Genomic DNA, 72,089 nt, shown 5'->3' on the forward strand with positions numbered 1-72,089 from the left:
ATGTAAGATTCCTCCCTCTAGCTTTTGAGGTGTAAAGGTGTAAGAACCTCCCCTTCTGTTCTAATTATTCCCTTCTTTGAAATAGAAGAAAGATCTTATTTTACCCTGTTTTGGCCTAGAGAGAGAAAATATTTAGAGAGAGGTAATCCAAAATTGAGATATCTTTGGATATAAAAATCCTCCTAATGTCTAAAATGGATTCCCCTGAATCAAAAGTTCAAAATGAACTTTTTAAGGTGCATTAGGAATTAATTGAAAATGTGTATAAGGGACCTTAGCCTAAGGGTCTATATTTTCAGAAATTTTTGGATTATGGTCCAATTAAGGCTCCAATGGGCCAATTGGATTAATCCAAGTGTTGGGATGAGATAAATCCAAAAGAATAAAAGAAAATACCCAAAAATGAGTAAATTCTCACATAAGATGAAGAGTTGATTGAGTACAAGGTTTATTAGTTAAAAATTATGAGATATTACTAAAAAAATGAGATATTTTGGAATAATGATGCATTTTTGACACCTTGGTAAGGAGAGGGGGACTCTTGAGGTAGGCACCTTTTTCACATTTGTGGAAGGGTTTTTAATTCAAAAAAATTGTGATATTTTTATCTCTCCTCTCTCCTGCATCAAACCAAATAAAAAAGGGAGCCAAACTGGTCCAAATCTTGTCCAAATTGAGTCAAACTGAACCTGGAAAATTTTAGAACCCAGTTAGACTTGGTTGGTGGCCTCCCTCACCTATAAATAGACCCTCAATCATTTGTAAAAAATATTGGAGCTATACTATGCCAGTATTATATTAAAATAATCATATTTTCTATTATCCCTTAAATTTTCCTCTCTCTTGGGAGCTTGGAGCTCTCTCTCTCTCTACAACAACTCTTGGAGTTTCTCTTCTCCTCTTGGTGGACCAATTGATTGGTCGGGGGCTTCACTGCTCATAGAGAATCAAGCCGAACTTGGAGGTAAAATTATTTTTTATGATTTTTTCTCAATGACTTTTTTCTTCTGAACCCCTCTCAAGCTTGAGAAGCTTTCTAAATAATTATTTTAATTCAAATCAAGCTTTCCCTTAAACTCTTAATGCCTAATTAAGAGAAAGTTAATCTTTATGCTTATTTGTAATGCTTTCTTTAAGTAAATCTCTCTCTCTAAAAGAATAGCCATCTTTATGGCTAAATCCCTTGAAAAAGGATGCTTCTCAATGATAATCTCTTAATTCAAAGCTAAACTCTAGGCTTGATAAGCTAGAGATTAAGAAAATGGTATTTTTATGATTTTGTGTTAACAAAATAATGGTTATTTCTTTTAGATTATTTATAAGTAGTTAAAAACTACTTTGATTGATTGTAAATGAGAAATAGATTATCCTATCAATTTGGGAACAGAGAAATAATGGAATTAGCTTAATCTAGTGGGATAATCATAATTAAGTTTATGATTATGATTTAAATTCATAGTTTGATTTTAAGCATAAAAGAGGAACTACTATCATATTTTCATTACAAGCTTTTGCTCTTTTAAGAAAATTGAGAATTATCAGTAATAGTAGCAAAGCGAAGCTATGGTAAAATTTTTAAAAAATTATACATATCTTATTTTTTATGCATAATGCAAAAAGAGGACTTCCTACCATATTCTAGGATTGGACATACTATGCAAAAAGAATGATTTTCATCATATTCATGAGAAATAATGTTTTTGTAATTATGCATAATTAATTGATTATGAGAAAAGAGTAAATTTTGGTAAATTTATTTTTATACCAAAAAAGGAATTCCCATTATATTTGAGATCCAAGTAATTAAATGGTAAAAGATGAATTTTTGGTAAATTTATTTTATGCAAAAAGAGAAATTCCCATGATATTTGAGATCCAAGTAATTAAATGGTAAAAGATGAATTTTTGGTAAAATTATTTTATGCAAAAGAGGAATTCCCATGATAATTGAGATCCAGGAAATTAAATGGTAAAAGAGGATTTTTGGCATAATTCAAATTATGAGTATTTATCAAAAGTAAAATTTTGAGTATTATTATTTTATTGGGAAATATGGGTAGAATTGATTTTTGTAAATCCCATGAATCTTTTACTCGAAAAGAAGAATATTGAATATATTTTAATTGAGAAATTTGAGAAAGAATATGAAAATATCCATCAAGAAACCTTGGACCTTATTCAAAAAAGGGAATCTAGAATCCCTAGAAGGATCGAGGATCCAATGAGTAAACGGAAGTTTAGAATTAGTTCTCATTAATGAAGCTTAAGGAATGTAAATGAATGTGATGATAAGATGTGAATGTGATGTGAGGAGATGTGAGTGGATTTGATGTGATGTGATGTAAATGGATGTGGATGTGAATGTGATAAGATGTGAATGTGATGTGATAAGATGTGAAGGTGATGTGAGGCGATGTGAGTGGATATGATGTGATGTGGATGAGATGTGATGTGATGTAAATGAATGTGGATGTGAATGTGATGTGAGAAGATGAGATGTGGATGAGATGTGATGAGATGTACATGGATGTGGATGTGGATGTGATGCGATGTGAATGGATGTGGATGTGGATGTGATAAGATGTGAATGCAATGTGATAAGATGTGAGTGAATGTGACGAGATGTGGATGAGATGTGATGCAATGCAAATGGATGTGGATGTGATAAGATGTGAATGCGATGTGATAAGATGTGAGTGAATATGACGAGATGTGGATGAGATGTGATGCAATGCAAATGGATGTGGATGTGAATGTGATGAGATGTGGATGTGAATGTGATGAGATGTGAATGAGATGTGATGATATGTGAATGGGTTTGATATGATGTAAATGGATGAGAATGAGATGTGATGTGATAGATGTGCATGTGAATGAATTGATGGATGTGGATAGATGTGAATGTGAATGAATGGATTTATGTGGATGATGTGCATGTGAATGAATGGATGGATGTGGATAGATGTGAATGTGAATGAATGGATGGATGTGGACAGATGTGCATGTGAATGAATGGATGGATGTGGATAGATGTGAATGTGAATGAATGGATGGATGGATGAATGTGATGAGATGTGAATGGATGTGATGAGATATGGATAGATGTGGATGTGATGTAATGTGAATGGAATGAATGAGATGTGATGTGGATAGATGTGGACGTGATGTAACGTGGATGGAATGAATGAGATGTGATGTGGATAGATGTGGACGTGATGTAATGTGGATGGAGTGAATGTGATGTAATAAGGATAGATGTGGATGGAATGTATGTGATGTGATGTGGATGCAATGAATGTGATGGATGGCAATGGGTGTGATGGATGTGAATGGGTGTGATGAGATATGAATGGGTGTGATGTGATGGATGTGAATGGGTGTGATGGATGTGAATGGGTGTGATGAGATGTGAGTGGATGCGATGAGATGTGAATGGATGTGAGTGTGATGTGATGATATCTGAATGGATGCGATGAGATGTGAATGGATGCGATGAGATATGGATGGATGTGAGTGGAGATGTGAATGAATGTGAATGTGATGTGATGATATATGAATAGATGTGATGTGATGTGAATATCTGAATGGATGCGATGAGATGTGAATGAATGTGAATGTGATGTGATGATATATGAATGGATGTGAATATGTGATATGATGAGATGTAAATGGATGTGAATATGATGTGATGAGACGTGAATGGATGAGATGTGGATAGATATGATGAGATGTAATATGATGTGATTGGATGAGAATGGATGAGACGATCCTCTGTGATCCATATTGTGGTACCCTTCAATTTAATTGAAGGGTACCACAATATTAAAAATCAATATTCTTTAATTGATTTTTAAAGAATATTAATCCGATCTATCTTGTTTTTATAAGTAGTAATGGTGGCTCTTCCTTATTTCCTTTTATGGCAGTAATATCCTATGAGATGCTTGGGGTCACCTTGAGTATGTTGTTCCACGAGCCATGATAGTCCCCATGCTTATACCACCCGTGCGTCATGGGTAGTCCCCCAACTTAAAGTTGGTAAGATGTCGATTCACAGTGCTTGTGCTCTGTAAACTTGGACATAATTTGGGTATTGAAATCTTTTTTAAGGCTCTCAATCATGATTTGAAGGTTATTCGTTAACCTTGGTCAAGTTTTCCTCTGGATTTTGGGGGGGGGACAACTACACGTCCCCAAAAATTCCATTTCAAATTTAGATTAAAGAGCTACAAGGTAGCCCCCCTTGACCCCTTGGAAGAAGCACTCTTTCAATGTTGCATTCTCTTCTTGTTGCAAAACATGTGTTTGGAGGTTTCCTCAGGGAAAAGAAGAACCCCAAAAAGCCCTTGCTTTTTCCATATGAGTTGGCTGAAAATGCCTAACCAAAAGCATCCACTATGTATCTATGTATATATTTGTTTGTTTTTCCATGTCCACCCAAAATGTGAAATATCAAGGAGTTAGGGTTAAGTTTGGGGTGGTAGTTGCAAGTTGGAGGTGGCCAAGTTGACCAGAGCAATAAATGGTTCCAATTTGGGAGGGAGAGAGAGAGAGAGAGAGAGAGAGAGAGAGAGAGAGAGAGAGAGAGAGAGAGAGAGAGAGAGAGAGAGAGAGAGAGAGAGAGAGAGAGAGAGAGAGAGAGAGAGGAGGAATTAGGGTTGAATGAGATGAGTTTGGGGTGGTAGTTGCAAGCTGGAGGTGGCCAAGTTGACCAGGGCAATAAACGGTTGCAGCATAAGGGCAATTTTGGGGGGGGGGGCGCATAGAGAAAGAGAGAGAGGCACATGTGGAGGTGGCAATAAATAGTTGCAGCATAAGGGCAATGGGGGGGGGGGAGAGAGAGAGAGAGAGAGAGAGAGAGAGAGAGAGAGAGAGAGAGAGAGAGAGAGAGAGAGAGAGAGGTGCATGTGAAGGAGAGACGTGTCTTTGAAGTTTCAAAACAAATTACTTTTTTCAAAGCCTATCAAACCCATTCTAAGAGAGGGGGGGGTTTACATGTGAAGAAGAGATGTCTTTGAAGTTTAAAACAACTTACTTTTTCCAAACCCATTCTAAGCACATATTTCTCAAAGGATTATGTTCTCACCAATGGTTTTGCATTAAAGGAAATCTCAACAACCTTGTTTGAATGAAGATGCTACAAAAATATATGAAACATATAAGTACCTAGTGACGTAAAGGTACCTTGAAATATTTATTTTTGTCTTCAACTTATTATTCAAAAAAAGTACTAAAAAGAGCACTTTCCATATGACTTTCTCTCAAAGAATCTTCAAGCATGGTTAATTGGCCACAAATATAGAGTAACGCAAATCATCAAATTTTTTCATGTTTTTTATTTGATTAAATGCTTGTTTCAAGGTATGAATTAAAATCTTTTGCCTTTGTTTGTGTCCAACTTAAATGATTCATTTAATAGAGAATATAGCATAATGAGGCCCATTTCGATTATCTAAGCTACTCCAGCTACTCCTAAACTGGACATTCTTTTCTTTGATGATGTAATATAATCATGCTTTGATAACATAAGTTTTAAAACTAAAGTGCACAATTCATACACATGAACTTTACAAAGACAACATACGGATAGTGAACAAATGATGACTTTATTTCAAAATCTATGTAAACTTTCCATCCATCTACTAGTGAAATTTTCAATTTGTTCTAACATCAATTACTTTTTATTTGTGATATTCATAGGATGAAATGTTCTCATGAGCTATGTGGACATATCGGCATGAAAAGTCTTTTTCTTTAATGCTCATGTCTCCATGCAAATGGGATTTCCCCCTCTTTTTAGGACCAATGTAAAGTTTACCACTTTCACTAACCAAATATTTGTTTTTATCTTCAATGGCACAAGCTTTTTGAATTCATATATGTTGGCCATTTTCATTTTCATACCCTATTCACCTCATTTTCATTTTCATAACCTATTCACCTTATTTTTCTTAATGGGTGACATGAATGCTATTTTTGAATTCATGTATGTTGGCCATTTTCATTTTCATAACATATTTACCTCATTTCTCTTAATGTGTGACATGAATGATATTTCCATACACCATGTATATGTTATTTCCATACACCATGTATATGTTATTTCCATAAGCCATGTACAATGCTATACTTGAGGCAAGCATGTAAGCACTAGCATTTCAACTCTCAAACATGTAACACAAAAGCACTTGGTGATATTTTGATACTATGTAGGAAATCTTATAACATTCAAATACCAACTTCAAGAAAGAATTTTGAACATACCATTTGCATGGAGAGGAGAAAATTTTCCCTTACAATTTTCGAGGCTTCGACCACACTATTTTTGCCATTTTCCAATGTAATTTTGTACAAAGATGTATATCTAAATAGATAGACCAAAGGAGCAATAAACATACCAAGCATCAACAAACTAAAAGAGTGTAATGCCCACATGTATGTGTATTATGAACACAAAATCAACTCCTTACTAGTATGGTCATATGCATTCGTATGAAGTACATATGTGTTCACACATGCTTGCTTACATTTGAGTGCATGTGTTCATAATCACACAAACTTGTGAAAGAGCACGAATGTGTGTAAGTTTGTGTGTTCTTACTTACATTTGTGTGTGTGTGTGTGTGTGTGTGTGTGTGTGTGTGAGAGAGAGAGAGAGAGAGAGAGAGAGAGAGAGAGAGAGAGAGAGAGAGAGAGAGAGAAGGAATTGAAATGAGATGAGAGCCTTTTAATAACAAGTTAGCCAAGGAAGGGGACCACATAAGATCTACGTCACCAAAGTGCATGAATGAGACTTGAACTCAAAGTCTAATGAGACTTGACCTCAAAGTCTCTCAACTTTGAGAGATGATATATGAACCCCTACACATGCGCATGCACACACATGCACATATGCATGCACACACACACACACACACATGCACATATATAGAGAGAGTTGGGGGAGGGGGGCATGTTTGAGGTATCATATGGAGCAAGGGATAAGGACAAAAGAAAGGGTAGAGGTGCTACTTTTAAAGCTCACAAGGGAAGGGAGTTTCTAACCTTCCCCTTTCCATACACATAAAGTCTAGTAGCAGTAGAAACCCTATACACCCTTTGAATGATTTTATAACATAAATGTATAATTTGAAATACATATGACTGGATGTGGAATAAGCAATGTGAATTGATGTAGAAGAATGTAGAATAACGAGAAATGATGTGGAACAATGTGGAAAGTTGAGAGTTCATTAGAAAATGTATTTACGAAACCTATTTTTAAATGACTGCCTTATGTCAAGAATGCTGGGGAAGCATTTTGACCATCTTGTGAATGAGGTCGTGGAGACCTAAGTGATAAAGTTGCAACAGTTGACGGAGAGTCAACGGAGGACGTCTCGCGTAGCACAGTCGGCCGAGGTCTTGACCAGCCTTGCTTTGATTTAAATGGTGAGCTTCCGGTATGGTGGATGAGGGACCAAGGAAGTGGCCTATGAATGAAGCGCTAGGTGACCTGTGAAGGATCCTAGAGGGTGCTGACCATACGGTGCTCGAGCTCTGGGTCGCCAAAGATACCCACGCATGCGTAGAGGAAGAAACTGGAACAAGGTGTTAGAGTTGTTTTCTGAACTCGAGCATGGATCTGGTTGATTGACCTTGCTGGTCGGATGAGTCCATGGCTCTTTTATATAGATCTGTTGGTTGATCTTGCTAATCTTCAATGGAGAGTCCATTTGGATTTTTATAAGTGAATATATTTTCGGGTACTATGATCTAGGAACTATTGAAATGGCCCCTAAGTGGATAGGTGGTGAGCGTTCTGGTTGCCAATGATGCCATACGTACACCGATGAAAGAATGATTAGAAATTAGAATTCAACCTGGATATTTTGGAGGATTATGATCAATGATACTATGGTTTCATTAAAATATTGTTTTAAAGACAGCTGAATCTGTGAAAAGGCAATTTCATTTTGGGTGTGTAAGTGGTGTATCTAGCGTAGCAAGGTTGGCCGAGGTCTTAACCAGCCTCAGTTCGATTTAAATGGTGAGCTTCCGATACGGTGGATGAGGGACCAAGGAAGCAGCCTATGAGTGAAGCGCTAGGTGACCTCCGAAGGGTGCTGACCATACCGTGCTTGGGGGAAGAAAATGAAACAAGGAGTTAGAGTTGTTTTCTAAACTCGGGCATGGATCTGGTTGATTGGCTTTGCTGGTCCTCAATGGATGAGTCCATGGCTCTTTTATATGGATATGTTGGTTGATCTTGTTGATTTTCAATGGAGAGTCCATCTGGATTTTCTTATATGATTACATTTCCGGGTACTATGAGCTAGGAACTATTGAAAAGGCCCCTGAGTGAACAGGTGGTGAGCGTTCTAGTTGCCAATGATGCCATAGATACATCGATGAAGGAATGATTGGAAATTAGAATTTAAGCTCGATATTTTGGAGGATTATGATCAGTGATACTATGGTTTCATTAAAAGATTGTTTTAAAGACAGCTGAATCTATGTAACAGGCAGATCCATATTGGGTGTGTAAGTGGTGTGACTATCTCGAAGTTTGCTTGAAGCGTCGGCTAGGGGGCCTGGGAACTCTTTTCCCTGGTACCCGGGATAAAACATAACCAAATTCTGCTATGGTACGATAGATGAAGTAAATCTCAGATAGTCTTATTCTATGGAAAAGAATCAACGGCTGTGCCTCTCAAACAATGAGGAAAAAAGCGTTGGTCTCTATGATCCAAGTGCAAGTTTCTTCCTTGATCTGAACATGAGACTTATGGGTTCAATCGGATCAGTTTGGTTAGTGATGACCTTGACTATGTTAGAATAAAAATATGCTGGAGGAATCTCCCATGCTTTCTGGGCGAGGGAAAGTTTTTTTCGGGTTCGGTTTTGGAAGAACTGAGGGATTAGTCTCTTATCCGGATATCCGTGGGGGCGAGGCCCGAGTGAGAGGCTCTGCCCTGCGCAAGAAGTGCTACTTCCGCTAGCACCCCCGAATTAGTTGCGCGGAGGGGGCAGGGATCTTTCAAATTCTGTTAGGTTATGATAGATGAAGTAAATCCCGGATAGTTTTTGTTAGTATGGAAAACAAATCAACGGCTGTGCCTCTTGATGAGGAAAAAAGCGTTGGTCTCTATGATCCAAGTGCAAGTTTCTTCCTTGATCTGACCATGTGACTTATGCGTTTGGTCGGATCAGTTTGGTTAGTTAAAGCTCTTGACTACGTTAGAATAAAAATATCTTGGAGGAATTACCTATGTCTACTGGGCGAGGGAAGTTTTTCCAGGTTCGGTTTGGAAGAACCGAGGGATTAGTTGTTGAAATATACAAGTGAATAGGGTGTGTGCAGGAACAAGCCCTTAGCAAGAGGCTGTAAAAGAGAAACTGTAAATGAGTGAGAAGCTGTGAAAAGGTGAGAGGTATCTACTGGGAGAGAATAAAGGGTAGCATGAGAAGATTTAGGATGTGTGGAGATATTTTGGGAAGAGGGGGAGAGAATCAAGCAAAAGAGGTGGAGTGAATCAAGGAGAGATCAGTGGAATTAGATGCTTGGATATAAACTCTATAAATTGAGGCATTGGCCTAATGAGAATTTGCTAGTTTTTTATTATCCATGCCTACATTAAGCTATTTGCTCACTAATCTCATCTTAATCATCATCTAATCTCTTTGTTAATGATGTTGATTCTTGCATTTGATCCACCATAGCTCATCACATTGCTACAAATTTAACATGGTGTCAGAGCCTAGTTTAGAATCCATCAAATTTATGAGCCCATTTCTTGCTAATTACCTAGTTAATTAGGATTAGTAGATAATCAATTTTTTTTAGTAATTTTTCAACAAGCCTCCTCAACAAGCCTCCTGTACCCACAGCTGGTGGAGGGGCTTGATCTCCCTCCAGGCCAAACGATAGGCTTCAAGCCTCTAGCCCCACATAGCCACAATCCCTATGCTCCAGCCCATCATCTCAAATCGTCAAACCACCAGCTGTAGTATAGCTGCAAATTTTTGCGATTTTTCAAGCGCCATTTTTTTGAAGCAAAACTGAGATCCCCTCTCCACCAGAAGAAATTGGTCTAATTCCTCTTGGCCCCAGGGGTTTTCAAGGGTGCTCTACATGCTGGTGATGTCAGATTTGTGAAATTCCTCAAGGAGAAGTGAAATCGTGTAAGATTCCTCCCTCCATCTTTTGAGGGTACAGGTGTAAGAACCTCTCCTTCTGATCTTATAATTATTCCCCTCTCTGAAATAAAAGAAAGATCCTGTTTTACCCTATTTTGGCCTGGAGAGATAAAATGTCTAGAGGGAGGTAATCTAAAATTGAGATATTTTTGGATATAAAAATCCTCCTCGTGTCTAAAATGGTTTTCCCTGAAACAGAAATTCAAAAAAAAAAATCCAATGTGCAATTGGAATTAATTGAAAATAGGTATAAAGGACCTTAGCCTAAGGGTCTAGATTTTTAGAAATTTTTGGATTATGGTCCAATTAAGGTTCCTATGGGCCAATAGGATCAATCCAAGTGTAGGGAGAGATAAATCCAATTTATAAAAGAAAAATACCCAAAAATGAGTAAATGCCCACATAAGATGAAGAGTTGACTGAGTACAAGGTTTATTAGTAAAAAAACTATGAATATTACTAAAAAATGAGATATTTTGGGTATAATGACACATTTTGACACCTTGGTAAGGAGAAGGGGGCTCTTCAAGGAGGCACCTATTTCACATGTGTGGAGGAGTTTTAAACTCAAAATAATAAGATATTTTTATCTCTCCTCTCTCCTGGATCAAACCAAATAAAAAAGAGAGCCAAACTGGTCTAAATCTTGTCCAAATTCAGCCAAACTGAACCTAGAAAATTCTAGAAACTAGTTGGACTTGGTTAGAGGCCTCCCTCACCTATAAATAGACCCTTAGCCCTTTGTAAAAAAAATATGTGAACTATACCATGCCAGTATTATACTGAAATAATGATATTTTCTATTATCCTCTAAAAATCCTCTACAATTTGGAGAGAATGGAGTTTCTCTCTCTCTTCAACCTTCTTTGGAGTCTTCATCAACATACTAAACTAATTGATTGGTTGGGGGCCTCTCCTTAGACTAAAGAATCAAGCAAAATAAGAGGTAAAGTGTGATTTATGGTCTTTTTCTTAATCTCTAAATGTTTCTCAATTCTCAACCCCTCTCAAGCTTGAGAAGTATTCAATTGAATGGCTCTTTAATGCAATTGAAGCTCTCTAATGGATTTTAGTGATTAAACACATAAAGTTTTCATTTGAATGGCTCTTTAATGCAATTGAAGCTCTCTAATGGATTTTAGTGATTAAACACATAAAGTTTTCATTTATGCTTAAATTAATTTTTTTAAAAAAGCATATCTCTCTCTCCCCCAAAGAATGGTCATTCCTATGACCTATTCTATATTCAATTAATGCTTCTCATGGAGAAATTCTCTATTCACAAATCAAACTCTAGGCTTTTGAAGCTAGAGGTTTAAGAAAATGGTTTTTATACTTATATGCTGAAAAATACAGTAATATTATGGAATAAATCCATAAATTAGATTTAGTGCTAAAATATAGTTATACTATCATAATTATTTTACTATATCTTATTCTTTTCATAAAAATTAAAAATCACCTAGTAGAGCAGTGGAGCTATGGTAAAGTTTTTAAGAAATTGATGCATAATTTATTCTTATGCATAACGTGAAAAGAGGACTTCCTATCATATTCTAGGATTGAATATCCTAGGTTAAAAGAATGGTTTTTGTCACATTTAATGGAAAACTAATTTTTAAGTTTGTGTAATTAAATAATTAAGAAATGAGGAAATTATGGTCATTATATTTAATGATAAAAGAGGAATTCCTATGACAATTGGAATTCAATCATTTAGATGGGAAAAGAGAAATTCCTAGCATATTGGAATTATTGGATATTTTATTTAAATTCAAAGATGAATTTTAGATAAATTGATTTTATCTATGAGAAATATTTAAATGGTAAAAGAGGAATTTCTATGACAATTGGAGTTCAATCATTTAGATGGAAAAAGAGAAATTCCTAGCATATTGAATTAATGGGTATTTTATTTTAGATGAATTTATTTTATGAGAAATATTTGATGATAAAAGAGGAATTCCCATGACATTGGAATGCAAATAATTAAATGCAAAAAGAGGAATTTCCATGGTATTTGAGATCCATGAAATCAAATGGAAAGAAGAGGAATTTTTAGTATAATTCAATTTATGATTATTCATCAAAAGTGGAAATATGGGTAGAATTGATTTTTGTAAATCCCATGAATTCTTTTATTCAAAAGAGGAATACTAAATATAATTCAATTGAGGAATTGAGAAGGAATATGGAAATAGTTGTCGAGAAAAAGAACCTTAATCTAGGCCAAGCAATTGGCAGAAATTTAGAAAAAGTCCCATTATCAGTATCAAGGTAGTAAAAACTACTAAATGGGAAGAGTGTGGAACGTATGTGATAAGATGTAATTGGGATGTGATAAGATGTGAATGGGATGTGATAAGATGTAAATGGGATGTGATAAGATGTAAATGGGAAGAGTGTGGAACGTATGTGATAAGATGTAAATGGGATGTGATAAGATGTGAATGGATGTCAAAAGATGTAAATGGGATGCGATAGGATGTGAATGGATGTGATAAGATGTAAATGGGATGCGATAGGATGTGATAAGATGTGAATGGGATGCGATAGGATGTGAATGGATGTGAATGGATGTAAATAGGATGCGATAAGATGTGAATGGATGTGATAAAATATGAATGAGATGCGATAGGATGTGAATGGATGTGATAAGATGTAAGTGGGATGCGATAGGATGTGAATGGATGTGATAAGATGTAAATGGGATGAGAATGGATGTGAATGGATGTAAATGGAATGCGATAGGATGTGTATGATGTGAATGTGTATGTGAAGAATGGATGTGGATGTGTATGTGAAGAATGGATGTGTATGTGTATGTGAAAGAATGGGTGTGGATGTATGTGAAAGAATGGATGTGGATGTGTATGTGAAGAATGGATGTGGATGTGTATGTGAAAGAATGGATGTGGATGTATGTGAAAGAATGGATGTGAATGTGTATGTGAAAGAATGGATGTGGATGTATGTGAAAGAATGGATGTGGATGTGTATGTGAAAGAATGTGATGTGATGTGACATGAATATATGTGGATGTGAAGTGATAGATATGAATGTATGGATAGATGTGGGTAGTCGTACATGTGTACATGTGAACGATTGGATGGATGTGGATGAATGAGATGAGATGTGTATGAATGAGAGATGATGTGGATGTGATGTAACGTGGATGGGATGAATGAGATATGATGTGAATAGATGTGATGTGATGTAATGTGGATAGAATGTATGTGATGGGATGGTGATGAGAATGAATGTGATGGATATGAATGAATGTGATGTGATGGATGTGAATGGATGGAGGTGATGTGATGTGAAATGGATAGATGTGAGTTAATGAGATGTGATGTGAATCGGGATGTGAATGAATGGGATGTGATGTCATGTGAATCGGGATATATGAATGAATGAGATGTGATGTGAATGGATGAGATGTGATGGGATGTGAATCGGGATAGATGTGAATGAAAGAGATGTGAGGTGAAATGGATGTGATGTGGATCGGGGTAGATATGCATGGATGAGATGTGAATGAATGTGATTTGATGAGATGTGAATGAATGTGATGTGATGAGATGTGGATATGGGTAGATACGAGTGGATGAGATGTGATGAGGATAAATGAGGAAAGATGTGATGAGATGGAAAATGATGTGATTGGATGAGAATGGGAATACATATGGAATGGATGTGGATTAAGTAATGTGGAATGATGTGGAACAATGTGGAAAGACGAAAGTTCGTTATAGAAACTGTATTTATGACCTGTTTTTAAATGATTGTTTTATGTCAAGAATGCTGGGAAAGCATTTTGACCGTCTTGTGAATGAGGTCGTTGGAGACCTAACTGACAAAGTTGCAACAGCTGATGGAGAGTCAATGGAGGACGTCTCGCGTAGCAAGGTCGGCCGAGGTCTTGACCAGCCTCGGTTTGATTTAGATGGTGAGCTTCCGGTACGGTGGATGAGGGACCAAGGAAGCGGCCTATGAGTGAAGCGCTAGGTGACCTGCGAAGGATCCTAGAGGGTGCTGACCATACGGTGCTCGGGCTGTGGGTCACCGAAGATACCCACACGTGCATCGTGGAAGATATTGGAACAAGGAGTAGGAGTTGTTTTCTGAATTCGAGTATGGATCTGGTTGATTGACCTTGCTGGTCCTCAATGGATGAGTCCATGGCTCTTTTTATATGGATCTGTTGGCTGATCTTGCTGATCTTCAACGGAGATTCCATTTTGATTTTTATAAGTGAATATATTGCCAGGTACTATGAGCTAGGGACTATCGAAAAGGCCCCTAAGTGTACAGGTGGTGAGCGTTCTAGTTGCCAATGATGCCATAGGTACACCGATGAAGGAATGATTAGAAACTAGGATTCAACCGGATATTTTGGAGGATTATGATCAGTGACACTATGGTTTCATTAAAAGATTGTTTTAAAGACAGCTGAATCTGTGAAAAGGCAATTTCATATTGGGTGTGTAAGTGGTGTGACTAGTTTTAAGTTTGCATGAATATCCGGCTAGGGGGCCTAGGAACTCTTTTCCCTGGTACATGGGACAAAACCTAACCAAATTCCTAATTAGATCCCATCACTACAGTGGTTGGGCCGTTGGCTAACCCATGGGACTGGATGGGGTTAGGCTGGACTGATGGATCCCTAAAATGAGACTCAATTCTGTTATGGTACGATAAATGAAGTAAATCCCGGATAAAAATTGTTCTATGGAAAAGAATTGACGGCTGTGCCTCTCAATAAGGAAAAAAGTGTTGGTCTCTATGATCCAAGTGCAAGTTTCTTCCTTGATCTGACCGAGTGTCTTTACAGGTTTGGCTGGATCAGTTTGGTTAGTGATGACCTTGACTACGTTAGAGTAAAAATATCTTGGAGGAATCGCCCGTGCTTTTCGAGTGAGGGAAGTTTTTTCGGGTTTGGTTTTGGAAGAACCGAGGGATTAGTCTCTTGTCCGGATATCCATGGGCGAGGCCCCGAGCGAAGGACCCTGCCCTGCACAAGAAGTGCTACTTCCACTGCTAGCACCCTTCGTTGCGTGGATGGCTAACCCATGGGACTGGATGGGGTTAGGCTGGACTGATGGATCCCTAAAATGAGACTCAATTCTATTATGGTAAGATAGATGAAGTAAATCCCGGATAAAAATTGTTCTATGGAAAAGAATCTAGTTAATGAATGAAGAGGTTAGTGGTGTATTGGGAATTCCTAAAGAGGGGGTTGGGTTTTTTGCGAATGATTGCATTTTTATATTTGTGTGAGCTCATTTTTTTTTCTTCTCTTTTTTTAAAATCTTTTTTTTTTGCTCAATATGTTTTTGGCAATCATCGACAAAAGGTTACATTTGATTTTTGTTAGTGGGGACACTAAGAGATGTTAATAATGGGTGAGAAGAGAGGGAAGAATCCAGAGGAACGTAGACTTAATCATCAGAACGAGATGGTGATTCTCAGTTCCTCATTTGATTAATTGAAGCGACATTCATCTTTTGAAGTAATTGGCTTTTGATGATGTCCCTTTGTGTGGCAAGATTCTTATCAAATGTTGTTGAGAAGGACCTGTTCTGGTCTTCTTCTACCCATGTGCTTTTTATGTTTTTATGTATATTTAATTGCTCTTATGAAGCAAATTTAAATGAAGTACAAGAATTGAGTCATATATAATCTTATTGAATTGCTCTGTTTTGAAGTAGCTACTTGTTGGTGAGGATTGAAAGAATTTTGTCAACTTGCGAGACAAATATAGATATCTTCACTAAGAATTGAAGATCATTGATTTATGAAGATGGTGGCGTCGTTTGGTGAGGTTTGTAATTTGAAGGAAAATTCCAAGGGATGGGTTGTACCATTGACCAGGCTTTCACCCACCATGACCCCCCCATCCAGAGATGTACCTGGAAGTTGTCGATGGTGGCTGTGTGGTGCAAATGTTCTCCAGTGCATGAGTATGAATATGTACTCATGGAGCAGCTGCTACATTAATTTAGCCAGAAGAATAGTAAGCAATAAGCTTAACAAATCTATAATGGCTATTGAAGATCGTTGGGAATGTGGTAATGTGTGATATGGCTTAATCCGTGAGGCTTAAATCGTGCACGTGCAGGTTCTTAAGCCGTGAGACTATACTTTGTGAGAAACCTGAACTCGTGAGATTGCAGGATTTTTGGCTGCGTGAAGGGTTATTTCGTGAGATGGCCTAATTTAGTGAAGTTGTAGGTTTTAACCCGGAGGGTTTTTTTTTAATGGGTCATCTAGGTCATGACTTGCAAGCAACCGTTTCTTATGCACTTATTTCTCACATCTAGAGGGGTGACAAGAGCATTGTTATTTTGTTCTTAATGTGCTCCTAAGTCTCCATATTGATTCTTGAATTTGTTGTTGCTGAAATGATGTCGAGGCAGTAGGGAAGACTGCTGATTGTTTGCTTGAACAGACAAGCTCTTGTGTTGGTGCTGAATGCACGAGAGTGGTTGAGTGATTTGCTTGCTGTTGCTTGTGCCTCCATTCTTGTCGAACTTTAGGTGAAGTTGTTGGGGTTGAAGTCAGTGGTGAGGTTTTCTTCACATTGTTCAATTTTGGCAAGCATATGATGGAATTACCATCATAGTATCCTTGTTGTTGAAGTACATGCACATGCACCCACCTTTGACAAACACTGTAATTTGGTGGCCGATGTGCTTGGTGTTGAGGCTTTCTTCTTTGTGCAAGCTTAGGGGACTTTGTGATGTGCTTAGGGACCCAAGCTTTGGTATTTCTTTGGTAGTACCCTTGTGCTTGCAGTAGCAGTGTTTTTGGTACCCACACTTGTTGCATTGGTGGAGTTCTTTGAGGAACTTGCATAGGATTTTGTGGATAGTGTTATGGAGTACTTTTCTTTTTCCTTGGCCTTTGAGAGCTACGTTGAGTAAGAGGTTTTCACTATCGAGGCACCCAAATTTGATTGGCACATTCATAGTAGCCTTGAGCCATAAGTAGCTGCTTCTCCACCCACATTTTGATACTATTAAGATATCATGATTGTGGTAGTCTTGGTGGAGTTTTCTTTTGGGTTGGTGTGGAAGGTTTGGGGCCCTCCTTGACTTTGGATGGCGCTGAGGCTACAAGTTTGAGACTCATAGGCATTATTGATGATGATGATGTTATAGTCTCTTTTAAAATGGTTGTCGATGTGACGAGGCCTTTGAGAATGTGGTTGTCTCCTTTGGTGAGGTTTATCGATGAAGATGCATAGGCTCTGGGGTCTTTCCTTTGCTTTCCTTGTTAGAGATAGATGGTTTGGCTCTGGGAACTTCTTCAAGAATAGCTGGCTGATTGTGAGGTTTTGGCATCGAACCTCATAGGTGAGGATGGGGTTGAAGGAGTAGATTCTTTATCGGAGTCGGTCGTTGACACGCAGATGGTAGGTCGTCATTATGTAGAGGGGCTTTTGTGGAAGAGGCTTGTATCCTTTTGCATTCAACATCATAGAAATCCATTAAAGTTGGATCCTCTTCCTTACTGTATGGTACTGTCAACTTTTTATCTTTGACCATCGTGATGACTCTATCGCTAGCAAAGCACAGTGGTGCTTGGGCAGCAATAGTCTGTTTCTACCCCAAGATCAAATCTACTTCTAATACATACTCTACCACAAAAAACTTGCAAGTGAGGGGGTTAGTATCAATATACATTGTATGTTCAAAGTACCCGAAACATGGCATGTTCAAGTCTTGTGTAAAGTTTATTCTTTTTTCAGGATGTGCCGTGAGTGTTGGTTGACCTAACAAATCCCATAGCTCGAGGGTCATGAGATTGTGTTCTCGTGTTGGATAAAGTTGTGGTGATTTTATTTAAAATTTCCAATCCCGCCAAAATCTCAAGGATCTTTTCAGTAAGATATGTTGGAAATTCCAGCTCTTGCAAGGTTTCTTCCTCCCATAACAGCAATTGTACATTGCCTGCAGGAGTGTTCAAGGTGACTTTACATGGATTCATCTAGTGAATATAATGATTTACTTATCCAAGTTCCACCAAGGACGACATCATACTCAAGGGAATCTAGGGTAACATGGAATGTAAATTCCATATCGCCATCGATTGTTTGAGTAGTGTATCTAAAGTAACCTTGAACTTCAATGTTTTGTCCATTGGTTCCTCTTACAAGACTATTGCTTATAGGGATGAGTTTAGGTTGTCCCAATGACACCCAAGTGTCTATTGTCACGATGTTATGAATAGCTCGAGGGCTAATCAATGCGCGTTTGTGCTTAACATCATTGCCTATAAGGAAATCCAACCATACCATGATAGAATCTTCCAAAGAAACCATGGGTGTTTTGGCTATTGTTTCAGCTTCAGATCGTGTTTCTGTTTCATATTCCCATTCACTTTCATCCTCTATTTTGGTCTCAGCTTTTTCAAGAGTACCCAATGTGTACACTGGCACACTTGGCCCTTTGACAATTCTTAATGAGGTCTGTTTGGAAACTTGTAAATCCTCACAGTCCTATTTTATGGAGTTTGTTATGTCCTTGTATAACTTAGGTTGAGCCCTTAAAGGTGCAAGTGCCGATGTGATGCTGGCTTATCACATGAGAGAAGAGCATTCCTCCAATTGAGGTTTTGAGACTGTTTTAATCTTGTAAGGGAATTATCGAATTCCTCACGTGCTTTCTCAAGCGTATAGTTTGTACAATCTGTTCCAAATAACTCTTCTGAGAGTATGTCTTCCTCTTGAAAGGGAAAGCGGTACTCCTCTAGCTTTATATCTTGGCTGATGCTATCGGCCGGGTCCTCAAGCATGTTGAAGTCTCCCCCGGGCAATGCATCTGTAACAAGGGTCTAGAACTCTGCTCTGGCACTAGCATGGTTGGGCGCATAGACATTGAGCACACCAAAGTGCTCATCGTGCATCCTCAGAATAACATACTACGCTCTACCAAGCACAATGACCCCGCGATCCACAATGGCCTGCCGCGCCATACATCCGCAATGACCATACATACTCCTCCCTGCCCACCCAAGGGGCCAAAACCTGCAGACCAAAATGTGTCCCATCTCCTAGGCATCACCGAACCATATCTCCGAATCCTGCTCACTCAAATGGTGCTCCTGCATCATCAGAATATCAATACTGCCTTCAACCAGGCATCTCTCAAGCTCCTACCTCAAGCAACCACGATAACGTACATAGTGTGCGCCGCCAAGGCCCTGTACATTCCATGAGATGATCCTCATGGATGACCTACTGAAGTGGAGGCTGTCTCAGCCATACGGCGGGCCTTCGCAAGCGACTTGGATGGAGAATAATCCCCATCCGAGCGGCTACGAATCTGCCCACCCGGTGTGCTGCAAGAGACTCTGCTAATGGGGCTGTGTCCCATAGCGACTGCCTCCCGCTCGGAGAGAGAAACCTCATGTATGCATACATAGCCAGGGTCTCGTGCTAGGTCTGCCACTATGTGAACCACCAAATGTCGATTCCCGGAGGCATCCGCACTCCTGGTAACAAAGAAATGTGCCAACTCCTAGAGTCGGCCTATCACGTCTTTCATCTCGAAATCGCTCACATGGTGAGAAAACTCAACTGCTGAGTCTTCAAGATACTAAGAGCGAGATCGAGTCCACTCCCAGTCGCTAGTGCCGCAGAGAGGGAAGGAGAAGGCCACCGCTGAATCAAGTGCCTCCTCCCCTTGGGCCGGAGGTATCACCACATGGGTGCTGGCTCATGGGGGCCCTCCGCTCCAAAAAGGCGTGTGGAGTGTTGAAAATACAAGTGAATAGGGTGTGTGTGGGAACAAGCTCTTGGATAGAGGCTGTAAAAGAGGAGATGTAATTGTGAAAGAACCTGTGAAAAGGTTAGGAGAATCTACTGGGAGAGAATAATGGGTAGCATGAGGGAATTTAGGAGTGTGGAGTTATTCTGGGAGATATTCAGGGAAAAGAGAAGAGGTGGAGAGAATCAGGCAAAAGGTGGAGATATTCTGGGAGTGAATCATGGAGAAATCAATGGGATTTGATGCTTGATGTAAACACTATAAATTGAGGCATAGCCCTAATGAGAATTTGCTGGTTTTTGAGTATCCATGCCTACATTAATCTATCTGCTAATTACCCACTAATTACGTCTTAATCATTTCTTAATCACTTTGTTAATGATGTTGATTCTAGTGTATGATCCACCATAGCTCATCATTTAGCTCAAATTTCAACATGGTATCAGAGCCATGCCTAGAATCAACCAGATTTATGAGCCCATTAGTGAATTAATTAGGATTAGTAAAATAATTAGCAAAAAATCAATTTTTTAGTAAGCTTTCACTCTTCCCCTTCACCCCCAGCCAGTGGAGGGTCTCTAGCACTTAGCACACTTCAAATTAGGTCATGAGCTTCTAGCTTAAGCTAGCCAACATCCCTAGCTACCAGCCCATCGAAACGGCGCAGCAAACCGCCAAAGGAATTAGGAGAAATCGCGATTTTCGCCGGCGCTTATTTTCTGAGATGTTTGTGACATTGCAACTTCCACAGGTCAAAGCTCTCTAATTCCTCTTAGCCCAAGGGGTAATCAAGCATGCTTTACAAGCTGGTGAAGTCAAAATTGAGTTTCATCAAGTCTACATTGAGATCCAAGCTCTTCATCAAATCTGCAGGTGACTTTGGTAAAACAGAGATTAAGCTTTCATTATTTGGTCAAATCTTGTGTTTCTTGGCTTAATCCTCTACTAGACTCATTGCTATTGATGCCTTTGAAAGCATTTGAGCTCATTTGAAGTGGAAGGCACCAGATCTGAGCTCCCCGCATACTCTGTTTTCTGCACACAAACCAGAGCATTAATTTGCTAATCAGTGATTAATCAGTGCTAATCACTGTACTTTGGTGCAATTGAGGGTTCAAATTAACCATTAGGTATCTGATACAGATCCCTATAACTTCAGATTTCAAATCGGAGTTGGTTTGATACTCCAACCATCCCGTACAAATTGGTTACCCTTAATTTAGTGTAATTTCTGGGAAAATTGTGCTGATAAAATTGTGAAAATCATCATTTTGCATTTAACCCTTGGTTAATGCCTGTAAATCTCACTCAAATTCAAGATTATTCACAGCCAGAATTGCATTTGGAATGTGCATGAGAATGAATGCTATACGCATTATGTATTGGGCACATTTTATCAGTGTAAAAATGGGAACAGACACTGCCCTTGTCCAGATTAAGGCAAGAGGTAAGACCTCCTGCATAAATTTGGGTTTGCATTGCATAATGATACAAAATAAACATAAAAAGCCCAAAGGAACTGTCAGCAAAACATTGAAACATGTTGCTCACATGGAGCAAAAAGACCTGACGGACGAGCTCATGGCCCCAGCCATGAAAGAAGAAGAATATCTCTTCCCAAGAAGAGGATCCACACCAAGAAGAAAAGCTGAAAGAAGACATGGACACGAGAAGAGAAGCTGCCACAAGAAGAGAAGCTGTCGCGAGAAGACTGGAAGAAGAGACGAACGCGTGGACAGATGCTGCCACGACAAGAAGACTGAAGACAAGAGAAGATGTGAGGCTCCAAAGAGTGAGGAGCCATGTGAAAATCTCTGAGAGAGAGAGAGAGAGACCCCACAACCCAATGTAACCTGCCCCAATAAAGTAAAACCACCTCTGAGCCACCGCCGATGATGTAGGCCACGTGGTAGAGAGATGTATGTGTGAGCACTTTAGTCAAGGTCGCGGGCAACTATAGTAAGCCTTGGACACATAGAGAGAGAGAGTGTCAAGGACTATGAGTTTAGGGATCTGAGGCACTGGTCGCAGGCTATCAAGTAAGAGAGAAACTTGATATAGGGTCCAGGTGTGCTGAGATAACTTGAGGGGAGGAGTAGACACTGGTCGCGGACTACCAAGTAAAGGGAGGCAAACTTGGTATAGGGTCTAGGTGTGCTAGGATTATTCACTTGAGGGGAGGTGTTGAAAATACAAGTGAATAGGGTGTGTGTGGGAACAAGCTCTTGGATAGAGGCTGTAAAAGAGGAGATGTAATTGTGAAAGAACCTGTGAAAAGGTTAGGAGAATCTACTGGGAGAGAATAATGGGTAGCATGAGGGAATTTAGGAGTGTGGAGTTATTCTGGGAGATATTCAGGGAAAAGAGAAGAGGTGGAGAGAATCAGGCAAAAGGTGGAGATATTCTGGGAGTGAATCATGGAGAAATCAATGGGATTTGATGCTTGATGTAAACACTATAAATTGAGGCATAGCCCTAATGAGAATTTGCTGGTTTTTGAGTATCCATGCCTACATTAATCTATCTGCTAATTACCCACTATTTACGTCTTAATCATTTCTTAATCACTTTGTTAATGATGTTGATTCTAGTGTATGATCCACCATAGCTCATCATTTAGCTCAAATTTCAACATGGAGGAGTCAAAAGCCTCCGAGCGCTGTCTAGTGTGTGTCGAGACTACTCAGCCGACTATGGATAGAGGATATCCGTGAAGCACAAATCGGCATGGTAGGTCTCCTCTGCGGTGCTCGAGCAAGGTCGGTTGCTCAGTGCCCGTTGGACTGCAGGTGAGTGCCAGGATGCTGCCAGTGCCTCCCTCCCGGGGAGCTGAGGCGAGTGGAGGGGGGGAGAAGGGGGTGGGGAAGGAGCCGTTGAAAAAGCGGGAGCGGGAACGGGAGGAGGCGAAGGTGGAAGCGAGGCGGGAGGGGGGGACGAGGGAGGGGGGTGGGGGCGAAGGGGGGGGTGCTGGCATCTCTTGATCCTCAGTCTCCGCTGGGGTCTCCTCCTGGAGGGGAGCAAAGCTGTTCCTCACTGGAACCCAGTGATGCCGAGGCTGTGACTGTTGCTGTGTCGGTCTCTGGGCATGCTGTTGTGGCTGTCTCCCTCTATGGCGCCCCTCTATGGCGCTGCGTCGGTCTCTGGGCATGCTGCTGTGGCTATCTCCCTCTATGGCGCCCCTGTCCAGGCTGCCAATCCAAGGTCTCTGTGGGCTGAACAGGTGTCCCGGAGAGGCTGCCTGCCGAGCCGCATCTGTGGGCGCGGGCCATCGGGGGTCTGCTTCTGCTGCGGTGAAGGTCGGGGTCTCCTACGAGGGCAGATGGCCGACCTGCCTCCTGCATATAAAACATTGGTTCGGGAGCCCCAAAAACTCCACTCTCTGATTGATCCATCCCCCCTATCCTAGGTAACTGAATGACCTTCGGAAGGGAGGAGATGTTAGGAACCAAAACTCTGACCGAAGGCAGGCCAGGCCAGCTGCACTAGCCACCACTAAAGTTGATGTGGGGCCAGTCTCAAGCACCGAGCCCACCAATGATCCTATCCTAGAAAGGAGCGGAAGGTACTCACGGCGATGAAGTCCAGGAAAGCAAACTGTGACATGGAATAGGCACTCTCCCTGCTCGGCCCGCCGCCGCTCTGCTGGGTCGAAACCATGCTGCCAAGGTTTGAAGAAGGCCCGAGTGCCCCTGATGTCAAGGGGACTCATGGCTAGGACCTGGGCCATGCTCTGGGCTATCTCGAACTCAATTTGGTAGTGTTCACGGCCCAGGTAACTGAACGTCCAGGATCTTGCCCACATCTACAAGAAGGCGGGCCTAGAGAAGATCCCGGATCTCCCCTCTGCTGGGGCGAGTGCCAACTATACGGTAGATGGTGGAATGTGCCTGGAGGCGTTCCACCTCTGCGCGGCGAGGCTCGCTTTCTCTTCTGGGCGAAAGAGAAAGCCTGATGGGGGTATCTGGAGGCGTTCCACCTCTGCGCGGCGAGGCTCGCTTTCTCTTCTGGGCGAAAGAGAAAGCCTGATGGGGGTATCCTCAGGGGCGGGCGAGGGGGCTGCGGAGGAAGAGTCCCTCTGAGGTGGGCCGGGAGAGCAACCTCCATCAGAGTTTGAAGCTGAGTTGAGAGGGTGAAGTGAAAAACGGAGGGTCCTGCAAAGAACCAAGTTGCACGAAAAAGCGAAGCGGGGAGGGGAAGAGGGGGAAGGGTGGAAGACAAAGGGGGAGGGGTGGAAGACAGAGGGGGAGGGGCGGAAGACAGAGGGGGGCACAAAAAAACCGAGGGGGAGGGGCAGAAGGCAGAGACAGAGAAAAAGGGGGGGCAGTGGGGAAAGAAAGGGGGGGGGGCAGGGAAAATGCGAAAGGGGGGGAGGGTGGGGGCAGGCAGGGGGGCGGGACGCAGGGAGGAAGGGGGGAGCGGGGGGCGCAAAGGAGACGGGGGCAGGCGGGCAGGGGGCGATGGGCGCGAAAGGGAGAGCGGGGGGCGCGAGAAGCACAGGGTCACGGAGGGGGGGTGCGAGCAGGCGGGGAGAGGCAAAGTCACGAGGGCGGGGAGGGGGGGCGCGAGAAGCACAGGGGCACCGAGGGGGGGTGCGAGCAGGCAGGGAACGGCGAAGGCAGCTCGAGCAGGGGGGCGAAAGCTTCAACGAGCACGTTTGGGCGCTGCGGCGGTGAGTTCATCTTTGTTTTTATAACAGTTGGATAAGCAAATGTTTTGCTTTTGACTTGCTTTCATTTACAGTAGCATTATTATTTTTCTTTCTTGATTCAAAATACTTAATGTCCAGAGAGAGAGAGAGAGAGAGAGAGAGAGAGAGAGAGAGAGAGAGAGAGAGAGAGAGAGAGAGAGAGAGAGAGAGACTGACCTCAAAATCTTACATAAATGATTAGTGAAGTGTAGTGTCGTATATCACGAGTATATTGCTTAAGATAGATGTGGCAAGGAGATCATTTTCATTTATTTATGGCAATGGATAAGATATTGAAGGTATTTGTCTCGATGTTTGCTATAATATAGTCGTTATTGTTTACCATAATCTATTTAATCTTCATGGCTCAACTATAGACCCCCCATCTTAGGAAGCACAAGCAACAACATCTCTAATGATCAAACTATTAGAGAGCATAGGTGTATTACGATATAAAAACTTACTTTTTATGTAGTTTTTATGTTTAATTGTAAATATAAATTATTATTGATACATTTTTTAAAATAAGGAATATCTTAATTTTTTGAACCTAGATTATTGCTAGGTTTGTATGGTCGAGACACTTACAAACGAGAGCTTTAGGCTTCTTGGAATTTACAATCTAAGATTGCGGATCAGCTGCATGTACATGTAATGTTTGTAGACTATGAAAAGCTTAATAAGTTAGATTTTTGGTGCATGGGCACTGGACATTAAAGAATTTTCCAAGTTGCTATCTATAATCCTATTCAAACGTCATTCATCTCAAATATTGATCCACCGAATGAGTTTTGTAAGGTTTTATCTTTCAACATTTTTTCTTTAAAAATTATATCTTGCTTTTATCTTCTTCTTTTTTTGGATAGATGGAGGTGAGGAGTATAGGCTTCCAAGGAGAGATAATCTAGTTGTTCGAAGATTGTTTTAATGCTTTGCTCACGTGTGTTAAGATTGTCACCACTACATTGTGTTGGAATGATAGATTTATATTTATACCAAGTTTGGTACTTTATTCAAAGAAAAGTAAGTGCTTTAGGATCTCCTGCATGGATATATATGCATGGATATATACAGCAAGCATGGTGTGTTCATATATAGGTTGCCAAGTTGAGGACCATGAGGCCCAAAATGGGCTTCAAATATAAGGCCTATCTCTACTCTCCCCCGAGGATGAGTCTGTGTTTTTATGCATGCCAGAATACTCTTGCCTGTTGGAGACAGGTCATGCTAGTAGTTAACTAGAACAAAAAACTTTGTTTGGTTCCTCTTCAACACACGGCGTGTGTTTGCCTCTTTGGATAGGTGGTGAAGGGTAAAACCCTTGCACCCCTTCACCTGGGCTCGATACTTGTCTTTTGTCCTCCCCCTTGGGTGCTTACACCTGTGTCAATTTTGTAACCTATTCCCACATGGTTCTAAAGCGTGTATATATGTGGAGTTGTCTTACACACATAGAACTGATCTCTTCCACATGATCATGATGCAACTGTGCAAGGGTTTTTTAAAACAAAAAATTTTAAAATCCAACCTATTGTTTTTAACAATAAAACAAAAGTAGTTCATCCTACTTTTTGAAGCAAGAAAAGTAAAAAGAAGGGAGTCAGACATTTTTCAACCACTTGTTGTAGGTTCTCGAGCTTTTTTCTCATCGCACCCCTCTCATCCATACCTTATAAACTTCTTCTTTAACCTTTTACTTCACTTACCTTCTACATTGGCACTTTATCCTTGTCATCATGGAAGAGATACAAATTAACACCATTGAGAAGCTTAAAAAGAACAACGATCAAGTTTGAAAATATTCCTACAATCTTATGATTATGGGGTATACTCACTAGAGACAACACAATGCCAAACATACCTCTAGAACTACTAGTAGGCATTAGGAGAGAAAAAGAAGAACGAGATGATCAAGTTTGTGAGACTCAACAAATTCTACAAAGACATTATGAAATAGATGTCAAATCATGGTAATTAAAGGAGAAGAATGTGATGAGTATTATTACTTAGACAATGAGTCAAGTAATAATTCTAGACATTGAGCATTATGAGTGAACTACTGACATGTGGGAAACACTTTCAATAATGTGTGAACACAAAAATAGGGGGAGTCAAAGGAACAATCAAAGATGACGAGGTGGAAGAAAATCCTCAAATCAAGGAGGCTATAATTACAAAAAAGGATAAAATTCTTGCAACTATTGTGGCAAGATGGGACATTGGGTTGGAGATTGTTATTCAAAGCAAAGAGACATTAGAAATGGCACTTTGAAGCAAGGGAGTTATGTATCAATAGAAGGAGAGATAAAATAATCTTGTTTACTATGCATCATCAGTCAATGATAGAGTCTTTTTCGAAAATGACAAATGGTACATAGATTCTACATGTATAAATCACATGATTGGAAGAGAAGACTTGTTTGCATCAAAGCCAAAAGTCACTAAGAAGACAAGTGTATCCACTGGAGATAATACACCACATCCTACTACTCACATTGGGAGTATACCTTTGGAGATTCTTGATGGAGGAGTTTAACATTTAAGCAATGTTCTTTATGTTCCATGCACTACAAAGAACTTGGTGTATGTTAGACAGATTATTGTGGAGAAAAAAATGCAAGTAATAATGAACCCATACTCAAGGTCAAGAGGTCAAAATGTTGGAATGATGTTTATTTTGGATACGGTAGAAGAATTTACATATATGAGAAGCTCACCTATGTCAGAGGTTGACCTTTGGCACAAAATACTTGTTGGTCACATAAGTATCTCTTGATTGAAGATTGAAGAAGATAGCTTACAAAGGTTTGGTAAAGGGATTGCCAACTCTCAATTATTGTCTAGATTATGTGAACCATGTGAAAAAAGAAAAGGCATCAAGAAAATCTTTCAAAAAATAAGGATATATTCATCAAAAGCCTTTAGAGCTTATACACGCGGATCTATGGGGTCCAACACAAACATAAAGCATTGGAGGAGCAAGACGTCACATAACCTTCGTTGATGATTATTTACGAAAGTTTTTGATATATTTTTGAAAGCTAGAAGCAAATATTTTGATAAGTTTCAACAATTCAATCAAAAGTCGAAAAGTAAAGTGGTCTCTCAAGATCAAAATCTTGAGAAGTGACATTGGAGGAGAGTATATGTCATGGGAATTTGATAAATACAAGTTTAAAGCAACAAGGTATGAAAAGGAAGTTGACTCCAAGATACATGCCAAAAAGGAATGGAGTGGCAGAAAAAAGGAAGAATCGACACATTGGAGAAATAGCAAGAGCCATGTTATATGCGAAAAGCATGCCAGACTACTATAGGCTAGAGGCATGCAATTATGTGATTTTCTTGATTAACTGATCTCCAACATCAACTGATCCGAACATCACTTATTATGAAGAAAAGTTCATAGGACACAAGCCTAAACTTGAAAATATTTGGATGCTTATGTTCTCCACATGTGCCATATGAGAATTAAAACAAAGCCTGAGCCAAAAGCTTAAGACGTGTGTTCATTGGAATTGATTTACAAAAGGGTATCTACAAATACTATAATCCTACAAAAAGACCATATTAGGGAGTTTGGGAAAATCCCCATACTTTGGGAATTCTAAATATTGGTACTTTGAATCTACTTATTAGAATATCATGAGCACACCAACTTCAAATTCTAAATGGTGGTACTTTGAATATACTTATTAGAATATCTTGAGTAAACCAACTCTAAATTTGTCAGAGATTGTATATTTAGAGCCTATCAAGAGCTTTCCAATAATGATTTGTCACATGAGGGGGTTTTGACAAAAGATTGATAGGGTTCACTGTGCTCCTCATTTGTGATTGTTTGCAAAGTGGGAATTGGGAATTTCACAAGCTCCCTAATATTGTCTTCAAACTTGTAAGAAGATGTAAACCAGCAAAGATGTTGACTTCGATGAGATGCATGGATGGTATGAAAATCTTGAAGAGATCATCATTAGATATACGCCTAGTGAGGTTCAACTTCGATGAGATGCATGGATGGTATGAAAATCTTGAAGAGATCATCATTAGATATACACCTAGTGAGGTTCAACCTTTACACAAAGAAGCAAAAGAGGAGAAGATGTCTCCATGGAAAGGAGGTCTTCACACGATCACTAGTGAGCCAAGCACTAGTGATACTCAAGAACTAATCCCTAAAATCAATCAAGGGAGTGAATATGTTGAAGAAATTTAATCTTGAAGGTCTACAAGGGTAAGGCATCCGGTTCAAAGATTGACCTATGACTCTTTTATGGATAAACATTATGTTTATATGAAAAAGGTGATAGACTTAGAAGAACCAAAAATATTTGAGGATGCTATTCAAAGCCTGAGTGGAAAGTGGTTATAAATAAACATTATGTTTATATGAAAAAGGTGATAGACTTAGAAGAACCAAAAATATTTGAGGTGATAGACATTATGTTTCATATAAACATTATGTTTATATGAAAAAGGTGATAGACTTAGAAGAACCAAAAATATTTGAGGATGCTATTCAAAGCCATGAGTGGAAAGTGGTTATAAATAAAGAGATTGATGATTAACTTGAGATCTCATGCCATACAAAGGTGACATGAAGGTCATTGCATGAAAATGGGTTTATAAGATCAAATACAACTGGGATGGAGCAAGACTTGTTATGTAGAAACTTATGGAGCAAACTATGGAGAAACTTATTTCAAACCCGTTTCAAAGATGACAATGGCGAGAGCCATCATTGCTTTAGGAGTAAATCAATTTCATCAAACGGGTGAAGAATGCCTTTTTTCAAGAGGTTTACATGGCAAGGTTATGAAGATCTACATCATTTAACACGTGTGCAAGTTAAAAAAAGCTTTATATGGATTAAAGCAAGCACACATGTGTGCACCTCGAGCATGGCTTGATAGATTCTCAAATTATTTAAGAAATGTTGGCTCAAAACAATAGCTATGCAAATCCTTCACTCTTTGTGAAGATAGAAGGAAACAACATTATAATTTTGGTGCTTTATGTGGATGGTCTTTTTTTGATAAGGAATGACAAAGAAGAGAATGCAAAAGCAAAAGCATAACTTTATGCAGAATTCAATATAAAAGACTTGGGAGAACTAAGGTATTTCCTTGTAGTGGCAATAATAAAAGGAGAAAAAGCATATATACTTTCACAAAGAAAGTATGTCATTGACGTGTTGGAACAACATGGTTTGACAAATTGTAAACCTATTGGTATCAATGTTTAAAGATGAAACCTTGTATAGACAACTTGTGGGTCAACCATTTATTACAAGGCCATATATTTCTCATGTAGTTGGAATAGTAAGCTAGTTTATGCAAAGCTCGAGAAAGCCTCAAATGGATGCAGTGAGATGAACCTTGAGATGTGTCAAAAGAATGTTGAATCATGGACTTTATTATTGTAACGATGATGAGTTTAAAATTCATACATATTATGATGCAGATTGGGAAGGTGGGATCCATCAACCAAGAGAAGCACGAGAGGTATGTGTTGCTGAATTGGGAATGGTTTTATCTCTTTGACATCAAATAAACAACCTATAGTAGTATTTAGTAATACAAAAGCAGAATATAGAGCTTCAGCATGTGAAGTTGGTTGGATGAAACAACTCTTGGCAGACTTGGAGATAACCTTGAAAGAGCCAATACCTATATACACTGATAGTGTGAGTTCTATTCAGTTGGCTAAGAATCTAATGTTTCATGCTTGTACAAAACACATTGAGGTACATTATCACTTTGTAAGAGAAAAAGTACTACAAGCTCAAGTTGATCTAAGGTTTATGAAGAATAAAGATCAAATTGCGGATATCTTCACTAAAGCATTAGCAAGAGTTGAAAATTTTCGAAGGTGATTTGGAGTTGAAGACATAAATATCACCTCAACTTGAGCTTAAGGGGGAGTGTTAAAGAAAACAAGCTCAAATAATATACAATCATAGAAACAAGCTCTTAGTTAGCTTTTTTTATAGCAATTATAAAATAGGAAATCTTGCTTTAGATTTTTGAGAAAAGCAATTTGCTTTTTTGTAAACATGTATATAAGGCAATTGAACCAAGCATAATAAATAAGTCAATTGAGCCAAGCATTTAAATAAGTCAATATTTGGGCTTCAGCAAGTATTTTTAACATCGAGGACTCCAAAAAAATGATGGTTGTGTGGCCTGATTTTGTCAATTTTTTTAATGCATAACGATTACAATTATGACCTTTTAAGTTTGCTAGAAAACTCATGTAATCAAGCACATTTAAATCAATATTTTCACTAAAATTTAAGATTCAAATAAAGATAAAGAGATGGTGTCTATTGTGGTGTTAAATTTTTGGTTGTATATGGTTTCAAAATCAGATGCTATCAATGAGACAGTCATACATGGTAGACATTGTCAAAGTTTGACATGAGTAAACTTTGGACCTTAAAGTTTGAAAGGGCTTAGAGCTCGATGCTTTCAAACTAGTTCCAAATGGTGTCGAAATCCGAACACAAATATTTACTTTTAGACTGTCTCGATGTGAGCACATGAGTAAACTTTTCTCATGAGAGTATAAACTTTACCCGGTAGTGTCTAAGCAATGGTTCTAATAAATAGTGTTAAATTGGCAGTGTGAAGCCCCTTAGAACCCAGTGTGTTCTAAGGTATAGAGTTTGAGGGAGCCACTTAAAAAATCACACATAAAAACTCCTTGCTAATGGGATGAAGAGAGAGCTAGCCTTGCCTTGGTGGAACAAGACAGATCATCCTCACTTGACTTCAATCTTCTAAGAGGTTTGAGAGAACCACTTAGAAAATCACACATAAAGGCTCCTTGCTAATGGGATAAAGAGAGAGCTAGCCTTGCCTTGGTGGTTACAAGAGTATATCATCCTCACTTGACTTCAATCTCTTAAGAGGTGAAAGGGCAAAATCTGAGAGGAAGGAATCCCTAATCATTCCTAATCAAGCTAGACATGCAAGAGTGTAAGAGGGAGAGAGAAGAGAGATCACACACCTCGATTTTCAATGGGGAATGATTAGAGGCATTGCTTAACGTCAAAATTGCTCATATACATGAAGCTATGTTTACACTTGACCGGCCAAGACTAAAATTAATCCTTGATCTCTAGTTTAGCTTACAAAAGATGTATATATGAAATCTCAGACTTCCCTAAATTTTCCATTAAGCTCAATTAAAAAGCGGCTTTATTCCAGCACCGTCTTACAAATTTTCTCATAAAAGATAAGTTTTTATTACAAAATATTGCATACTATTTACCAAAAGAAAAATGTTAATTGGAGTGGTTAACAATGTGTCTTTCATGGATCTATAAAAAATTGGTGGTGAAAGATAGTCCATGATTGGTCTATTTGTAATGCACGTAATAATATAGTTAAAGCCATTAATTTTTTACAATTATTAGACTGATTAGGGTTTAGCAAACTAGCTACTCCTAATTTAAAAAAACAATACATGCATGAAAAAATTGAACCTAAAACACACATTTTAAGGCTCCCAAATGATTTTTTTTCTAAGTGCAAAACACGACATAAGATTAGTAGTCATGCTTTATGATGTTTTAAAGCTCCCAATTGATGGTTTTTATGTTTAAAAATAGACATTTGAAATTAACAAAACTCTATGATAACAAGAATACAATACACATTTAATCACTCAAAGACTCCAATAGCCCTTTTGAGGGGGGGCATACCAAGCATGGCATAGACATTGGACGATATTGGGGGCATACCCAGCATGGCATACACACTAGAACGGGGCTAATCCCTATGGGTTATCCTCGATAATGATGCAAAAGATGTTTAATAAAGTTTAGTCTCTTGCCTTGCTAATACATGTGTCATGAGGACTTGCCAAACTTGCCAAAGAGCTATAAAAGCAACTCCCACATGTGGGTACACTAGCCTTACTCCCATTCGGTCACACCAAAGAGCTCCTTACTGAAGCGATGTGAAGAGAGAGCTTTCCTTACCATGACCGAACAACAAAAGATAATCCTCACTCAACTTCTCGTCATCCAAGAGGGGCTTAAGAAATCTCTAAGTGCTAAGAGTGCTTTAATGACTCCCAAATGTACTAGCATCCATCTACAATATGCATGCATTAAACCAAGATAAGCAAGAGAAAGAGGGAGAGAGAGTAGAGAGCTCACAAGCCTTGATTCAGGAATGATTTGTTGTATTGTTGCTTAATCTTAAAGTTGGGTTTATACAAAGAGCTTGTGTTCACACTTACCCAGCCACCAAGACTTAAAATATTACTTACCAACTAGTCTAGTGCCTTTAAGGTAGATCTACAAACTCAGAGAGATCCCCGATTAAGCACAAAATAAGGCCGCTTCATATATGACATCGCCGTATTATATAAAGACATGCTTGTAATATAAAAAGATAATACAAGAAGATAACGTTCTTACAAAGGTTGAGGCGAGGTAATGTTAACCAAAGCAGTTAACTCTCTCTCTCTCTCTCTCTCTCTCTCTCTCTCTCTCTCTCACACACACACACACACACACACACACACACACACACACACACACACACACACACACACACCACACACACACACACACACACACATCTTGGATCTAAGAAGGATCAAAGCACAAGATAAGCTCCATAATAATAACCTAATTACAATTAATGAGACTCATTCATAATCATAAACAAAAGCTCAAATTTCTTAGTGCCACATTTTTTTAAAATTTGGTAGCCATCTCTAAGAAATCCATAGTCAAGGCTTGCAATCCTCCACCTTTCTTCTCTCTGCTTCTTTTACAACTTCCCTTTCTAGCTTTTTGCATGTGTTCAGCATTAAAATAACTTGATTTTTGTGTTCTATCCCTACGCCAAATGATTGCCAAATTTTTATCACAAAAGATAATAATCACAAGTCTACAGTTTTGACATCATTTGTTTAGAACTGCACATGAACACGCAAGCTTCCTTATGCTCTTAAATTTATACTATTATATTCTAAAGTCATATTCTAAGGTCCTAAGGTCAAACACACTTAATGATGGTACAGTTATAGAGCTTCCTCATACATCATTTATTTAGAATCGCACATGAACAAGCAAGCTTCCTTATGCTCTTGAATTCATAATGTTATATTCTAAGGTCCCAAGGCCAAACGCACTTAATGATACAGCGATAGAGCTTCCTCATAGTTAGAATGTTTTGCTTGACGAATGTGGATTGCACTCTCATTCATTAAGGTGAGGTTTATCAACAAGATGTACCACCAAAGCTTTATTTCCAATGAAAGGGATTGCATGTTGTCAATTATATATGCATACACATATATTCTTCCCTATGAATAGGTCCTTTGCTTTTGAGCTGCCTAGAAACATGAAATTGATTGAATTAAGGGTTAGTTGAAAAGATACTCCCTAGTTTATCAAGCATTTAATGCTCTCTTGTCTCTCTTGTACTCTTTCAAGCATCTTACTTTGACAACAAAGGTATTCCATTGTTGTGTCTTTTTCAAGATTTCACAAATGACTTGTGAATAGATAGTGAGTCAAAGGAGGGTTTTAAAAAGAGTTCTAATTGCACAAACACAAATTGTGTTCAAGGATAGGTCTTCTTAATAGTGCATGTGACTTGATCATCCAAGTAGTTTATGTCCACTATGCAAGGTGACAAGTAGCTTCTTATTCATGATCTTTTCGTCGTGTCAATGCTATATGACCAAATATTTCTAAGGTTTTGTAAATTACTTGATGCCGAGGCTATAATATGAAAGATAATCATTGTGAAGTTTTCTCTTTTGGCAAGGAGACGCTTGTCCACAATGCATAAGGAGTAATAACTATGTAGTGTGATGAGGTGGCAATCAAAGGTAGTGCTCGAAAAAAATGTTTTTTTCAATCCTTAAAATTAATGTTAAAACATAACCGGGATTTAGACCTAAAAATCTCTAAAAAGCATCTACTAGTTCCGAGATTTATAACTAAAACATGTACATTTCATCCCTTAAAACTAAAGACAATGCTGAATTCCACTACAAAGTTACAAACTGGGTGATGTGATCACCGAACAGAGGCCCCTTAAAAGGCCCTTAAAGTGACTGGAAGGAACATGGAGCCTCCGTTCCCTGAGACAACGCATGTGCTGTCTAAAAGCAAGAAGGCATGAGGAATCTCACTCAGCAGCTGTTGTAGACCTCCACCTAGGTCACAGGTGTAACAAGCAAAGGTTGGACAAATGCATGTGCGGCTGCTGCCTGCCGCCCGGCTTCTAGAAGAGAACCTACACTGCTGTAACGCATTTGGGCATCATGGGGCGCCACACTAACTACGGAACATGTTAGGAACTGCTGGATAGTAGAGAGAACCCCACTCCAAAAGTCTATATTTTATATTTATTATTAGTGATGGGCTAGTATTAAAGGCTCAAAAAATGGCGCGCAATATGAGCCACATGACGCCGAGAACGATGGTGATTGGGCATTGGCAATCGCCGCTAATTCGCCGGCTAGTTTGGCAGGCGCCTGGCTAAATTTGGCGGGGCAGGCTCATGGGCCGCAGTTAATGATCAGCAGGTTCCGAGAAGGAAGGGCGGGGGCCGATCCGGCAGCGGTAGCGCGACAGTAATGGGGGATTTGACAGGCTGGAGGCGGTAAAGCCGTCTGGAAGGGGTGGTAATATCCGTGCACCACCGCCGCGCGGCAGGAGTCCGCGTTGACGGGGCCAGGTGAGGTTAACTGAAACCGCGTGGAAAGGTTGAAAATGGGGCCAGGGCGGCCAATTTGCCGAGTCAGCAGCCGGTGGAAAGTTGACCCAAGGGGGTACAGTAGAGACTTCGGGGTCCGGCAGAGCTTGTCACATGTGCCTCATGACTTGGCAATACGTTGACCTTTACGTACGTCGCCCAGACCTTAGGATATCTTAATAATATATATATTAATACGCTTCTCGTTAGAGCATGCACATTGCGCACTATTGCAGCACACTCAAGCGAAGGCTACAGTCTCTCTCTCTCTCTCTCTCTCTCTCTCAGAAAGCCTTCAATCAGTTTTTATCCTAAGAGCATATGAGACAATCCTCTTCAAAGTGGTCCCTCTGAAATTTTCCCTAGCTTTACAACCACACCTCCTCCTCCTCCTGCTCCTGCTCCTCCTTTTTCCTTTCCCAAGCCATGGGCCGAGCTCCTTGCTGTGAAAAAATTGGCCTCAAAAAAGGCCCCTGGACCTCCGACGAGGATCAGAAGCTCACCTCCTACATCAGTGAACATGGCCATGGAAGCTGGCGTGCCCTTCCTAAAAAAGCCGGTACGCTTATTAATCCTTTCTAATCAGCTTGCAAATTCTATTTAGCTGCTCTCTCCATGCAACTAATCAACCTCTCTCTTGTGTGTAGGCCTTCTTCGTTGTGGCAAAAGCTGCCGATTACGCTGGGCTAATTACCTTAGGCCGGACATCAAGCGAGGAGAATTCTCTGCCACTGAAGAGCAAACTATTATCCAACTTCATACCTTACTCGGAAACAAGTAAGCTACACTAATCTCCATGTTGTACTAAGCTTAATCACAGGATATATTTAGCTGGGCTCTTCTGGTATGAGCCACACCTGTACTCTTAATCATGTGCTTAATGCTGGGTTAATGCCTTGCTAAACAGATCTTAATTGCTTTTGACAGATGGTCTGCTATTGCCACTCACCTGCCCAAGCGGACAGACAATGAGATAAAGAACTATTGGAATACTCATCTGAAGAAGAGATTGCTCAAGATGGGCATTGACCCAGCCACACACAAGCCCAAAACAGAGCTCACCAGCTGCAGCAGCAGCCTTTTGGAGTCTCGCAACAACAGCCATAGTAGCTCTTCAGTCAGCCACATGGCTCAGTGGGAGAGTGCGCGGCTTGAAGCCGAAGCCCGTCTAGCAAGAGAATCAAAGCTGAGAGCTAAAGGGCTATGGCAAACTTCATCTTCCCCTGGATCATGGAGCTCACAACCAGCTTCTTGTGATGTGTCTTCCAAGCCGGATTATGGTGATATAATGTCTTCTAAGCAGGATTACGGTTGTTTAGTGACATCAGCCACGCAGAATTATGGTGGTCTGTTGGGTTCTAAGCAGGGTAATGAGGATAATGTCTCGTGCAAGGCCTTGACTGCCATGGAGCTCATGAATACACTTCAAAATTGGGAGAAATCTTTGCAAGGGCAGGCTGGGCTAATGTGGCCTGGTTCTTGGAGGTTATCTGGTGCAGAAGGTCAAGAGGCTAGCTGCTGCAACTCAACATTAGATCAATTGAATCATGCTTCACCGACCTCTACCTTATGCTCTCTTGATCAATCATTAAAGCAGCAATTATCCTATAATCATCCTCCACCAGCCCAATCTAGAAAGCTATCTTGGAGTGGAAGCTCATTACTTAATGCCCATAATCCTCCTAATTCCTCTGATGAGATTGCTAATCCTCTTCTCTCTGCAAACCTGTATCAAGCAGATTATTTCCAAGCGGCTACCAGCAAGGTTGGTGGAGAGATTAGCCTTTCAAGCCTGCTTTGTTTACAAGATCTTATGCAGGCAGATGGGTTCAGCGTGAAGAGAGAGGAGGATAGTATGCGGAGCAGCACGCCTGCATTGGATTCTGCCACCAATTCTAGCAGCTTATTGGGCGAGCTAGAGCTGGTTTCAGAGGACATATCCAGCACAAAAAGCTCCTCCAATATGAGCGGTTGTGAGATTAGTGAAGAGTATCCAGACTATTGGAGCAGTGTGCTGGTGGATTCTCCAAGCCAAGAGCAAATTGAAGCAAATGAAAGCATACCATTCTAAACCATATGAATTATTCTAATGGATGCTTTCATTGGTTCAATTTGATTATAATCCCATAGACTTTAGATTAGGGCTACTCTGCATTACTTGCAAGAGGATGGGGGAGAAGCTTAACTTTTTTAAAAGCTTTTTTTTACACAGTGAGACACACATGCACACATCCCCAGCAGGGCTCAATTTTTGATTCTACATCTAATATCCTGTCTAACATTAACCTTTATTGTATTAAAAATTATCGTGTCTAAGCTACGCTCATGGGCCAAAATTATGCTCCCAACTAGCTTATAGATATGATTGTTATTAAGGGAACAGAGTTTAATATTCGCATTTGGCGCTTTTCTTAAGCTCTCCAATTTCTGTTAAAAGTTTGTTTTTCCTGTACTTGATTATTTAAGTGTTAATTATTGTTATTTGAATTTTCTATGAATCCTTATTGATTTATTCATAAATCAAACTCACATGAGTGTGAATGGGCCTAGTTGGGGCCAAGCTGTAAAGAGTCAACAACCTTTGAAAAGTTGCACGTAATGGACGGGCCCTGAGTCACACCAAGTATTGAATGATTACATAAATGCGACATGTACCATAACCATAGTGTATCTGTCCTCAAATTTCCATAACTTAAAAAGTGAACACTCTCGTATGGGTATTTAACGCCCCTCCTTTAAGGTGAAATAAAAGCCCCCAAAATCACGGCACTATCTTTTTGATCGTATCTGCTCCAAGGCAAGTTATTAAGTAGTTTGGTACCACATACACTGAGATGGCACATGCATGCCCCATTGCACTCCTCTTTATAACTAAAATATATATGAAAAACCATTGCTTACAATAATTTCGAAAAACACATTTTTTAACCAATGGATACAAACCAACTCTTTAATCTTTAACCCCTAGAGGATGCACTACTGAAGCCATGATGGAAATAATCTATGTTTTCCAAATCAATGCTACAAGGCTGTTCTATAACTCAAATATATGAAAAATCAATCCTTAAAATAAGCGCTCCTTAAATTCTCAGCCACTTGTTCTTAATTTTGGTTGGTAACTAGCATGTCATCATTTTCGAACATTGGTGACGCCACATGTAAAGAATATATTTCTTCAACTTCTACCATTTTTTGTTATAGTTTTAGAGCATTGGTGATGTCACATGTAAATAATATTTCTTCAATTTCTCCCATTTTTGTTATAGTTCTGTTGAAAAAACTACGAAGTTTCAAGAAAAACTTGTGGGAAATTGTGGTGAACTCTCGAGTTGTATGATATGTTGAGAAATTTAAGAACCAAGCACTGCGCCATGTTGCATAGTTGCAACTTGTAGTGCTCCAATTTTTGTTGTTGTTTTGGTGCTGTTGAACTAAACAAAGTAAAGGTGATGCTCAAAAGTAATCAGGGTTAAAATTTAAAATCAAAGCAATATCAAGTTTTATACTATAATTTATATTTTTTTACATTTGGGTTAAATTTCCACTTGGTTGCAAATTAAATGGGATGAAGATAAAATATCATTCAACAAATTTGTGGTTGTGAACTCAACAGATATGATTTTGATATGTAGAGTTCACAACCGACGGTTGCTTCCCCAACACACCTATCTCTTATGTGGAAACCAATCCTTTAAACGTAAATGCAATGCCAACTTAGGTGAGAAAATTACATTGTGATTAGGTTTTTTGACAATTGGCAACTTGCTACCTTGCACTAATGCACATATTGGGCCTAGAGCCATAGGAGTTATTTCCATGTATGGTCGATGGGCCACCCACTAATTTGTTTACAATCTCCTCTACATTGCCTCCAAGAACTTTTTCCAATGGGATAATAACTAGCCATTTGAAGTGCTAGTGATTACCCCAAGGCCAGTTGATCACTCTCCTTAAGCTTGGTTTAACGAATTTGCCCTTTTTCAATCAATGGCCCACTTGCCAAGCTTTTTATGGTAGCAACCTAACAACTCCCCAGTGTGCCAATGGTTTCCACGCATATCAAAATTTCCAACTGGTTGCAAATTAATTGCAAGAAGATAAAGTTATCCAAGCTCTTTTGTGGTGATGAACACACATGAGTTTGAATTAATGAGCTTACGAGCGGTTGCCGATTTCAATGCGTGGAAATTGGCCCTATTTAATTTTTAAGTGGTTGTAACACCACCCATGTGAATTAAATAAATGTCGATTGCAAACAACTCCCCAGTGTGCCAATGGTTTCCACGCATATCAAAATTTCCAACCGGTTGCAAATTAAATGCAAGAAGATAAAGTTATCCAAGCCCTTTTGTGGTGATGAACACACATGAGTTTGAATTAATGAGCTTACGAGCGGTTGCCGATTTCAATGCGTGGAAATTGGCCCTATTTAATTTTTAAGTGGTTGTAACACCACCCATGTGAATTAAATAAATGTCGATTGCAAAAAGGTAGACATAGCTGCTGGTGACATTGAATTCATGTAGTCATCTCGTGGAAACCACCTTAAAGACTCCTCGCTTTCGTTTTGTTGTGTTAATAAATTTTTAGAATGTGTTTAGTAGCATTGCAAACATTGCTTTAAACTCACAAGCAATTACTACTTCACAGAGAATCAACTCAGAAGAAGATAAAAGTTCTAACAAATCTTGTGATTGCAAGCTCACCACATAGGATTTTTGAACCATTGAATTGCAACTGGCTTACCAATAATGCTAGTTCTTGTCTTGCATGAAAATAGGCTCTAAAGGGTGTGTTCATTTGCTAGTGCCATGCCCAATATTTTAGCTATCTAGTGGTTGTCTTTCTCAACCCACCTTGGATATAGTTCAAATTACTTTAAGAAGAATCTTGTAAATGTGGTAATCTTTTCAAAACCACTTTAAAGATTGTAAAATCGAATAAGTTCCTTTATTAAGTGGTGCAATTTATCACTTGCATCACCTTGTTGCATACAATCCCTGTGGCCTTAATTTTGACCAGTGACATCGTAGAATGTTGCATTTGTGGCTTGTGATGAAAAACTCCAAAATTCTTTATAGATTTAATGTAAAGGGATGGGCCTAGATGGGCAAGAGACCAAGTCCATGATCCATCCTCAACTCACCCACCAATGGGATTTAATGTAAAAGGGATGGGCTTGGATGGTGAGCAAGACACCAAGTCCATGATCCATCCTCAGCTCACCATTGGGATAGGCCCGCCCCAACTTTTGATGTGGCTCCTTTTGTATAATGTCGCACTTGTAATGCTAATGTAACATTTTGACCATTTTGTTTCTCTCTCTTTAAGTAGCAATGTAGGGCCCACCAATGGTGTTTCTTAGCATGAAAACTAACCCTTGGCATCAAGAACAAGTATTGAAAGCCCTTGGCATCAAGAACAAAAGTGATGGAGTCACAAGTAGAGAGAGAGAGAGAGAGAGAGAGAGAGAGAGAGAGAGAGAGAGAGAGAGAGAGAGAGAGAGAGAGAGAGAGAGAGAGAGTCTGGCTAAAGGGGAAAGAGAGAACTCTCTTAGTTCTCTTAGAAAAAGAAAGTGTAAGATAATCTTTTTTACCTTTAACATAAGATTCAAGCTCGTGGGCCATTCAACAAGAAATCAAGAAAACACGATCTTCAAGAATAATGCAACATGTTTTCACAGTGCACAAATGCACCTTGATCCACATGAGGTTGTGATAAGGTTTCCTATCAATTATAAATGTTTAACCTTTTACATTTTAAATGAAACTCTGAAGTTTTTCCTTTTGTTGTAGATGTGTTTCCTTGCAATCGGTAGATGACCAATTTATATGAAGCTAAACATGGACATTTGGGTGAGCTATTGTTTCATAATAGGACTACTGCTTCTCTATTGAGTGATAAGGTATTCTTCTACACGTTTCTTTATGTGGCTCTCCCTCCACTGGGCATAGTTATGAAAGGTTGGAGTTTTTTTGCAACCCCTCTCCAAAGTGGCATTTACTAGATATTTGGGTTGTTGATAGCTTAAAACATAAAATGAGGCATGGCATCTAAACACCTATAAGATTTTCAAGAGCTTCAAGATTGGTTACCTTAAGTTGGTTTGTTCCTCTATATGTTTTGAATCTATGTTTTGTCATCTTCAACCTTATCAACGTAAAGTAATGGTCACTTCTAAAGCATTACAAACTCTAGAAATGGATACTCTTCAAAGAGATTCATGGGGGTTACAAAAAGAATCTAAAAATAAGCAACTTAACTATAAATTAGTTGTTTCAAAGTATCACATGTGGCCAACCATAACTTAAAATAGTCCATAGACACTATGTTTAGCCTTAAGCAAGTATATACATGAAGTCATAAAGCACATAGTAAGGCCGTATCTCATATATTTCAATGCAATGTAGGACTCCAAAAATTAATTGCGTCTTCACATCTCCAAGCTTTGGGTAATGAAGATGTTAATGAAATGCATGGATGGTCCATGAGGTGCTGGGTGAAGTTGTCTTGGGAGGTTGAGTGTCGGTAAGGGACAAGTCCACAACATGCATCAAGGCCTATGGGAGATAGACTTTGGATGGTCCATTGCATAGGATGATACTTGTCAAGGTGGTAGGTGATTGGACAAGTCCACAACATGCATCAAGGCCTATGGGAGATAGACTTTGGATGGTCCATTGCATAGGATGATAATTGTCAAGGTGGTAATGCAAGGTTGAGTTGTGTTGGTCATTAAAGAGCTATTGTTGGAAGGGGTCATTGCAATTTATTTGTCAAATTATTTTGTGCCAAGTTCTCTTGTGTGGTGATTGATTGGCATGTACATAGGGTGGCTCCAAGATTCTTTGCATGGTAGTGTACTATGCCTTATTAAAGAGATTGGACTACCTCTCTTTACTCTGTTGGTTCAACGATGGAGCCCTTTTGATGGAGAGGCTTTTTGTTTCTATGGTTGTTAAAGAAAAGGGAAACATATGGGGCAAGAATTTGTATTCTATGGTTTTTTGAAGAAGAGCGAAACAGAGAGGGCAAGGAGTTGTATTCTTGAAGATCTCAAAGTTCTTACACAATCCAAGTTGTTTCTATGGTTGTTGCTGGAGAAGAGGGAAATAGAGAGGGCAAGGAGTTGTATTCTTAAAGAGGGAAAGGAGATGTATTCTTAAAGAGGGAAAGGAGATGTATTCGTGAAGATCTAGGAGGTTCACAAATGAAGATGATCCCAAGTTATGGGTCTTACCATGAGCCAAGTCATCATGGACCAAACCACAATTGAAGGTAATCTAGGCGACGATGGGTAGTACCATGTACCATGGACCCCCCATCCAAATTTATACTTGGATCTTGTTGACGATAAGGTCTTAGTGCAAGTGCTAGTGGTTGTGAGTTCATATAAATGTCTATGAAGTTCTAATATGTCAAATAATGTAGGTGCTATGCATGGGTTGTGTGGAGGGCTGATGGTGTGCCCATGTGTGTGCTCCTTCTCTGCCTGACATTTCATCCAATTCATGTTTCACAACACATTTGCTTTCTTCTTTGTACTTCTTTCTTCAATGTTTACACCATCTCATGTCTACTTTATTTAACTCTTGTATAGTGTTCTTGAGAGAAGATCGAGCGATTTATACATTAAGAGGTTGCCATTTATTAAGGAGGTTGGGTTGTTAAATAAAATGTTAATGGCATCATCGAGAATCAGCTCTGCATGTACCTTTCAAGGGAACCTAATCGATAGGTTGTACCATGGACCAGAGGCTTGCCCATGCCCCCCCCCCCAATTCATAGATATACCTAGAAGGATGTAGATATAGTGAGGTTATTGAGCATGCAATCTTGTAGTACTTTTGGGTCTATAGTAGTAGTAGCAAGAAACTTTGGTTGTCCTCAGAGTCTCAGCATGATTGAGGAGATCCATGAGACTCTTATTTGAATAATTTTGGTTGATCTGCTTTAGACATCTTCAGTGTACCTGTGTTTCTCCTTGTGTGGGTGTTATGTCCTTAGGCTTCGGTGTCTCAGCCAGCATTGACTCAAGCAAAAACAAGGATTCTATGATGGTTTAAGAGTTAAACCAAGTTGAAAAGAAGGAAGCTCTATTATATTTTTTAGAACATACTATGAAGAACTCGAGAGGAGGGTACGGTGTAAGAACATATAAAAACTCCAAGTTGTGATGAAGCATTGGTTCCGTCAATTGTTTTGAGCTTGGCGGTGATGGTACCCACTAGTGAGATAAAAAAATCGGTGTAGGTGGTGGGAATGGCGAGGTGAATCTAGAAGTGCAAGGCCATCTTGGGAAAAAACTAGATTGAAGCAACTTAAACATAAGTTTGATCCACATTGATTCGTCATTTTGTTGACATTGGTCAATATTTTTGTTAAACATAGAGTACCTCTCTCAACAATTTTGTTGACACCACCACATTTCCCCAAAGAGTGCCCTTCCCTACCACATTGACATCAACTCTTCCCATTCTGACGGGTTCTTTGACCGGATACGGTGCATATGGTAGGCTACAAGGAGCAGTATCGTGGAGCAATATTGTAAGCTTCTAGAAAGAGCCGTAAATGTTGGATTAAACGCTTTTGGAAAGAACTGTGATGTTGGATTTAAAGGTGTGCCCTACATGAGTACCTTGAAAAATAAATTTAGCCATAGAGTTGGATTTCCCACTATGATTAGATCTTCATGATCCATGACAGACAACTGCACCATGTTATCTTTGTTAGAATAAGCTATAGGAAATTGGAAAGGTTGAGAGTTTACCTCAGTGTGTAGCTTGATGTTGTCAACTTGGGGCTGTAGGAGGGCAATAGTGGTGTAGCGGGAAAATCATGATTTAGAGAACCTTAGTAGGTTCCTCATTGTTAGTGGGTTTAGGAGCTTGCTCATGAGATCAAAGAAGCTTAGAGGGGAGAGGCCTATTAAGTGGATATGTATAAGAATAAGCATTTTCCCCCTCCTTATCATCGTTTAGGATTTGGGAGTGGAAGGATTCTAGTGGGGTATTTATGAGGGTATTAAGTTCCAATTACTCTTCATGAGTTATAATAATACTAGGGTATTGAATATGTTTAAGAGAGAAATCATATACCATAGATATCAAAATTTACCCTAGATGCTTATAGATTTTATGATAAAGCTTTAAGATACTATAAGGGTGATATAGGGTACTCTCATGAAGGCTTAGGCACTTATAGGTATCATAAGAATCTATCCACCCCTAGGTTTGGAACCATGTAAATAAGTTAGTGAGAGTTTTAAAATTGGTAGGGGTGGTGGGAAGGTTACAAGGTATAAAGAGATGAAGCATTTCTTCCCTATCATTCAAAGTATTATACTCTACACCATGACTTAAAGTTGAGGACTATGGGGTGGAGGGAAGGTTACGAAGCACAAGGCGAAAAGCATGGATAGGTGGTACAAAACCAGTGTCTTCGTCATCTCTTTTCAAGTAGGAAAAATAATGTGAAAGTTTGTAATTTAACACATCTGTAAAAAAATTATGTTTCTTTCTTACATGGTCAGTTTAGTAGAGGTGGAGGGTTCTTGCCAACGCTCCATTTTTCCCACTTCTTGCTCTCTCTACTGCCCTCTTCATGCTTCCTCATCACAGCAAAGAATCTCTCTCTCTCTCTCTCTCTCTCTCTCTCTCTCTCTCTCTCTCTCTTTGCAGAGCGAACATGGAGGACTTCAGTGAGAATACGAATAAGCATCTATCCACCCCTAGGTTTGGAACCATGTAAATAAGTTAGTGAGAGTTTTAAAATTGGTAGGGGTGGTGGGAAGGTTACAAGGTATAAAGAGATGAAGCATTTCTTCCCTATCATTCAAAGTAAGTTAGTGAGAGTTTTAAAATTGGTAGGGGTGGTGGGAAGGTTACAAGTTATAAAGAGATGAAGCATTTCTTCCCTATCATTCAAAGTATTATACTCTACACCATGACTTAAAGTTGAGGACTATGGGGTGGAGGGAAGGTTACGAGGCACAAGGCGAAAAGCATGGATAGGTGGTACAAAAACCAGTGTCTTTTTCATCTCTTTTCAAGTAGGAAAAATAATGTGAAAGTTTGTAATTTAACACATCTGTAAAAAAATTATGTTTCTTTCTTACATGGTCAGTTTAGTAGAGGTGGAGGGTTCTTGCCAACGCTCCATTTTTCCCACTTCTTGCTCTCTCTACTGCCCTCTTCATGCTTCCTCATCACAGCAAAGAATCTCTCTCTCTCTCTCTCTCTCTCTCTCTCTCTCTCTCTCTCTCTCTCTCTCTTTGCAGAGCGAACATGGAGGACTTCAGTGAGAATATGAAAACACAGCTTTTGGCACCTACAGAGTACATGGATGTACAACCACTGTAGATTATGGCCGGAGAGGGTGCAAATATGGCTAGAAAAGGTAAAAATATAGCTAGGGAAATCATGGAAAATTGCCATGTCGCCTACAAGGGCAACCAGGGAGTACTGGGTTTTGAAGAAGAGGGAGGAACGAACATGGAAGAAGGTCATTGAGCAAAGCTTTGGGGAGAATGTTGAAATTTCACAATTTCAACGAAAGAAGATTTGCAAGGTTGTTGCAAAGTGCTGGTAAGTGGCCACCTAAGTGGCCACCCAAGGAATTGGCATCACTACTCAGAGGGAGATTTTTCAACAGCTCCTCTCCATCCTACTTTTAAGAATCTACAACCTTCAAGTTCAGGTCTTGAAAGAGTTATTTTTTCAAACATAATACAGAACACTTTGATGCAAGTTAAGGTCCCCCAATCAGGAGATGATTTTTTTCTCATCAAAAGATCAGCCTGTATGATGATGGTGAATAGTGAGGGTAGCAACTCAAAACGTGTCAATTTTTCACAAGCAGCAAAGCTATTAGGTATCCATCATAGAAATCTTCTTGCAACAAATTCTCGCTTTACAGCTTGCAGACGATGGTGCCTTGCCCTTGCAAACATGCCAAAGACATCCCCACCTCAAAGTAGTATCCTCACATATGAGGTCAAGGACCTTGTTTTTGCCTTTTGGATGTCTGAGACCTGAGTCTCACCTAATATAAAAAGGATGTTGGCCAAAAGCGGCTGGGGAGAAATTCTATCATGCAACATCATATACATTTGCTTGACAAACCCCAGGTACATATCTTGCAAAATCTTCAAAGTTCTTTATCAAATGTTGAAACTAGTTTGAACTTTAACAAGTGCCTAAATGATATCTCCACATGTTTAAGGTGGTCAAAAGTATAGTTAGACTAATAATAGTCTATAGTATCTAAAAATTAGTCGCCAATACTTTAGCATGAGTCCAAAGTACTTTAAAAAATTTCAATAACAATAATAATGTTATTACAATATGGTTAAAAATTAAAAACAAGATTCATTTGTATTTTTCTTTCTTCCATTTGTTGCTAGATGCTTATTTTTATGTCTTTGAATTATCTCAGCGTCACATTCGGAGAGGCTTTAGTATCATCATTTGAACCTACACATGTTACTACATCCTGCTCCCCTTCTTTGCCCTCATTGTCAGAATTTTTCACAACCTTCATTACTGCATACACACCCTTCTAGGATGCTTGCTCCATGACTTTAGCTGGTGACTTTTATGTGCAGGTCATTAACCATAGGAACCGCAGAACTTGTCACTTTCCCCAAGCCCTCATCTACATCTGACCTCTCCAAACTACACATGTTGACCCCCTCCTAAATCCCTAGCATCCATAATCCAAGTACATGTGTAAGATTCATACCAAAGGGTAGCATAACATATAAAACAACATTAAAGATAACATAAACATCATGAAAGATTACATACTCTCTTGCTTAGTGGCTATCCGAGGCCCCTCAAGAAGCAATGATCGTGCATTGTATGGGATGGTCTCATTGCAGCCAAAGACCCACACAAAACATACTCGAGGCAATCACACTTGCAAAGCATAAAGGGTAGTATTTGTGTTTGCAGGCTAGCATATATGTACCAATTACATTTGTAGTAGCCAATGGATCTCCACACCTAGCACAGTTGCCTGCCACCTTGATTGTGGCCTCTTCATCTTTCGGTTCTTCATAGGGTATGGGTAACAAACATAGCTTCTCACCTTGCTTAAACTATAACACCATATTCTCTATAAATGCTAAATGCTACATAGCATCTTCAACTTCTGTCTGCAATTGTTCTAGCTCAGCTTATATAGTCTCACAAAAAGACATAGCATAATAAGTTAGAAAGATATAAGGATAATCTAAAAAGATGTAAGGACATTCTAAAAAGGACCTTTTTGTGTGCTAAACTACTTTTAGATATTGTAAACAATCTAAAAAAAACTTTTAAAGAAATAAAACTAGCTAAAAGTATTATGTTGGTACTAAACTACTTCTTGGTTTTGTTCACAATCTGAAATCTACTTTTAAAAGAATAAAAACTACCTGAAAAGTAATTTTTGGGTACTAAACTAATTCTAGGTTCTGTTCACAATCTAAAATCTACTTTTAAAGGAATAAAAGCTACCTGAAAAGTATTTTTTGGGCACTAAACTAATTCTAGGTTTTGTTCACAATCTAAAACCTACTTTTAAAGAAATAAAAACTACATGAAAAGTATTTTTTGGTGGGTACTAAACTAATTCTAGGCTCTATTCACAATCTGAAATCTACTAAGAATAAAAACTACCTGAAAAGTATTTTTTGGGAACTAAACTAGTTCTAGGTTCTGTTCACAATATGAAATCTACTTTCAAAGGAATAAAAACTACGTGAAAAGTATTTTTTGGGCACTAAACTAGTTCTAGGTTCTGGTCACAATTTGAAATCTACTTTTAAAGGAATAAAAGCTACCTAAAAAGTATTTTTTGGGCACTAAACTAGTTCTAGGTTCTGGTCACAATTTGAAATCTACTTTTAAAGGAATAAAAACTACCTAAAAAGTATTTTTGGGCACTAAACTAATTTTAGGTTCTGTTCACAATCTGAAATCTACTTTTAAAGAAATAAAAACTACCTGAAAAGTATTTTTGGGTACTAAACTACTTCTAGGTTCTGTTCACAGCTTGAAATCTACTTTGAAAGAAGTTTAAATTACTTTGGGGGTCTAAAATATTTTGTGGACACTAAACTACTTCTCAATGTAAAAAGTAATTGTAAAGGAATAAAACCTACCTTAAAGAGCAGAACATTATAGAAGGTTTACTTTTATGGATACTAAGTAGTCAATATCTGAAAACTACTTTAGAAGAAATAAAAACTACTTGGAGGAGATAAACATTCTGTAAAGCAAGTACTTCTTATTCAACTAGAGACTTGTTTAACTAGGGAAAAGAACACATACCTCTAACAATGTGATGTCCCCCTTCATGTTCAACATTGCCTCATTCACTCCTAGCAACTGGAGCATCCTAGAGAAAGCTTCAATTTGAAGCTCAAGTTTACGCATTTTCTCCATGTTGGTGTGCGGGTCTACCTTCAACTCTTCCAGCTGCCACTTGTGACCTTCCATGTTTCCTATCAAGACAGCTCTAGTAGATGATGTGCCTTCATTGCAAAGTAATGTGTCCCTCTTCTTATTGAAATCCGATGTTTTGTAGGTGAGCTCGTGTGTCTTTTTGGACAACCTCTCATTGGCCTTGGCAGCCATGGACTCCACCTTCGGAATGTGCATACAACAAGGATTGTGATCAAGTATCCACGAACTAGGTTGAGCTATCTTGCTGTCGCCATACCCTCACGTTGAATGCTTGGCCTTCTGGTTACTGCCACCTGCATCACATTCCATGTCAGCAGCCACACTGCTTGTAGCTTCTAAATTTGTGGGCCCATAAGCTTTCCTCCAGTCTACTGATCTTTTTATGTAGGCCTCTTGGGGGCTGAGCTTTACAAGTTTCAAAGACACTCTCCCCAAATGCCACCCATGCAATTTGGTGACCTTTGGGATCACTTTTTGCTGATTTACACTTTTCTTATACGAAACACCTAGCAAACTTGTGACCAATCTCGTTGTTCGAGGGCACAACTTGGTACACATTTTGATAAAGCAAGCGGCACTTATCCAAAAACTTCGACCACAACATATGCAAGAAGATCTTGGAGTTCTTCTCACACCGTGTTCTGAAAACACTCAACCAATTTGCCTCTGGCAAGTCTTCTTTTGATAGATGCTTTGGAAGCTTCCCCTCCATGTCAAACCATATTCCTTATGGAGCTACTCTTTTGTTAGGAAAAACCGTTGAAGCTTTGGGTATATATGTTTAGCTTTACCAGTCTTATATCAAGAATCCAACTCTAGTCATGAATTTGAAACTACATAGATTTAGCAAAAATGTGTCTCTCTCTCTCTCTCTCTCTCTCTCTCTCTCTATCACACACACACACACACACACACACACACACACACACACACACACACACACACACAAAAGCACACATTGTTTCTTGCTAAAAAGAAAGAGAGCTTTACCAGTACCTATAGCAAGAATCTAACTCTAGTAATGAATTTCAAGCTACATAGACTTTGTAAAAATCTCTCTCTCTCTCTCTCTCTCTCTCTCTCTCTCTCTCTCTCTCTCTATCATCACACACACACACACACACACACACACACACACACACACACACACACACACACACACACACACACACACAAAAGCACACATTCTTTGTTGTTGAAAGAAAGAGAGGAGTAAAAGTTATATGAAGCTAGACCATTTGAGGAGGCCGATGGTTTGACCTTGACCCATGGGTAGACATTTCCAATGATGATCAAATGGGGTTATGGTGCTGACCATACCTTGAGGACCTAAAACTATCGAGAGAGCTATAAACAGATTTCTACTTTGATATGCCATAGATGAGGATTTAAATGAATCTAAGACATAGGCCTCCATCTCCTAATCTCTTCTTTCACCATGTTTCAAGTACTCTTTTACCCCTTTGAACTTTGGGTGGAGGCAATTAAGGAGACCCTTGTTGAGCTCATGCATAGCAACCCTCGAAGCTATTATGTCCATGTACTATAGTTGAGAGGAGAAGCAGCTTGAATGATTCTTTTCTTTCCTATTCTTCTTGGTTTTGTCACTTTGCCACCATTTCCAACACATCACCCAAAACTTACTTAAATTCTTAGCACCTTATCAGCCCAAATTTCCACGTGAAAGCCTCTGCCACAATAATCGCATGCTCAAAAGACATGCTAGTACCCTGACAAACATACCTTTAGAAGAGGATTTTGTCTTTAATATGAACTCCTCTTGTGTGCTACTAGTTTTCTGCAATGGCGGGGTTTCTTCAACTAGCTTCTTATGGGTGGGAGTCCTTCCCATGTTGCCCTCAAAGAAGACTACTCCTAAGCAGATGTTGAGGATAGGGCTTTGTTTAGAGAAAGGTTGTAGAGAGACGGTTGGGCATGACAACCATGCAGGTTGTAGAGAAACGGTTGGGCGATAGCATAGACTATTTTTTTTCGAAACTGAGAAAGGTTTCTAGATAGAGAATGGGATTTGTTGCATGATGAAAATGATGAGGGGGAAAATTCTATCTTTCACACGTGTGAGATTATAAACATTAAGAAGTGGCTTCATGCAATGATACTTTGATTCTCACGAAATAATTTACTTTTTATTCTCATGCAAAATTATATTTCATTCCAATTCTCGCCCCAAAACTACCACTTCTTGAACCACCAAAAAAGTGAAATTTTTGTATCAACTATCCATGCTTTCACCCATAAAGAGATGAAGCATTTCTTCCCTATCATTCAAAGTATTCTACTCTACACCATGGCTTAAAGTTGAGGACTATGGGGTGTAGAATATAAGTATACATGGCTGTTAACCCAATTTTAGGGTTAACAAGATCTACCGCCATTATCTTACATCAAGGAGTCACGATACACCAAAGGCTCATACATTCAAGATATGAAGCAATAGTGTCCGAAGCTACAACTTGGATGGGCATCGGTAATGGTATGATGGAGTATTTATGGCGATTCCCACTTCAAGAGCGCATGGTAGCAAGTGTTAGGATAAAGTCCTAAGTGATGTACTTCATGGATATATTATGAGAGTAGTCATGGTAATAGTATTAGGCCTCTTATGAGCCTAAAGTGCCTGGTCGGCCACAATTTAAGTGAGTGTAAACACTTATGGCCATGTATATAAGTGAATATTTCTCATAATATAACATACTCTCCGATTATGCAATTGAGTCTTGCTCTTGCTAATCCTCTTACTAATCTCTCCCTAATGCATGCTAGTGAGTGTGTGTGAGTGAAGTGAGGTGAGAAGAGGGACGAGTACCCGTAGTGCAACACAACGGTGTGACAATGCTCGTGGGAGGTGTAGAGCTTGGAGACCTTAAGGGTTATGAGCTCGGCCATTGGAAAGATCCTCACACGACAGTTGCGGTTCACTAGGTAATCTCTTTTTGGGTGGGTTAGGGTGAGCCTTAACATTTTTGGTGCTGCTGCCGAGGAGCCATCCCTTGGCTTTTTCCATCATTTTTTCTCTAATCTATGCATTACCCATTATCTTGATTAATGGTTTTCCATGAAAAAGATGTGGATTTGATCGTGATTTTGTGTAGAATAGCTCTCTTTTTTGTTTTTGAAAAGAATGCCTTTTGCTTAATTTGTTGTTTTTGTTGTTGTTATTGTGGTTTTTCATATTCTTAGGGCTTGCACATAGTTTGTAATAGGCTTAAAATGCATTCATTGCATCAAACAATGCAATAGAATGTAATTTTTAGTGAATGTTAGCTCTCTTAGTGTTAAACATAGAACTAAGATCATTAATTTTAGCTTAATTGTTTGTTTGTTGAAATTGTTTGCATTAGAGTGATAGCAAGCATTAGGAGGAGCTTAATCTTTCAAAAATTTTCTTAAAACTATAAAAAATCCTTGAATTTGACTAATTTCTCTTAATGGACTAGTTTTTATCATTAAGGGCAATTAATCTTGTTCAAAGAGGCAAAAAAATAAGAAAATATGTTAATTGAGGTTTAAATTGATCATATGAGTAGTCAAAATTGGTGTTTGTGAGTGTTTTGAGAGCATTTAGATGCATCAAACTACCTAATTACATCAATTTTTTCATTGATTGGAGAAATTCGACTCTCTTTGCTTAAATTTGCCTTAAAAGAGGAGACCACAATTAAGAGTCTAATTAATCCCCTATTTTAGATTAATTTACACAATTTTTGATGCACAAAGATTAGCATTCCCTTGCTCTATCTAATGATAAGCTCAATTGTGTGTGAATTAATTAAGAATTAGTGATTAATTAGAGTCTTTGATTAGTATAAAAGAGGGAGAGATTAGTGAAAGGATTATCCATTTTAGGGGTCATTTATGAAGCGTGTAAGGGGTGTCATAAAATTTGACTTTTTTTATTCCCACTTACTTTTTTGGAAAAATGCCCATATCTCTTTAATTTTAAATTCAAAAAATATCCCCCCAAAAAGAAAAATTTATATTTTCCACTAGACTTAAAAAAAGAAACGAATTTAATTTTTCCGTGAAGTTCGGTTCACGGTGTGAACCATTTCTAAAACTTTACGGCCTAAGGGTTCACGCCCTCGCAACCCGCGTAAAGAAAAAATGAATTTAATTTTTTCATGAAGCCCGGTTCACAGCGTGAACCATTTTTGTAACTTCACGGCCTAAGGGTTCACACCCTCGGAACCCGCGCAACAAAAATATATTTAATTTTTTCGAGAAGTCCGGTTCATGGCGTGAACCATTTCTGCAACTTCACGGCCTAAGGGTTCACGCCCTCGAAACCTGCACAAAAAAAAAATAAATTTAATTTTTTAAGAAGTCCGGTTTACGGTGTGAACCATTTCTGCAACTTCACGGCCTAAGGGTTCACACCCTCGGAACCCGCGCAAAAAAATGAATTTAACCTTTTCGCGCGAAGTCCGGTTCACGATGTGAACCAATAAGGGTTCACGGCGTGAGACCCTTCGTTCACGCGACCAAAGAAAAAAAAATGTTAAGGCTCACCCTAATCCTCCTTGAAACACATCCAAAAAGAGATTACCTGGTGAACCGCAATTGTTCGTGAGGATCTTTCCAATGGCCAAGCTCGTAACCCTTGAGGTCTACAAGCTCTACAACTCCTTGAGAAGCAATTCCACCGTGACTCCGAGCGTTGTCACACCGCCGTGTTACACTACGGGTACTCGTCCTGCCTCTCCCCTCACTTCACTCACACACACTCATTAGCATGCATTAGGGAGAGAGATTAGCAAGAGCATGACTCTGGAAAACACCCCTGTTTGGAGGCACGTATCTCCTAAATTGTATATCCGATGAAGGCACTCTAGGGCTCATCGGAAAGCTGACATCGAGCTCTTCGACTTTGGAACTAGTCATCCAAAGTCAAAATCGATCATTTTGGCCTCCGACCAGCAGCCTCAAAATTCGACCCAAAAATCGAGGCAAAAAATAGCCCAAAAACCACGAAAAATCACAAAAAACAGCGCGAAAACGACGACGAGCCATATTCGGGCTACTTTTTGAGGGTCCAAATGACAAAATCATGGACGACTCAAGGAAACAAAGTTGTAGTACTCCCAAAATAATACAACTCTCTCATACAGAGTTTTTCAAAATTCCTTTTGAAACACCCTAAAAAACGTGCTGCGAAATAGGAAAAAAATTTCTAAAATTTTTTCCGTCTTGAGATAGTGATGGAAAATAGGTTTTAGGACCTCCCTTTCCATCAGGGAAGTTACTAGCATATGATTGTTCTGGAAAATTATCTCTAAGGTCCGCGTGTATACCGCCTAAGCTAATTAGGGTGAAAACAGACACCCGTTTCACCCAACGAAGAGAGCGCCAAGCCTCTTGAGGCTATAACGGGCTGTGAGAGAATATAAAAAGCAAAAAAAAAATCTGTGTTTTCTCATTACAAAGCATTTACGCAATTAGGCATGGCAACGATAGAGGGATTGCTAGGGATCACACAAGGATTGAACCCAATGGCTAACATCTTTGAGCCATTGAGATCTATGCTACAAATGCACTTCCCAATACCATTGGCCATGCCTATAACAAGCGTGTCATCGGGATTTACACCCCCTGTCACTTCGATCCCACCGGGCTTTGGTCTCTTATACCTAACATTTCCATGAATCCTATAGGTACCAACCCTTTCCTGGATGCCCACACCTTGGACATAGGAAGGGGGGTAGCCCAAGGACTCAGTGAGTCTCTTCCAACAAGAGCACTCACATACGGCCTTAGTGACACATACATAAATATGGCCATACAAATTTTCAAAATTATGGGCAAATATGACGGAACAACAGAGCCTGTTCAATTCATTCAAATGTTTGAACAGAGATGTGAAGCCTTTGGAAATCCCAACTGTCCCACCAAGGTACATGCGTTGAACCTATGCTTAGGGGGAAAAGCTAGTTGATGATTCATCACATTGATGCCCACAATCAAGACCAACTTCAAAACCTTGAAATCAGCCTTAATACATAGCTTTTCCAGACAAGGTGATCGGTGGAGTGCAGCAAAAGAACTCTATTCAATTGAGCGTGACCCAAATGAAACCATTAGAGACTTTATCCTTCGGATAAAACTCTTGGACTCACGATGTGAGTCATGGGAAAAATTAAACTATATTCAATTGAAGAGGTGTTTCATGATGGGCTTAAAGAATAATAGCTTACACAACCTAATTATTGTATCCAATCTGAAAACATTCAATCAATGTTGTAAAGAAGCAATACGTTTAGATGACAACATGCTGGAAGATGATCATGCTACCAGTTGTTCCTCATCCAAACTAAGTGAAGCAATGACTAAAGAAATATCAATCTCAGAATTGACATTCCCCGAATTCTATGCAGCTTGCTTAAAACCTTTCAATCGACATCTCTAAGAGAGGATGAGAACCTTCAAAACAAACATCCTTAATGCCTTTACAAGTGAGGAACGAAATGCCTTGTGTTGATGAGTGCAATCACTACGACCATCCCAATTCCAATTGTGCATACAAGGCACTTGTTCTTCTATACTGCATATATTGTAAAACCTTTTGACTGTGATACTAAAAAGTTTCCCGCTTCATCCATAATTGACTCAAAACCTCCATCTCCCATGCACCAAACAAAAACAGTCCAGAGGGTAGAAACTGCTCAGGAAGTAGTTAATTGAACACTTCAGTGTTTCTATTGTCGTGGACCTCACAAGGTGGCATACTGCACAGTTTGGAATACTTCCATGCCCATAGTCAATGACACCTTGCGACCCATGTGTGAACAATGTGGCATTGATCACATGTTCCAAGATTTCCCAAGATGATTTGCTTCAATGCAACTTGCCTCACAAAATACAACTCTTAACATCTTAAGTGTACAAAACGGAAAATTGTCAACAGTACTGTTGAATGTGCTTACACATTTACAAGCCAAGGCACAAGAAACAGTCAAAAGGAACACAAAAGACAATACCTTAACATGGGTGGAAGAACATGCTTTAAAGCAAAACCCAAAACAGAAAACAAAATGTTCTAAACCCAAGAAAGATAAGGGACTACAAACTATCGAAATCAAGGTTGAATTAAAAGATAGGGAAAAGGAGCCTATAGAGGACATAAACCCAAAGGAGACATAAACCCAAAAGAGCCAAAAGCTATACATGATGCAAAAGCATCCACCTTTTAAAGACCACCACATTAATCTCAAAACCCATATGTGTGCCAAATTGTACAAAAGCCCAAAAGAAAATTCAATCTCGTCGGGCAAGCATAATGAAAAACTGACAATCAAAAGAAAGTCAGAAAATGAAAAAAGTTCTAGTACGTCACTAAGTGAGGATGAAACAAGTCTGACTCTTCACTCAGTGCACCACATATACCAATCAAGAAACTATAACCCATTCAACCACCCAAAATTGATAATAATGATCACATGACATATGCAGAATGTAAAAAGCAAGCTCAGGAGAGCATGCGGGTTGTTGCAAGATCAGGGTGTCCAATTTTCTCCTGTTTATGCTGGACTAGGACAATGCTTGGAGAACAAATTTGGCGGGGCAAGGTACTTCAAATGAGATCAAGAAACTAATAGAAAATAGACATGCACTCAAATTAGCCCAATATAACTTAAATTAATATAAATTAGTATGATGAAATGATTAAAAATGATATTTTCATACTTCGAGTGATCTAATTTTTTTTCCATAGATTCACCATTATAAGTACACTAGTCCCTATAGGTTTTATATGATTTACATAAAAAATGTAATTTTAATAATTAGATTATTGATATTTGCAGGCCTTCTCATACCTTGTAAGAAATTTGAAAAAAAGATTAATAAAAATCTAACCATTGGATTTGCAATTTTGACTAACCACCGCATTCTACTAATGTCTCACTATCTACCACTTTTTTGATCTTCAATATTGAGCATTTTAAGTGGTAGTTATTGTGGGTACAAAAAGTGGCATATATTATAACACTTTAAAGACCTTGAAATATTTAAAGAAAATAGACAAATGACTTAAAATTTTCTCAAAAAATCAAGTTAAGGTCTATATTATGTGAAGATCTAAGTTTCAATGTGGGAATCTCATATGAGTTTATAAGTAAAAGATATTAGCATTTTATGGAATCTGTCCAAATTCAGGACAGGGTGTATACATTGACTTTGTACATTAGGAAATGAGGACTTTTGACTATCTAATGCTTAATCAGATTATGTAACTATATTCCCAACTTTGCATGTGATGTTCCAAAAAAAGAACTTGAAAGGAAATTCCTTCATTACCTAGGAGAGATTGGCCACTAAAGGAATGCCTATTTTTTTATTGTTTATAGGGTGCCTGAGTGGACAAAACTGGGCACCCTAATCTTACAACCACCCATGCTTAGAATGGTTGAGTGTCTTACAGGGTCACCGGTTGTGATTGAGCCTCATAATGCCAATCCCAAAAAAGCAACCAAAAAACAAAGCCCAGAGGAATACCACTTCCACTTTCAAGAGGAAGACATACTCTCTACAGAAGAGTCATTTGAGACAGATTGCATGAACTATACGCTTGAGAAAGCATGTGAGGAATTTGATAATTCCCTTATAAGATTAAAATAGTCTCAAAACCTCATTTAGAGGAATGCTCTTCTCTCATGATGAAGCTATCATCACATCAACACTTGCACCTTTAAGGGCTCAACATGAGTTATACTAAGACATAAAGAACTCCATAAAATAGGACTGTGAGGATTCACAAGTTTCCAAACAGACCTTATTAAGAATTGTCAAGGGGCCAAGTAAGCCGGTGTATGCATTGGGTACTCTTGAAAAAGCTGAGAGCCAAACAGAGGATGAAAGTGAATGGGAATGAATATGAAACAGAAACAGGATCTAAAGTTGAAACAAAAATTGAAACATCCATGGTTCCTTTGGAAGATTCTATCATGGTATGGTTGGATTTCCCTACATGCAATGATGCTAAGTGCAAACGCGCATTGATTAGCCCTCGCGCTAGTCGTAACATCATGACAATAGACACTTGGGTGTCATTGGGACAACCTAAACTCATCCCTACAGACAATAGTCTTGCAAGAGGAGCCAATAGACAAAACATTAAAGTTCTAGGTTACTTTAATTACACTACTCAAATAATCGGTGTGGCGATATGGAATTTATGTTCCATGTTACCCTAGATTCTTTTGAGTATGATGTCATCCTTGGTGGAAATTGGATAGGTGAATCGTTGTATTCAATAGATGAATCCATGCAAACAGTCACCTTGAACACTTCTGCAGGCAATGTACAATTGTTATTATGGGAGGAAGAGACCTTGGAGGAGCTGGAACTTCCAACATATCTTACTGAAAAGATCCCTAGGATTCTAGTTGGATTGGAAATTTCAAATAAAATCACCACGGCTCAAGCACAGCTTTATCCAGCACGAGAACAAAATCTCATGACCCTCGAGCTATGGGATTTGTTAGGTCAACCAACACTTATGGCATATCCTGAAAGAATTCCCTTTACACTAGACTTGAATATGCCATGTTTGGGGTACTTTGAACATACAATGTGTATTGAAACTAACCCCCTTACTTGCAAGTCTTTTGTGGTTGAGTATGTGTTGGTGGATGCAGATTTGATCTTGGAACATAAATGGACTATTGGTGCCCAAGCACCACTGTGCTTTGCTCTAGCGATAGAGTCATCATGATGGTCAACAACAAAAAGTTAACAATACCATACTGTAAGGAAGAGGATCCAACTTTGATGGATTTCTAAGATGCTGAACGCAAAAAGTTACAAGCCTCTTCCACAAAATCCCCTCTACACAATAACCTACCATCTGCACACCTACAACCGACTCCGTTAGAGCATCTACTCCTTCAACCCCATCCTCATCTACGAAGTTTGATGCCAAAACCTCACAATCAACACCTATTCCCATATATCATTTATAAGTTCAATTTGTGATTTCTGTATTTTTTTAGTTTTTTTAAACATTTTTTTCAATTTTGAAATAAAAAAATAGTCAATTGAGCATCAAATTAAAAGAATTGGGTAAAATAGACCATAGAATCGGTTTCCTAGCATATTGTTTATCCCAATTTCGACTCCTTATGTGGAGAAATTGGGATAATAACAAAAATTAGGGGAGGATTTAGTACACATAAATTTCTATGTTTTTTGCATTTTTGTAATTTTGCATTAGTGTAATTAACATGAGTTAATTATACTTAATCCTCTCCCTAATTTGGGGCATGTTGATTGGCAAGCCACATTTAATGCGTGCAGGCTTTTAGGTCACTAGCTAGAAATTTCCAAAAGTTTGTTTTGTGTGGCTGGATGCATGTAATGCGTGCAGGTCCCAAGTCAAAGTTTTTAGGAAAACCCCTTTTTGGATAAAATCGAAAATTAAAACCATGAACAGTAAACACAAAAAGTGAAAAGCAAAGAGTAAAAAGTAAAAAGTAAAAAATAAAAAGTGAAAAGTGAAAAGTGGAAAGGAAAAAGGGGAAAGGTAAAAAGTCTGGGGGCAAAAAAAAAGGTCCGGGAGCTTAGAAAATTTTTGGAAAGTTCTCCCACAAACTTGCCTAACATATGTTTTAGGCTGTTGCGATCGTGTTGATGCAACTTGTATAACACCTGAAAAATTTATAATTTTACATAGTTAAGGAGCTTAACGATGGGAGCCAATGCCTGTAGCGCTTTACTCAACTGGGAAAGATACACTATTTCTGGTGCTGCGAGATGGGTTAAGAAACACAAAAGATGTGTTTTGGAAAAACTTTGGCCGATCCAAAAAAAAAATACAAGAAAAGAGAAATTACAAAATTTCCAAACTTGTTCGGAAATTTGTAGGATGTTCTTGCACCCTATAATCACATGCATCTATGATTTTGGCACGTATTAGAGGCTGATATAGATGATAGTGCATCTATCGAGCTAGGTATGTACCAACGTACACTGGGCTCAGGACCTTCGATCGAAATTTAGTTTAGCATTGTATAAGGACCCATACTAGGGACTAGTGATACGTCGTTAGATTTTGACTCAATGGAAGGATCCCCAGTCCCAAGAAGTGAGAATCCTAACCAGGTCTCACCAATCAAGCCAGCTACCAGTCTTTTTGTCTGCGTAGCTAGCTACCTCAGACGTTCGGCCTCAACTGCTACCTCTAAACCAAACCTTATGACTTATACACCATATGATGAAGGAGTTGAGGTTAACTCCAGAGAGACATCTAGTGTACTCTTATCATACAAGCAAGGAGCGTTCATGTTGATATCCATGTCCATACAGCTCTTGTTGCACTGCTACTGCAACTGTGACCATCAAACCACCCCCTGCACAAGTGCTTATGCCTAATGGTAGGACATTAGAAGAAGTGCAAGCGATACAAGCATTGATCCAACCTGCTAGAGCAAAGGAAAAAGAGACCTTACAACAATTGGCAAAATAATGATTAGCAACAACCCAAATAGCCCCATACACCCAAAATGGGTCCCAAGCTAGGACTGCGCAAGTAGTGCCTGATAGTCTCGACACAAGAAATAATATTGCGTCTATCTTGGGAAAGAGCTAGGCTTGCAAATCATAGATCAACGTCTTCTCAAAAATGATTGGGAGTATGATGCATCCACAGAGACTCTTGTGGATTTCACCATACACCTTCAGCCCCGAGGCACGCAAGGCCGGAGCTCTTGCCCTTGGGTACCCAAGAAGCTCCTCATAGCCTAAGGATATTATGAAGGTGCTACAACTCTATGGATCCCCAGTCGATCCGCTTCCAAACTCACACACCGGTAGAACCAGCTCCTCGTACCCTTCGACGGCCCCCAATTCGACAAGCCCAAGCCCACAAGGTACAGGACAACCGTTGGCAAAATGCTCCCCAAGGCTAACCCATCATTGACCATAGCATCATCCTTGCCCGACGCGTGAATACTTTTACAGCTGGATCCCGAAACCTCTACTCCAAGCTCAAAACTTCTACAAAGGAAATAGGCAAATTTGGGTCCCCCAAGAACGAAGGTACACTATTTCTACCCTTGTCATCCCAAAGTTACCCACTCTTCAATGGAAGCCCAAGATGTCCTCCATCATTACTATAAGAAGAGACAAAGGGAAAGGAAAGCTTCATGAAGACCCTTTGCCCATCCCAACCACAGTCCACTGTCCCCGACAGTGATATACCCTCAACATCGGCAACCCACCCACCCCTTAACATTTGTTGACTCCCTTGGCTTACTCCCACTCAACTACTTGTATCTCCTACCCTAGCTGATCCCTCCATGAAAGTCTCCACACTTCCAATGGAGCACCCAACCTCGCCAAAACCAAATTGGAGTTGCCTTTTCACACTAGCAAACCGGGCAAGGAGTCAGTACAAAACCCACAATGGGGTGCTGGTTACATAGCCTTAGGGTACAAAACCTATTTACAGGGTGTCTGAAAATCAAAACTTGAAGACACGGCCGTACCATCTTGAAGCCATGACTATACCATCTTGAAGCCATAGCCTACCAACCTGAAGCCACGGTCGTACCATCTCAAAGCCATGACTATACCAACCTAAAACCATGGCCGTACCAACTTGCCATAACCATAGCAACCGAAGCCACGGTTGTACCAACCTGAAGACATGGCCTTACCGTTCTCAGCACCTAAAGACAAAATGTACCAACCTAAAGACATGCCCGTACACCCTTCTTAGCACCTCGTACCCTTGTGAAGACACGCCCACACCATTCTATTTGCCATGGCTGTGTCCTTCCTGGAAATATATAAAAGGGGGCCCACCACTTCATTTCCCTCAGTTTCGGCTCTCTCCCTAGCCAAACTCTTGCCAAATGTTTTCTCAAGCTCTCACCTCTCTTGCCTCCTATCAGCAGCATGGCCGCACACTCGAATTCCTCTTATGAGGTCCTCCCCCATACCCCCCAAAAGAAGAAGCATCGTTTTGAAGAATATGGAAAGCACCCCACCTAGCTGTTACACCTGGGTGACTCTTTGATGCGCCAGGCATCAGCCTTATGAAAAATAATCATAAGGTGGAGCACAAGCTCCTCTACTATATAGGGCCATTGTAGACCCGACAATCATGGCCTGCCTGGAGAAGACTTAATTAGTACTAATTCTTGCTAATTAAGGCCTAATGGGAGTGGACTAAACATGGATTTAGGTCCAAGCAAGTGTTTAAAACACTAATGCCATCTAATTAGTCTAATTACAAGTAATTAGGCTCAATTTTTTGGTTTTTTGCTCTCTTTAAGTTCACTAATCACACTAACCAATAGATTAGTGAAAATTAGTGAAAATCAAGAGATAGTTTATGGTTTCTTTGGGTTTTTTGATGGATTAGGGTTTTATTTATGGTTTCTTTGGGTTTTTATGCAAAATAATTAAGCCAAAGAAATAAGATTAAGCTAAAAATTAAGAAAAATAGTGTAGGTTTAAACAAAAACCCTCTTGATTAGGCTCTCTAATCACCCAAATCTCAAGTTTTTTCACTCAAAAAAGTAGTAGTCCTACTCTAAACACAAAGCTATGGAGAAATCACAACAAAAGTATAAAAAAAACCATACAAAACATCAAAATACATAAAAAACCAAAAAACCGCATACCAAAGAGCTTACCTCTAGCACCGAGCTATGGAGACTCCGTCGGATTCAAATCAAAGATGGATTTGACAAGTAGCGGATTGGCACTCCCCTTGGCAGCATTACCAAAGATGTTAAGGAAACCCTACCCTAATGTGTTGTGGTGGGAAGTTGCCTATCCACCGAGCTCGAGCTAGGCTTAAGAGCTCCACCATAGCCGCTCGTCCACCACTGTCCTCCCGCACACTCATTTGTCACCTCGAGGCGGTTTCTCTAATCTAACGGGTGACACAACCTATCTCCGGAAGATCGTGTGAGATATTCGTAGAAGATAATCACATTGGTAGCCTAATCACTCAAGTAAGAAGGGAGAGGGGAAGAAAAGGGAAGCAAGAGAGAACAAGTGATTAGCACTAACAACTCCCAAACCCTAACCCTAACCCTAAGGCTAAGCCTAAGCACACCACACAAGCTAGATTAGAGTTACAAGAGAGAGAGGGAGAGAGAACACTCCACTTCTATTTCATCAATGACCTCCCATTTAAGGTTTGCTTCTCTTATGACATTGGAGATTGCTCTCCATCATAAATGAACTCCCATTAAAAGAAATCATTCACCATGTCTTCCATGATGATATCCTCTTCCTCCTCATGTGGTAATGGTGGAGGCACCTCATTCATTGGTTGGAGAGGATGATTCTCAACCATGCTTTCCCTATGAATCCTTGACACCTTTCACAATCTACCAAATATGGTATGGCATATTGTGTAACACTCTCCTATGGTTCTCCATGCCATCATCCACACTTGGTCATGATAATGCCTCATGAAGCCCATACGTACATAGATGATCAATTGTTATATGATGTAGTCGTATATATTGGCCCTTACATCGATCACACATACATTGTATCTTCTCCTTCAACCATTATTCATAACCAACTCCACCGGTCCTTTATCAGACTCATAGCTAGACATCTATAATTATGCCATAAGGGAGTACATGTTAGCACAAACAATTACAAAAGCCTACGACAAAAAGGATCTCAGTAAGGTCGCCTGGCCAACAAAATTTTACACCCAGCAATGAAATTTTGCTGCTCAGCATGGCAACTTGGGCAAAACATACTCTCACCTGTTTCGTCGTGGTGCCTTTTCACCCCTTCTCATCAAAACATCATTTAAACAAGCTTTCCATGAAATCTTCTCTCTTGTTAGTTCCCCTCCCCTTTCTGCTCTCTTTCTCCTCTCTTGAAGCTTAAACCTAACCCTAGCTTTTATATAGAAATGCTAATATAGAGCTCTCCATCAAAGCTCTCTATTGTGCTTTTTATTTAGAAGCTAGGGTTAGGGTTGCACGAGCCATGCATTTTCTATTATTAAGGCCACTGTATTAGTATTATGGTTAGAGTGACTCACCTTGCTCTTCTCCTCTTGCTCTTCTTCTCTTGCACTTCTTCTCTTCTCTTCTTCCACTTCTTCTCTTCTCCTCTTCCTTTCTCATATAAAAAAATGTAGTTTACCAATATATATATATATATATTTTATAGAGAACTAATAAAATGTTGATTACTAATTGATTTATTTTGGTTTGATTTTGTTGGCTCTTCTTTTCTTCTACATATTCAAGTCAACACAAACAAGCCTCTTGAAGTAAGAGCTCAACACTTATACCTCTCTTGATGTTTTTCATTCTTATGGTGCACCCCCAGGTGCTTAGGAGTTTTCTTTAAGGTTTAATTATTTTATAGCTTCATGAAGCCTCTTTGCATAGAGCGTTATGAAGCTCTATTGTTTGATAGAGTCTCTTTGCATGAGACTCTATGTATATTGGCTTTTCATGAGACTCTATACATAGAGGCTCTATGCCTTATGCATGAAGCCTCTTTGCATAAAGCTCATGTAGATTTATGCATCAAACTTGTTAGAAAACATGTATCTAGGCTAGGCTATGGAGGATAAAAACTAATCAACCTCATAGTCAAGTTATCTAGGCTATGGAGGATCAAAACTAATCAACCTCATAGTCAAGTTATCTAGGCTATGGAGGATCAAAACTAATCAACCTCATAGTCAAGTTATTTAGAGAACTAGAAGCTTGATAAATGATGTAAATTAATAAATGACTCGCTTAAGCCAAAAGATAAAATAATCATCTTACATTAGAGTTGATCCAAGTACATCCTTTTATAGCTCTCATGGAGCTCCCAAATCACAAGATATGTGCCCCCTTGTGCTATCCATACATAAATGCTCACACCACATGTGCCTCCTTGCACTTGCCATGTGCTACCTTTTTTACCATGATCCATGCGAGTTACCACATAGCATAGATATGGATGGGTTGCTTATTGTGGATAGTAGAGAAAAACAAGTAATTAACTGAATGCATGTGCTTATGAACTTAGAGTTCAAAAATTATTTTAAAAAATGGAAAGCACAAGATGAACTTTCAAAGAAATATTATATTGATGTGCTTAAAAGTGAGTTTCGAGTCCCACATCTGGCCCTTGACTTCTCGGATGAGTTTATGAAAAAAAGAATGAAGGTTTTTCTCTCTAATAGAAGAGTAAACATTAAGAGAGCCGCTAAGTAAACTCGGAGAAGCCTAGTTTTTGTCAACAAGAGGAGTGGAGGCATGCAGAGAGAAAGTTGCGAAGAAAAATCCAGATGCATACAACCAACAAGCATATATCAAGACTACGCAAGTAAGGAGTTTCTCAATTTAGGTTGGGAGAAAAATCTTCCTTCAATGCACACTTTGTAAGTGTATATTTTCTCTTTGAATTAAATTTCTAATTTGGTATTCTTTTGTACTCTTCTCATAAATATAATTTGATCTTCTATTTTATTGTTTATTTAGAGGGAGGTTGTTTGTCACCCCCCCGAACAAAGGAAGAATATGATTATGGATACGCAGCCCCCCGAAAACAATTATGGACATGGATGTGTGCGCAAGATTTTCCCTTGAATAAGTTCATTTTGGAAACTATAGTTGGATGAGGTAAGTAATATATAAGCCTTTTTCTTGTGTATATTGTAAGATTCCTCCCTAGCCCCTCAAGATGTCCAGTTTCTTCCCCTATAATCAATCCCCTTTTCAGAATAATAAAAGATCTTGTTTCTACCTGTTTTGGCCTAGAGAGAGAAAATGTTCTATTCAATTTTTGGATATCTTTGGATGGAAAAATATCCATTCTTATTAAAATAAATTCTCCCGAAACAGAAGTTTAAAAAGAAATTCCTAAGGTGCATTAGAAATAAATTATAATGTGCACAAAACACCTTAGCCTAAGGGTCCAGATTTTTTGAAAATTTTGGATTAAGGTTCTTATGGACCAATAAGATTAATCCAAATGTAGGGAGGAGATAAATTGAAGAATAAAAGAAAAACCTCCCAAAAATGAGTAAATGCTCACATAAGATGAAGAGTGGACTAAGGACCAAAGAAAACAATAAAAAATTTAAATTTTGACACCTCAGAGTGGAGATCTCCCCTCATGAAGTAGGTGCCTTTTTTCTCATCATTACCCCCAATTTTTAATTAATAAAATGAGATATTTTCATCTCTCCTCTCTCTTGTTCAAAACTAGATCCAAAAAGTAAGCTGAACTGACCCAAAAATGGTCAAAAGTTGACCAAACTGATCTAGAAAATTCTAGAATCAGTTTGCTTAGTTAGAGGCTCACTTGGTTAGAGGCTCACTTTTTCCTATAAATAGAAGCCTCTCTCTTTGTAAAAGCTTAATGGTGTTTATGCACTATTACTTTACTCCTCTCCTGAGGCCATCTACATTAAATTTCTTAATAATTCAATTATTTTTGGCCTAATCCTCTCCAAAGTGAATTGGTAGCCACTTTTGCTTCAAACAAGAGTAGAACCCTCAATCCCTCAAGCCAAAGGAGAGCTTACAAGCTCCATGTAAGCTAATTTTCTTACTTATTTATAAATTTTAAATCTATGGTACACGATTGAGGTAGTGACTTTTGGAGCCGAGACGCTCTATGTATATATCAAAAACTTTTGGTAATAAATGATGTTTTGCAAAAGATTCCAAATTATTTTCGTGGTTGTGAATATTGGTTAATAAAATTATCAGAGTGAATCTTATTTTCAAGAATTATGATGGAATATTTATTTGTTTAAGAAACAAATCTCAAAAATTAAATAGTCATAAATCTGATGACAAAGTTAAGTTGACAAAAATTATCGTTTTGTCAGAATCATGAGGCGCGCGGCCCGTGTGGTAGGCAGCCGAATCCTCTTACCGATGATGAAGAGTTAGATCCAGACATTCGTAAAGCCCTGCATCGATCCCAACCTGGTCCCTTCAAGGATGACGGGGAACAGTTAGGAGAAGTAGTGGAAAAATGGATCGAGGCAATGGAAGAGTATTTGATGTAATCGGATAACGAGAGGAGCAAGATGGCTCTCGCCAGATCGAAAATTGTGGAAATGGCCAGGGTCACATGGAGGAACCGTTGCGAGACAAACCATCTCGACCGAAATACCCAGACCTGGTCAAATATCTTAAAGCTTACCTTAGGAAGAGGTTTTGTCCTCTCGGCTTCCTGGAAACCAAAATGAATGAGTTCTTAGAATTGAAGCAGGATAGCCGGACGATTGAAGAATACCATCAGGCATTTGCCCTTCTCCTCAAATATTCTTCAACTTGGCCAGATTCATTCGAGGGATGAATGAACCATTGGACACTTTAGTGAAAAATGCCAAACTAGTCTCAATGGCAGAAGTAGTCAGAATGGCAAAGGACTTTACCAAAGCATTTGTTGTTAAGGTCCCCCCGAAGCACCCTCAAACTTTAAAAGGTTCCAAACCTCGGGAAGTGCTTCAAACTTTCCACCCCCAAATAGGCAACAAGGCCCTAATCAGAATCAAGATGCTGGGAGATTCAGAAGTGAAGGAAGACCCTTCCCTCTCAGAACACTTTCTCAGGAGCCCCACCTCTTTCAAGGATTCAGAGGGATGAGCTTATAAGTGAGAACAGGTGTTTTGGGTGTCAGGGTTTCGGTCATCACCAGCTTAAAGACTGCCCGACTCTTGCCATGTCAAGAGGACAGGGAAGTCAAGGACCCAGCGTGTAGAGACCAGCCCCTTCGTATTAGTCAAGGGTAAGCCATTTAAGCTTTTGATTGATTCAAGAAGTACTCATTCATTTATTTCCCCCAGGATGCTTGCGTAAGCTAGTCTTAGAATAGAAATCAGGGAAACCTATGCAAGTTGAATTGGCCAGTGGGAAGATTCTTTTCACTCACCATGAGACAGATCGTATTCAATTTAATCTAGATGGAAATATAACTGACTGCTAGTTCAGAGTCTTACCTTTGGGAGTTTTTGACGAAATCCTTGGAATGGATTGGCTCCACAAAAATCAAGCTGACATTCACTGTCACAATGGAACCATTTCCTTCCGTGACCTTCATGGGAACAAAGTTCAAGGAACTGAAATTTTCGGATCCCCAGATCTACAATTAGTAAAAGCTTCTAGGTTGCTGAAAGGACTTAGAAAGAAGCAGCTCATTTATGTTGTCAAAACGAATCTAGTAGACACAAAGTTAAAGGCTAAAGAACCAGAATGGTTGAGTATGATGATTTATTCCCAGTAGAGCTAACTGAGATGCCTCTGATTCAGGAAGCACATCATGTGATAGAATTGACCCCCGGAGCTCAGCCTGTAGCCCAGCGCACGTACAAAATGCCAGTCCCTGAAGCCATTGAACTCAAGGAACAGCTTAGGCAGCTGTTAGAACAAGGGTTTGTAAGACCCAGTGTTTCACCATGGGGAGCACCAGTTCTCTTTCAAAAAAAGAAGGATGGAGCGTTAAGACTCTGTGTGGATTACAGAGGTCTCAATCAGCTGACAGTTAAGAATAAGTATCCTATCCCCAGAATTGATGAGCTTGTGGTGGACAGGCTAAATGGAGCCCAGATCTTCACGAAGATAGATCTCAAATCAGGGTATTACCAGATCAGGATATCCCAAAGACAGCCATCAATACTCGCTATGGGCATTATGAATTTACTATCATGCTGTTTGGATTAACAAATGTCCCAGCCACATTCAATCGCCTACTGCAAGACATTCAATCGCCTAATGCAAGACATTCTCAGAGAATACTTGGATGATTTTGTTCTTATTTTCTTTGATGATATTCTGATTTACTCAAAGAATGCAGCTGACCATGAAGCTCACGTTCATAAAGTTCTTGAGATTCTAAGAAAGCACCAACTCTTTGCAAAAAAGAGCAAATGCACTTTCTCTGTCGACTATGTTGAATACTTGGGCTTTTTGGTATCCAAAGAATGGAATTTCTCCAGATTCCGCAAAAGTCCAAGCAGTCATCATAAATTGGCCTGAACCAAAGACAGTGAAAGAGGCCAGAGGATTCTTGGGATTAACTGGTTGGTATAGATATTTTATACCTAAGTATGCTCTCATAGCTTCCCCCTTGACTAATCTTCTCAAAAAGAATACCCCGTTTCAATGGTCTGCTAGGTGTTAGAGCACTTTTGATAAGCTGAAGACCGCCTTGGTATAACCAATCCCATTCTGAAGTTGCCAAATTTCTCTCTACCCTTTGAGGTAGTAACTGATGCCAGTGGTTTTGCCCTAGGAGGTGCGCTCATGTAGGAAGGTCATGCAGTGGCCTATGAATCCCGAAAACTCAGAAGTTGTGGAGACATTACCTACTGAGTCAAAGATTCACTTTGATGACAGATCATCAGAGCTTAAAGTGGATCTTCACTCAAAAGGATCTCAACATGCACCAAAGAAGGTAGATGCAGACCCTGCAGTAGTAGGAATTTGATTTTGAAATCAAGTACCGCCCAGGCAAAGAAAATGTGGTAGCAGATGCCCTCAGCAGAAAATCCTCCTTGCTTGCAATCACAATGGTGTCAAATCCATTGATTAATGAAGCAAGAGAGAAGATCATGCAGGATAGATTCTTTGGCCCTATTGCTACCCTACTTATGCAGGAAAGCAAAACTCCTCCAGGAGTTGAACCGAGTTCAAGGGTACAGCCTAGATGAAGAAATTATGTATTATAATAACAGGCTATGCATTCCCAATGATGAGTGGACTAAGTCAAATTCTGAATGAAGCCCATGATAGCCTTATAGCAAGACATCCAGGTTTCATCAATACCTACATGCCTATAAAGAAAAGCTTCTTTTGGCCTGGACTAAAAAAGGATGTACTTAATCATGTACGTCAAAGCCTGACATGTCAGAAAGTCAAAGCCAAGAGAGTAAAAATGCCTAGGAAGCTACATCCATTAGACATCCCCCAGATGAAGTGGGAATATATCAGTATGGATTTTATTACTAGACTACCTTCAGTGCAATTAGGTTACAACTCCATCTTCGTGGTAGTTGACAGACTAACCAATTTTGCCCATTTGATTCCAGTAAAAGAAACCTACACTGCAGTGGATGTGGCCAGAGTGTTCCTCAAGGAAATCTTCAGATTGCATGGCCTACCCCCAAGAGAATAGTAAGTGATCGAGATCCCAAATTCACGTCAAGATTCTGGACTGCATTCTTTGAAGCAGTAGGAACTTTCTTGGATCTTAGCACAGCTTACCACCCCAAGACCGATGGTCAAACAGAAAGGGTGAACCAAGTAATCAAAGATATAATTCGGTCATGCTGTGGGGCAGAGAACCCAAAAAGTGGCTAAGCTATCTACACCTAGTCGAATTCGCCTACAATGCTTCTTATTACCAAAGTATCTGGATGAGCCCTTTCAAAGCTCTGTATGGACAAGACTGCCTAACACCATTAACTTGGTCTGACCCATTGATTAGGGTCGAGATGTCCAGAAAGATGCTTGACGACATGGAGTAGTAGATGCAGTCAATCCGTAAGGATTATAAAAGATGCCCAGGATAGACAAAAGCAGTATGCAGAGATAAGAAGAGGTTAGGAAAAAATTTCAAAGAAGCAGATATGGTCTTCATTCAAGTATGCCCCAAAAGAAGTTCTCTATCTCTTGGGAAGTACAAGAAGTTATCCCCAAGATTCTGTGGGCCATATCTGATTACAAAGAAAGTAGGCGACTTACCCTATGAACTTCTTATGCCTCCTCATCTCAAAGTACATAATGTATTTCATGTCAATATACTTAAGAAGTATGTACCGATTAATGATGAACTCTTAACTTCTTCAACCCAAGGGCAGATGGAACTCCAACCTGAAGAAATCCTTGATGTTTGAGAGAGAAGGTTCTCATGAATAGAATTCTGAGAGAATTATTAGTCAAATGGAAGTTCTATCCTTTTGAAGATGCCACCTGGGGAGAAAGAAGCCGAACTAATGCCGGATTACTCCCAATTTGCGAGATGAGGACATCTTGCGTTTTTTAAGTGGGAGAGGATGTAAGATTCCTCCCCAGCCCCTTAGGATGTCTAGTTTCTTCCCCTGTAATTGTTTCTACCTGTTTTGGCCTAGAGAGAGAAAATATTCTAGAGAGAGATAATTCAGTTTTAGATAACTTTGGATGGAAAAATATCCCTTCTTATTAAAATAAATTCCCCCGAAATAGAAGTTTAAAAAGAAATTCTTGAGGTGCATTAGAAATAAATTATAATGTGCACAAAAGACCTTAGCCCTTAGGGAGGAGATAAATTGAAGAATAAAAGAAAAACCCGCCAAAAATGAGTAAATGCTCACATAAGATTAAGAGTGGACTAAGGACCAAAGAAAACAATTAAAAAACTGAATTTTGACACCTCAGAGTGGGGATCTCCCCTCATGAAGTAGGTGCCTTTTTTCTCATCATTACTCCCAATTGTTAATCAATAAAATGAGATATTTTCATCTCTCCTCTCTCCTGTTCAAAACTAGATCCAAAAAGTAAGTTGAACTGACCCAAAAATGGTCAACATTGACCAAAATGTGTTCTCAACTCATGTTGAAGCCCTAGAGTGAATTTGGAGCAAGTGTGATGCATTGAAGTGATTGGAAAAATACTGTTTTGAAGCCCTCACAAAAACAGTGAATAGAGGCTCATTTTTGATGCAATTGGAGCCGGTTTTTTGTAAAAATCATCAGATTGATGTCTTGGGTGCATGCCTAGGGGTGTTGGGAACTCCCATATATCATCATTAGCCACAAACAACTCCCCAAATCCCATCATTAGCCACAAACAACTCCCCAAATCCCCCTAGTTGCAGGCGATGTAGCCTAGAGGCTAAAACATGGCAGAATTTACCTCTTCTTGCATGGTGGTTGAGGTCTAATTGAAGCTTGGATGGTTGATTATCTTCACAATTCTCTTATAAATACTGTGATAAACACAAAGGAGAAGGATCCTATGTGGTTTGTTGGAGAAATTATGCATTTGGGAGCCAATTATGAGCTGATTAAGAATGTTGTAAACTGTGATTAGTGAAATAGAGGGTCGTTAATCGACTAATTACTCCCTTAACTTTTACAATTGGTCTAATTCCTTTTACATGGAGCTAGTAGACATCATTGCTAAGCTAATGAATACCTGGTCCCTCAATTTGGACAAGAATTGAAGAAATTAGAGCACTTTTCCTATTGGTTTTACTGGTTTTTTTTCCAAAACAGAGAAGGAGATTTGATATTTCTAGTATGTATGCACCTTGGTTGGTGTTAATATGAAAC

At 39.3% G+C, this 72,089-nt stretch overlaps 1 protein-coding gene across 1 annotated transcript; it reads left to right on the forward strand.

The window, feature by feature from the left end:
* The first annotated feature begins 35,580 nt into the window (after positions 1-35,580).
* Positions 35,581-37,764, forward strand: LOC147605865 (uncharacterized). The gene is made up of 3 exons (XM_086792533.1): positions 35,581-35,928; positions 36,017-36,146; positions 36,297-37,764. The coding sequence occupies exons 1-3, from the start codon at positions 35,796-35,798 to the stop codon at positions 37,438-37,440; spliced, it is 1,407 nt and encodes a 468-aa protein (XP_086648659.1). The 5' UTR covers positions 35,581-35,795; the 3' UTR covers positions 37,441-37,764.
* Positions 37,765-72,089: the final 34,325 nt, after the last annotated feature.

Source organism: Cibotium barometz, chromosome 58 (assembly GCF_041138505.1).
Source record: "Cibotium barometz isolate CiBa-2024 chromosome 58, ASM4113850v1, whole genome shotgun sequence".
NCBI lineage: Eukaryota > Viridiplantae > Streptophyta > Polypodiopsida > Cyatheales > Cibotiaceae > Cibotium > Cibotium barometz.

Bases quoted from the DNA above. Each gene is read 5' to 3' on its own strand.
- LOC147605865 (XM_086792533.1), top strand. From the start codon at position 35,796: ATGGGCCGAGCTCCTTGCTGTGAAAAAATTGGCCTCAAAAAAGGCCCC. The intron at 35,929-36,016 runs GTACGCTTATTA...TCTTGTGTGTAG, and splicing joins TGCCCTTCCTAAAAAAGCCG to GCCTTCTTCGTTGTGGCAAA. The intron at 36,147-36,296 runs GTAAGCTACACT...TGCTTTTGACAG, and splicing joins CATACCTTACTCGGAAACAA to ATGGTCTGCTATTGCCACTC.